The sequence below is a fragment of the Myxine glutinosa genome, chromosome 4, assembly GCF_964187855.1.
Source record: "Myxine glutinosa chromosome 4, kmMyxGlut1.1, whole genome shotgun sequence".
In the NCBI taxonomy this organism is placed as follows: domain Eukaryota; kingdom Metazoa; phylum Chordata; class Myxini; order Myxiniformes; family Myxinidae; genus Myxine; species Myxine glutinosa.
In genome coordinates, this window is record NC_136264.1 from 158678797 (window position 1) to 158750885 (window position 72089).

Sequence of the window (72089 nt, forward strand, 5' to 3'; positions counted from 1 at the left end):
TGCATCATTAGTACACATATTCACATCATAATGCATCATTAGAACACATATTCACATTATAATGCATCATTAGAACACATATTCACATTATAATGCATCATGAGTACACATATTCACATCATAATGCATCATTAGTACACATATTCACATCATGATACATCATTAGTACACATATTCACATTATAATACATCATTAATACACACAGTCACATCATAATGCATAATTAGTACACATATCCACATGATAAAACATCATTAATACACATCGTCACATCATAATGCATCATTAGTACACATATTCACATGATAATACATCAATAAAACACACAGTCACATCATAATGCATCATTAGTACACATATTCACATTATAATGCATCATTAGTACACATATTCACATCATAATGAATCATTAGTACACATATTCACATAATGATACATCATTAGTACACATATCCACATGATAAAACATCATTAATACACATCGTCACATCATAATGCATCATTAGTACACATATTCACATAATGATACATCATTAGTACACATATCCACATGATAAAACATCATTAATACACATCGTCACATCATAATGCATCATTAGTACACATATTCACATAATGATACATCATTAGTACACATATTCACATCATAATGCATCATTAGTAAACATATTCACATAATGATACATCATTAGTACACATATTCACATCATAATGCATCATTAGTACACATATTCACATTATAAAGCATCATTAATGCACAAATTCACATAATGATACATCATTAGTGCACATATTCACATTTTAATGCATCATTAGTATGCATATTCATATTATAATACACCATTAATACACACAGTCACATCATAATGCATCATTAGTACACATATTCACATTATAATGCATCATTAATGCACAAATTCACATAATGATACATCATTAGCGCACATATTCACATTATGATACACCATTAATACACATATTCACATTATAATGCATCATTAGTCCACATATTGACATCATAATGCATCATTCGTACACATATTCACATTAAAATACATCATTAATACACACAGTCACATCATAATGCATCATTAGTACGCACATTCACATTATACTGCATCATTCATACACACAGTCACATCATCATGTATTTATTTTTTTTGTACACAGAATCGAGATCGAGTATATTGTTACGGGACTGCGGCGAGGATGTTGTTTGCCGAGCGGATGGCCGCCGCGCCCGAACAGTTACCCCGACTAACCCGATTCCTGAACGTTGGCCGAATCGCGCCACAGATATTCAATGGGGAAAAGACTAAAGCGAAGGCTGTGAAGAAGAAGAACACCAAAGCAAAAAGGTTGGAAATGCTACTAAATTTATTACTACTATTTACACAATCAAAGAAACCAAGGAGAAGGAAGGATAATAAAATAAAAACAGAAGAAGAAGAAGCGGACAAAGTGAAACTTAGCTTATCTATGGCAGTCTTACTTTGAACCCTGGACAGAACAAACGAAAGACGGACTCACACGAATTGGGAATTTGCAGGCAGGAAGGATCGGAAGGAGGAATGGCTTGGCGGGGGAGGAAGGTTCAGCGGGGATCGGTCGGGCCGGAAGCGGATAGCTGCCGTCAATACCCGAGCTGGGATCGCCCAAACAGCCGCAGTTCCAATCTACACGGCGAAGCCCCCCCGGTGAACCGTTCGCTCTCCAAAGCTGCTCCTTTGAACTCTCTTGCACTTGGCTCTGCACACTCGGCACTTTCCCTACTTTGCACTTCGCACTTCGCCGCTCTGACTCGCTTGCACTTGATCGTCGCACGTATCTCTGCATGTATCTCTTTGGACGTATATCTTAGGACGTATCTCTCTCAGGACGTTCCTCTCTTGCTTCGCCCTCGTGCGCACTTCTTCTTAACGGCTTCCGCGCGTGCTCTTTATAACCCCCCGGGCAATCAAGCTGCCGGCCTCTAGAACACGCCCATCAGTGAGCTCGCCTCGGCCCTGATTGGTCGGCACGGCCCTCTGGCTCCGCCCTTGATGACGATGGGCGGGCACGCCCAGGATTCGGCGGCTCCTCCCCCTTCTTCTCCGAGCCGACCTCGTGGCGAATGGAGTCGCGGAGGGAACAGTTGGCAATTGTTGGAAGGGGAAGGTGAAGGGAATCTACTCTTATTTCACTTGGTGCAATGGAGTATTTAAATTAATGGAAGACACAGCCTTACACTAATACACATAATAAGGATATAACTACCGAACCGGGATATATGGTGTCCTTCGTGTATGTTTTATGGAATTAACTTCGGGAACGCCCTTTGACCTTTATACAACAACAAATGCAGGAAGGAGGGTGACATTTTACAACAATTCATTACACAACAAAAAAAAAAAAACATTCTCATATCCACAACAATATATATATGTATATATATATATACCTTTTTTAACACAGAATTGAGCTCAAGTATATGCAAGGCAGGGCGGGGTCAGGCCTCCCGCATACTTGCCCCACCTATGTAAGGCGGAGAGGGGTGAAGCCCCCCGCCGACAGGGCTTGATACCTCGCCCCACCTTTATAAGGCGCAGCGAGGTGAGGTCGCCCACTTGGGTGAGGTTTGGACCACACTTACTCTCCACGAGAAAGGACATATATCTCATGTAAGTTGCAAGACAGTTGCACATAAAATGTAGTCGTGATTGAACCATATAAAAAACAATACAACACCTAAAAAGGTCCTTCCTCTGACAATCGAAAGACAACAAGGATATCTCTGTATGAATGAAAAAACAAGAAATAAAACTAAGACATCCACAACCATGCCCACCAAAGGAAACAATACAAAAAGTTTTAATTAAAACAAAAGCCGCGTCGATGTTACACAATGCCTAGATGCAGCTGTGCCTATAACGTCGATGTTATAGGCACAGGACATTCCTATTGATTCGATTACTTGATGTTATTTTTGTGCAAAGTGAAAATATATCTCGGCAATTTCCCATGTGTGGCGACGAATTTTTAATATATCTCGGCATTTTCCCGTCTGTTATTTCAGGTGGTGTATGAATGACCATGCCGCGATTTTAAAAAAATATATCTCGGCAATTTCCCGTGTGTGGCGACACGTGAACGAAGCTATGCTCCTCTCTCCACATTATTGTGATGACGTATAAATTAAATATTTCATCGTGACGATTGTCATCAAATGGACGAATTTTTAATATATCTCGGCATTTTCCCGTTTGTTATTTCGGGCGGTGTATGACTGACCATGCCGCGATTTAAACAAAATATATATATCTCGGCATTTTCCCGTCTCTTATTTCGGGCGGTGTATGACTGACCATTGCGCGATCTAAAAATATATATATCTCAATGGACTTGAAGTTACAGGCCTTTGAGAATTCATTTCGTTCTATAAAGGGCAACTTTCATCGCATTTTCTTCCCGTTTTTTTCAACTGAGTCTAAAACTATGTTAGCGACTGTGAAAAATGAAATGATATATCGAATTTGATTTGAAATAAAACTGTGTGAGAGAGGAAGACACCACGGGCCTACAAAACAGGCCTCAAAGCTATGCGAGTTAATAAAATGGTGGATATTTGTTTATATGAAGCCTCTCCCAAAATGGGTGGAGCTATGGTTCCCAGAATGGGTGGAGCTTCGAGGTTTTGTCTTCTCTGCAAGAACAACAAGAAGAAGAAGAACAAGAAGAAGAAGAAGAACAACAACAACAACAGCAGAGGGCACTCTATGAGCAGCGTCTGTGACGCGGCTAAAAATTGACGGGCCCCAACCTCGCCCGTCAACGTGATGGACATCCATTGTTACTTCCATCTCCACTTCACCATCAAAGGAAATAAGTGAGAATTTTTCACCAACCTTGGACCAAATAAGGTGAAGAATCTGCTTCCTGATGTGGTCTCCAGAGTCCAAGCAGTCAGTGAGGATTGCCACATGTTTATCGCTGAAAAATAATCTTCACATGCACAGAAAACAAAACTGCAATTTATCATTGAGCTTCCTGGTCCTCAATCACAGAGATTGGTGAACTTCTTTAGGAGAGGAATTGATGGCTAAGATTGTGATGGAAGATTTCAAAATCCAAAACATGTCAAGATACTGGTGAAAGTAATAAAGTCAAGAACATGTAAATGCTGATGTTTTTACAACTATAATGGCCCAATTGTTTGCACCAGTGCACAAGTATTTTACCATCAAATTGAAACTATCTTCCAAAAACAGATTATTGAGTAAAGATTGAAAATGTCCCATTGCATTGATTCAACATGAAAACAGTTTCAAAGAATCAACTTCAGTGGACTCCAAAAATAAAACCAATATCCGTTTGCGAAATCTTTCATGTTAAACACTTTGCAATCAGTTAATAAATGAATACAATCATCAAAATACAACATAAGAGCAAAGGAAGTACATATTCAATTAAAATTTCAAATCTTATTTTGGTGTGGGAACACATTTATTATATCGAGGACTTTTATAAAAAATAAAATGCGGGGCGGAGTGGGACCGCCCGGCGACTGAACCCGAGTGGTTGACCCACCTATATAAGGCAGGGCGGGTTAAAGCCTCCCGCATACTCGCCCCACCTCTAGAAGGCGGGGATGGGTGAGGCCACCCGCTGACAGAGCTCGAGTCCTCGCCCCACCTATATAAGGCGGGGTGGGGTTAGGTCACACGCCGGCAGAGCCCGCAAACTCCTCCACCTTTATCAGTTTTTGTAGACAGAATCGAGCCCAGGTATACATATGAGGGAGGGCGGGGTAAGGCCTACGGCATACTCTTCCCACCTATATAAGCAGGGAATGGTTGAGGCAGCCCGCTGACAGAGCCCGAGTCCTCGCCTCTCGGCGGCGTAGCTCCTCCTCCGAGGTCCTCTGGGTTTCCTCTCGGATTCGTAGCTCCTCCTCCGATGTCCTCTGGGTATCGTCTCGCATTCGTAGCTCCTCCTCCGAGGTCCTCTGGGTATCCTCTCGACGGCGTAGCTCCTCCTCCGAGGTCCTCTGGGTATCCTCTCGGTGGCGTAACTCCTCCTCCGAGGTCATCTGGGTATCCTCTCGGTTTCGTAGCACCTCATCCGAGGTCCTCTGGGTATCCCCTCGGATTCGTAGCTCCTCATCCGAGGTCCTCTGGGTATCCTCTCGGATTCGTAGCTCCGCCTCTAAGGTCCTCTGGGTATGCTCTCGGATTCGTAGCTCTGCCTCCAAGGTCCTCTGGGTATGCTCTCGGATTCGTAGCTCCACCTCCGAGGTCCACTGGGTATCCTCTCGGTGGCGTAGCTCCTCCTCCGAGGTCCTCTTGGTATACTCTCGGATTCGTAGCTCCTCCTCCGAGGTCCTCTGGGTATCCTCTCGGATTCGTGGCTCCTCCTCCGAGGTCCTCTGGGTATCCTCTCGGATTCGTAGCTCCTCCTCCGAGGTCCTCTGGGTATCCTCTCGGATTCGTAGCTCCTCCTCCGAGGTCCTCTGGGTATCCTCTCGGATTCGTAGCTCCTCCTTTGAGGTCCTCTGGGTATCCTCTCTGATTCGTAGCTCCTCCTCCGAGGTCCTCTGGGTATCCTCTCGGATTTGTAGCTCCTCCTCCGAGGTCCTCTGGGTATCCTCTCGGATTCGTAGCTCCTCCTCCAAGGTCCTCTGGGTATCCTCTCGGATTCGTAGCTCCTCCTCCGAGGTCCTCTGGGTATCCTCTCGGATTCGTAGCTCCTCCTCTGAGGTTCTCTGGGTATCCTCTCGGATTCGTAGCTCCTCCTCCGAGGTCCTCTGGGTTATTCATCTTCACATTAAAATACATCATTAATAAACATATTCACATTATAATACATCATTATTGCACATATTCACATTTTAATACATCATTAATACACATATTCACATTATAATACATCATCATCACACATATTCACATTATAATGCATCATTAGTACACATATTCACATCATAATGCATCATTAGTACACATATCCACATGATAAAACATCATAAGTACACATCGTCACATCATAATGCATCATTAGGACACATATTCACATGATAATACATCATTAATACACACAGTCACATCATAATGCATCATTAGTACACATATTCACATTATAATGCATCATTAGTACACATATTCACATCATAATGCGTCATTGGTACACATATTCACATTATAATGCATCATTAGACCACATATTCACATAGTAATGCATCATTAGTACACATATTCACATCATAATGCATCATTAGTACACATATTCACATCATAATGCATCATTAGTACACATATTCACATCATAATGCATCATTAGAACACATTTCACATTATAATGCATCATTAGTACACATATTCACATTATAATGCATCATTAGCACACATATGCACATAATGATACATCATTAGTACACATATTCACATTATAATGCATCATTAGTACACATATTCACATCATAATGCATCATTAGAACACATATTCACATTATAATGCATCATTAGAACACATATTCACATTATAATGCATCATTAGTACACATATTCACAAAATGATAGATCATTAGTACACATATTCACATTATAATGCATCATTAGCACACATAGGCACATAATGATACATCATTGGAACACATATTCACATTATAATGCATCATTAGTACACATATTCACATCATAATGCGTCATTAGTACACATATTCACATCATAATGCATCATTAGAACACATATTCACATTATAATGCATCATTAGTACACATATTCACATTATAATGCATCAATAGTACACATATTCACATTATAATGCATCATGAGTACACATATTCACATTATAATGCATCATTAGTACACGTATTCACATAATGATACATCATTAGTACACATATTCACATTATAATGCATCATTAGTGCACATATTCACATCATAATGCATCATTAGAACACATATTCACATCATAATGCATCATTAGTACACATATTCACATTATAATGCATCATTAGTACACATATTCACATAATGATACATCATTAGTCCACATATTCACATTATAATGCATCATTAGTACACATATTCACATTATAATGCATTATTAGTTCACATATTCACATCATAATGCATCATTAGAACACATATTCACATTATAATGCATCATTAGTACACATATTCACATTATAATGCATCATTCGTACACATACCCACATGATAAAACATCATTATTACACATCGTCACATCATAATGCATCATTTGTACACATATTCACATTATATACATCATTAATACACACAGTCACATCATAATGCATCATTAGTACACATATTCACATCATAATGCATCATTAATGCACAAATTCACATAATGATACATCATTAGTACACACATTCACATTATAATACATCATTAATGCACACAGTCACATCATAACGCATCATTAGTACACATATTCACATTATAATGCATCATTAATGCATAGTCACATCATAAATGCATCATTAGTACGCATATTCGCATTATAATGCATCATTAATGCACAAATTCGCATAATGATACATCATTAGTACACACAGTCACATCATAATGCATCATTAGTATGCATATTCATTATAGAATACACCATTAATGCACACAGTCACATCATAATGCATCATTAGTATGCATATTCACATCATAATGCTCATTAATGCAAAAATTCACATAATGATACATCATTCGTGCACATATTCACTTTATAATACACCATTAATACACACAGTCACATCATAATGCATCATTAGTACACATATTCACATTATAATGCATCAATAATGCACAAATTCACATAATGATACATCATTAGTGCACATATTCACATTATAATACACCATTAATACACATATTCACATTATAATCCATCATTAGTGCACATATTCACATCATAATGCGTCATTAGTACACATATTCACATTATAATGCATCATTAGTACACATATTCACATCATAATGCATCATTAGTACACATATTCACATCATAATGCGTCATTAGTACACATATTCACATTATAATGCATCATTAGTGCACATATTCACGTCATAATGCATCATTAGTACACATATTCACATTATAATGCATCATTAGTGCACATATTCACATCATAATGCATCATTAGTACACATATTCACATCATAATGCATCATTAGAACACATATTCACATTATAATGCATCATTAGTACACATATTCACATGATAATACATCAATTAATACACACAGTCACATCATAATGCATCATTAGGACACATATTCACATTATAATGCATCATTAGTACACATATTCACATCATAATGCGTCATTAGTGCACATATTCACATTATAATGCATCATTAGTACACATATTCACATCATAATGCATCATTAGTACACATATTCACATCATAATGCGTCATTAGTACACATATTCACATTATAATGCATCATTAGTGCACATATTCACATCATAATGCATCATTAGTACACATATTCACATTATAATGCATCATTATTACACATATTCACATCATAATGCGTCATTAGTACACATATTCACAATATAATGCATCATTAGTGCACATATTCACATCATAATGCATCATTAGTACACATATTCACATCATAATGCATCATTAGAACACATATTCACATTATAATGCATCATTAGTACACATATTCACATCATAATGCATCATTAGTACACATATTCACATCATGATACATCATTAGTACACATATTCACATTATAATACATCATTAATACACACAGTCACATCATAATGCATCATTAGTACACATATCCACATGATAAAACATCATTAATACACATCGTCACATCATAATGCGTCATTAGTACACATATTCACATTATAATGCATCATTAGTGCACATATTCACGTCATAATGCATCATTAGTACACATATTCACATTATAATGCATCATTATTGCACATATTCACATCATAATGCGTCATTTGTGCACATATTCACATTATAATGCATCATTAGTGCACATATTCACATCATAATGCATCATTAGTAAACATATTCACATCATAATGCATCAATAGAACACATATTCACATTATAATGCATCATTAGTGCACATATTCACATCATAATGCGTCATTAGTACACATATTCACATAATGATACATCATTAGTACACATATCCATATTATAATACACCATTAATACACATATTCACATTATAATACATCATTAATACACACAGTCACATTATAATGCATCACTAGTACACATATTCACATCATAATGCATCATTAGTACACATTTTCACATCAAACATCAAACGTTTCACATCGTAATGCGTCATTAGTACACATATTCACATCATAATGCATCATTAGTACACATATTCACATTATAAAGCATCATTAGCACACATATTCACATCATAATTCATCATTAGTAGACATATTCACATTATAATGCATCATTAGTACACATATTCACATCATAATGCATCATTAGTGCACATATTCACATCATAATGCATCATTAGAACACATATTCACATTATAATGCATCATTAGTCCACATATTCACATCATACTGCGTCATTATTACACATATTCACATAATGATACATCATTAGCACACATATTCACATTATAATACATCATTAATACACACAGTCACATCATAATGCATCATTAGTACACATATTCACATGATAATACATCATTAATACACATCGTCACATCATAATGCATCATTAGTACACATATTCACATTATAATACATCATTAATACACATAATCACTTTATAATGCATCATGAGTACACATATTCACATGATAATACATCATGAGTACACATATTCACATTATAATGCATCATTAGTACACATATTCACATCATAATGCCTCATGAGTACACATATTCACATCATAATGCATCAATAGAACACATATTCACATTATAATGCATCATTAGTGCACATATTCACATCATAATGCGTCATTAGTACACATATTCACATAATGATACATCATTCGTACACATATCCACATTATAATACACCATTAATACACATATTCACATTATAATACATCATTAGTACACATATTCATGCCATAATGCATCATTAGTAAACATATTCACATTATAATGCGTCATTAGTACACATATTCACATTATAATGCATCATTAGTACACATATTCATGTCATAATGCATCATTAGTAAACATATTCACATTATAATGCATCATTAGTGCACATATTCATGTCATAATACATAATTAGTACACATAGTCACATTATTATGCATCATTAGTGCACATATTCACGTCATAATGCATCATTAGTACACATATTCACATTATAATCATCATTAGTCCACATATTCACATCATAATGCGTCATTAGTACACATATTCACATCATAATGCGTCATTAGTACACATATTTACATTATAATGCATCATTAGTACACATATTCACATCATAATGCATCATTAGTACACATATTCACATCATAATGCATCATTAATGCACAAATTCACATAATGATACATCATTAGTGCACATATTCACATTATAATACACCATTAATACACATATTCACATTATAATGCATCATTAGCACACATATTCACATCATAATGCATCATTAGTACACATATTCACATGATAATACATCATTAATACACACAGTCACATCATAATGCGTCATTAGTACACATATTCACATCATAATGCATCATTCATACACACAGTCACATCATCAGGTATTTATTTTTTTTGTACACAGAATCGAGATCGAGTATATATATACTCGTGGGGTCACCCGTGGGAATCCCATGGGTATGGTGTGTGACATTTGGACATCTTGATTTAGATGCTGCACATTAAATTTTACAAAATGGTTAAAATGGTGTAATGAACACAACTTATTTATTTCACATAATATGTGACCCCCTCACTGCTCTCTACCCTCACGCCTCTCCAATACCACTCCTCCTCACACTCCTCTCCAATACCTCCTCACACTCCTCTCCAATACCTCCTCGCACTCCTCTCCAAACCCTCACACTCCTCTCCAATCCCTCACACTCCTCTCCAATCCCTCACACTCCTATCCAATCCCTCACACTCCTCTCCAATCCCTCACACTCCTCTCCAATCCCTCACACTCCTCTCCAATCCCTCGCACGCCTCTCAAATCCCTCACACTCCTCTCCAATCCCGCATACACCTCTCCAATCCCGCACACTCCTCTCCAATCCCGCACACTCTTCTCCAATCCCGCACACTCTTCTCCAATCCCGCACACTCCTCTCCAATCCCGCACACTCCTCTCCAATCCCGCACACTCCTCTCCAATCCCGCACACTCCTCTCCAATCCCGCACACTCCTCTCCAATCCCGCACACTCCTCTCCAATCCCGCACACTCCTCTCCAATCCCGCACACTCCTCTCCAATCCCGCACACTCCTCTCCAATCCCTCACACTCCTCTCCAATCCCTCACACTCTTCTCCAATCCCTCACACTCCTCTCCAATCCCTCACACTCCTCTGCAACCCATCACACTCCTCTACAACCCCTCACACTCCTCGCCAACCCCTCACACTCCTCTCCAACCCCTCACACTCCTCTCCAATACCTCCTCACACTCCTCTCCAATACCTCCTCACTCTCCTCTCCAATACCTCCTCGCACTCCTCTCCAATACCTTCTCGCACTCCTCTCCAATACCTCCTCACACTCCTCTCCAATACCTCCTCGCACTCCTCTCCAATACCTCCTCGCACTCCTCTCCAATACCTCCTCGCCCTCCTCTCCAATAACTCCTCGCATTCCTCTCCAATACCTCCTCGCATTCCTCTCAAATACCTCCTCGCATTCCTCTCCAATTCCTCCTTGCACTCCTCTCCAATGCCTCCTCGCACTCCTCTCCAATACCTCCTCACACCCCTCTACAACCCCTCACACTCCTCGCCAACCCCTATTGCCAAACCTATTTAAAGTGTATGCGCACATAACTAATAAAAAAAAACGAAGGCATATCTCTCGGTAATTTCGTGAAACATATTTTACTTGCGGATAATAATGTTGAATGAAATAAGAAAGAACGAAGATATATGTCGTTTTTGTGCCGACTCTCATAAAACGTAAAAGTAATATATCTTAACGAAAAGAAAAAGCAAATTTTTAATATATGTCGACATTTTCCCCAACTGTTATTTTAGGCGGTGTATTTTTGTGTATCATCATGGCGCGATTTTTTTAGCCGCGTCGCAGACGCTGGTCATAGAGTGCCCTCTGCTGTTGTTGTTGTTCTTCTTCTTCTTCTTGTTCTTGTTCTTGCAGAGAAGACAAAACCTCAAAGCTCCACCCATTCTGGGAACCATAGCTCCACCCATTGTGGGAGAGGCTTCATATAAACAAATATCCACCATTTTATTAACTCACATAGCTTTGAGGCCTGTTTTGTAGGCCTGTGGTGTCTTCCTCTCTCACACAGTTTTCTTTCAAATCAAATTCGATATATCATTTCATTTTTCACAGTCGCTAACATAGTTTTAGACTCGGTTGAAAAAAAACGGGAAGAAAATCCGATGAAAGTTGCCCTTTATAGCACGAAATGAATTCTCAAAGGCCTGTAACTTCAAGTCCATTGAGATTTTTTTTTTTTAAATCGCGGCATGGTCAGTCATACGCCGCCCGAAATAACAGGTGGGAAAATGCTGAGATATATATATTTTGTTTAAATCGCGGCATGGTCAGTCATACACCGCCCGAAATAACAGACGGGAAAATGCCGAGATATATTAAAAATTCGTCCATTTGATGACAATCATCACGATGAAATATTTAATTTATACGTCGTCACAATAATGTGGAGAGAGGAGCATAGCTTCGTTCATGTGTCGCCACATACGGGAAATTGCCGAGATATATTTTTGTTAAATCGCGGCATGGTCAGTCATACACCGCCTGAAATAACAGATGGGAAAATGCCGAGATATATTAAAAATTCGTCCATTTGATGACAATCGTCACGATGAAATATTTAATTTATACGTCGTCACAATAATGTGGAGAGAGGAGCATAGCTTCGTTCACATGTCGCCACACACGGGAAATTGCCGAGATATATTTTTTTTAAATCGCGGCATGGTCAGTCATACACCGCCTGAAATAACAGACGGGAAAATGCCGAGATATATTAAAAATTCGTCGCCACACACAGGAAATTGCCGAGATATATTTTCACTTTGCACAAAAATAACATCAAGTAATCGAATCAATCATCCTGTGCCTATAACATCGACGTTATAGGCACAGCTGCATCGAGGCATTGTGTAACATCGACGCGGCTTTTGTTTTAATTAAAACTTTTTGTACTTGTTATAAATATATCTCGGCAATTTCCCGTGCGTCTGTGAATGTTCTCAATTATTTCTGACACCGAGTCGAAAACCATCGATAAAAATTAAATCAGATGGTGAATTCGATAAAATGGGCGTTTAGTTTACAGGCCTTTGAGAAATCATTTCGTTCTATAAACGGAAACTTTCTTGGGATTCTCTTCCCGTTTTTTTTCAACCGAGTCTAACACAATGTTAGCGACTGTTAAAAATGAAATGATATATCGAATTAGAATTGAAATAAACCTGTGTGAGAGAGAAAGACAGCACGGGCCTAACTAAACAGGCCTCAAAGCCATTCGAGTTCATAAAATGGAGGATATTTGTTTACATGAAGCCTCTCCAAGAATGGGTGGAGCTACGGGTGGAGCTACTCTGCAAACGGATGAAGCCACACCCCCGGACAGACGTCCAACAGAATCACCGTAACCTATTATAATATAGATACATATATACATTTTTTAAACACAGAATTGAGCTCAAGTATATACAAGGCAGAGCGAGGTCAGCCCTCCAGCATACTCGCCCCACCTATGTAAGGCGGGGAGGGGTGAGGCCCCCGCCGACAGGGCTTGATTCCTTGCCCCACCTTTATAAGGTGCAGCGAGGTGAGGTCGCCCACTTGGGTGAGGGTTGGACCACACTTACTCTCCACGAGAAAGGACATATATCTCATGTAAGTTGCAAGACAGTTTCTCATAAAATGTAGTCGTGATTGAACCATATAAAAACAATACAACACCTAAAAAGGTCCTTCCTCTGACAATCGAAAGACAACAAGGATATCTCTGAATGAATGAAAAAACAAGATATAAAACTAAGACATCCACAACCATGCCCACCAAAGGAAAAAATTGACGGGCCCCAACCTCGCCCGTCAAAGTGATGGACATCCATTATTACTTCCATCTCCACTTCACCATCAAAGGAAATAAGTGAGAATTTTTCACCAACTTTGGACAAAATAAGGTGAAGAATCTGCTTCCTGATGTGGTCTCCAGAGTCCAATCAGTCAATGAGGGTTGCCACATGTTTATCGCTGAAAAATAATCTTCACATGCACAGAAAACAAAACTGCAATTTATCATTGAGCTTCCTGGTCCTCAATCACAGAGATTGGTGAACTTATTTAGGAGAGGAATTGATGGCGAAGATTGTGATGGAAGATTTCAAAATCCAAAACATGTCAGGATACTGGTGAAAATAATAAAGTCAAGAACATGTAAATGCTGATGTTTTTACAACTATAATGGCCCTATTGTTTGCACCAGTGCACAAGTATTTTACCATCAAATTGAAACTATCTTCCAAAAACAGATTATTGAGTATTGATTGAAAATGTCCCATTGCATTGATTCAACATGAAAACAGTTTCAAAGAATAAACTTCAGTCGACTCCAAAAATAAAACCAATATCCGTTTGCGAAATCTTTCATGTTAAACACTTTGCAATCAGTTAATAAACTAAAACAATCATCAAAATACAACATAAGAGCAAAGGATGGACATATTAAATTTAAATTTCAAATCTTCTTTTGGTGTGGAAACATGCACATTATATCGAGGTCTTTTATAAAAAATAAAATGCGCGGCGGGGTGGGACAGCCCGGCGACTGAACCCGAGTGGTTGCCCCACCTAAATAAGGCAGGGCGGGTTAAAGCCTCCTGCGACCTGCATATTCGCCCCACCTCTAGAAGGCGGGGATGGGTGAGGCCGCCCGCTGACAGATCTCGAGTCCTTGCCCCACCTATATAAGGCGGGGTGGGGTTAGGTCGCACGCCGACAAAGCCCGTAAACTCCTCCGCCTATATAAGGTGGGGAGGGATGAGGTTTTTTTTTGTTTGTTTGTTTTTGTAGACAGAATCGAGTTCAAGTATATATATATCAGGCAGGGTGGGGTAAGGCCTACGGCATACTCGTCCCACCTATATAAGACGGGAATGGTTGAGGCAGCCCGCTGACAGAGCCCGAGTCCTCGCCTCTCGTATTCGTAGCTCCGCCTCCAAGGTCCTCTGGATATGCTCTCGGATTCGTAGCTCCATCTCCAAGGTCCTCTGGGTATGCTCTCGGCGGTATACCTCCTCCTCCGAGGTCATCTGGGTATCCTCTCGGATACGTAACTCCTCCTCTGAGGTCCTCTGGGTATCCTCCCAGAGTTGTAGCTCCTCCTCCGGGGTCCTATGGGTATCCTCTCAATGGCGTAGCTCCTCCTCCAAGGTCCTCTGGGTATCCTCTCGTCGGCATAGCTCCTCCTCCGAGGTCCTCTGGGTATCCTCTCGGATTCATAGCTCCTCATCCGAGCTCCTCTGGGTATCCTCTCGGATTCGTAGCTCTCATCCGAGGTCCTCTGGGTATCCTCTCGGAATCGTAGCTCTGCCTCCAAGGTCCTCTGGGTAAGCTCTCGGATTCGTAGCTCCGCCTCCAAGGTCTTCTGGGTATGCTCTAATATTCATAGCTCCGCCTCCGAGGTCCTCTGGGTATCCTCTCGGCGGTGTAGCTCCTCCTCCGAGGTCCTCTGTGTAGCCTCTCGGATTCGTAGCTCCTCCTCCGAGGTCCTCTGTGTAGCCTCTCGGATTCGTAGCTCCTCCTCCGAGGTCCTCTGGGTATCCTCTCGGATTCATAGCTCCTCCTCCGAGCTCCTCTGGGTATCCTCTTGGATTCATAGCTCCTCCTCCGAGGTCCTCTGGGTATCCTCTCTGATTCGTAGCTCCTCCTCCGAGGTCCTCTGGGTATCCTCTCGGATTCGTAGCTCCTCCTCTGAGGTCTTCTGGTGATCCTCTCGGATTCGTAGCTCCTCCTCCGAGGTCCTCTGGGTATCCTCTCGGATTCGTAGTTCCTCCTCCGAGGTCCTCTGGGTATCCTCTCGGATTCGTAGCTCCTCCTCCGAGGTCCTCTGGGTATCCTCTCGAATTCGTAGTTCCTCCTCCGAGGTCCTCTGGGTATCCTCTCGGATTCGTAGCTCCTCCTCCGAGGTCCTCTGGGTATCCTCTCGAATTCGTAGCTCCTCCTTCGAAGTCCTCTGGTTATCCTCTCGGATTCGTAGCTCCTCCTCCGAGGTCCTCTGGGTATCCTCTCGGATTTGTAGCTCCTCCTCCGAGGTCCTCTGGGTGTCCTCTCGGATTCATAGCTCCTCCTCCGAGGTCCTCTGGGTATCCTCTCGGATTCGTAGCTCCTCCTCCGGGGTCCTCTGGGTTATTCATATTCATATTGTAATACATCATTGATAAACATATTCACATTATAATACATCATTAGTGCACATATTCACATTTTAATACATCATTAATACACATATTCACATTATAATACATCATTAATAAACATATTCACATTATAATACATCATTAGTGCACATATTCACATTTTAATACATCATTAATACACATATTCACATTATAATACATCATTAATAAACATATTCACATTATAATACATTATTAATAAACATATTCACATTATAATACATCATTAATACACATATTCACATTATAATACATCATTAGTACACATATTCACATTATAATGCATCATTAGTACACATATTCACATCATAATGCATCATTAGTGCACACAGTCACATCATAATGCATCATTAGTACACATATTCACATCATAATGCGTCATTAGTACACATATTCACATCATAATGCATCATTAGTGCACACAGTCACATCATAATGCATCATTAGTGCACACAGTCACATCATAATGCATCATTAGTACACATATTCACATCATAATGCGTCATTAGTACACATATTCACATCATAATGCATCATTAGTACACATATCCACGTGATAAAACATCATTAGTACACATATTCACATGATAATACATCAATTAATACACACAGTCACATCATAATGCATCATTAGGACACATATTCACATTATAATGCGCTATTAGTACACATATTCACATCATAATGCGCTATTAGTACACATATTCACATTATAATGCATCATTAGTACACATATTCACATCATAATGCATCATTAGTACACATATTCACATCATAATGCGTCATTAGTACACATATTCACATTATAATGCATCATTAGTGCACATATTCACGTCATAATGCATCATTAGAACACATATTCACATTATAATGCATCATTATTACACATATTCACATCATAATTCGTCATTAGTACACATATTCACATTATAATGCATCATTAGTGCACATATTCACATCATAATGCATCATTAGTACACATATTCACATCATAATGCATCATTAGAACACATATTCACATTATAATGCATCATTAGTACACATATTCACATCATAATGCATCATTAGTACACATATTCACATCATGATACATCATTAGTGCACATATTCACATTTTAATACATCATTAATACACATATTCACATTATAATACATCATTAATAAACATATTCACATTATAATACATCATTAGTGCACATATTCACATTTTAATACATCATTAATACACATATTCACATTATAATACATCATTAATAAACATATTAACATTATAATACATTATTAATAAACATATTCACATTATAATACATCATTAATACACATATTCACATTATAATACATCATTAGTACACATATTCACATCATAATGCATCATTAGTACACATATTCACATCATAATGCATCATTAGTGCGCACAGTCACATCATAATGCATCATTAGTACACATATTCACATCATAATGCGCCATTAGTACACATATTCACATCATAATGCATCATTAGTACACATATTCACATGATAATACATCAATTAATACACACAGTCACATCATAATGCATCATTAGGACACATATTCACATTATAATGCATCATTAGTACACATATTCACATCATAATGCATCATTAGTACACATATTCACATCATAATGCGTCATTAGTACACATATCCACGTGATAAAACATCATTAGTACACATATTCACATGATAATACATCAATTAATACACACAGTCACATCATAATGCGCTATTAGCACACATATTCACATTATAATGCATCATTAGTACACATATTCACATCATAATGCGTCATTAGTACACATATTCACATCATAATGCATCATTAGTACACATATCCACGTGATAAAACATCATTAGTACACATATTCACATGATAATACATCAATTAATACACACAGTCACATCATAATGCGCTATTAGTACACATATTCACATTATAATGCATCATTAGAACACATATTCACATCATAATGCATCATTAGTACACATATTCACATCATAATGCGTCATTAGTACACATATTCACATTATAATGCATCATTAGTGCACATATTCACGTCATAATGCATCATTAGTACACATATTCACATTATAATGCATCATTATTTCACATATTCACATCATAATGCGTCATTAGTACACATATTCACATTATAATGCATCATTAGTGCACATATTCACATCATAATGCATCATTAGTACACATATTCACATCATAATGCATCATTAGAACACATATTCACATCATAATGCATCATTAGTACACATATCCACATGATAAAACATCATTAATACACATCGTCACATCATAATGCATCATTAGTACACATATTCACATGATAATACATCAATGAAACACACAGTCACATCATAATGCATCATTAGTACACATATTCACATTATAATGCATCATTAGTACACATATTCACATCATAATGCATCATTAGTACACATATTCACATAATGATACATCATTAGTACACATATCCACATGGTAAAACATCATTAATACACATCGTCACATCATAATGCATCATTAGTACACATATTCACATTATAATACACCATTAATACACACAGTCACATCATAATGCATCATTAGTACGCATATTCATATTATAATACACCATTAATACACACAGTCACATCATAATGCATCATTAGTGCACATATTCACATTATAATGCATCATTAATGCACAAATTCACATAATGATACATCATTAGTGCACATATTCACATTATAATACACCATTAATACACATATTCACATTATAATGCATCATTAGTCCACATATTGACATCATAATGCATCATTCGTACACATATTCACATTAAAATACATCATTAATACACACAGTCACATCATAATGCATCATTAGTACGCACATTCACATTATAATGCATCATTCATACACACAGTCACATCATCATGTATTTATTTTTTTTGTACACAGAATCGAGATCGAGTATATTGTTACGGGACCGCGGCGAGGATGTTGTTTGCCGAGCGGATGGCCGCCGCGCCCGAACAGTTACCCCGACTAACCCGATTCCTGAACGTTGGCCGAATCGCGCCACAGATATTCAATGGGGAAAAGACTAAAGCGAAGGTTGTGAAGAAGAAGAACACCAAAGCAAAAAGGTTGGAAATGCTACTAAATTTATTCCTACTATTTACACAATCAAAGAAACCAAGGAGAAGGAAGGATAATAAAATAAAAACAGAAGAAGAAGAAGCGGACAAAGTGAAACTTAGCTTATCTATGGCAGTCTTACTTAGAACCCTGGACAGAACAAACGAAAGACGGACTCACACGAATTGGGAATTTGCAGGCAGGAAGGATCGGAAGGAGGAATGGTTTGGCGGGGGAGGAAGGTTCAGCGGGGATCGGTCGGGCCGGAAGCGGATAGCTGCCGTCAATACCCGAGCTGGGATCGCCAAAACAGCCGCGGTTCCAATCTGCACGGCGAAGCCCCTCCGGTGCACCGTTCGCTCTCCAAAGCTGCTCCTTTGAACTCTCTTGCACTTGGCTCTGCCCACTCGGCACTTTCCCTACTTGGCACTTCGCACTTCGCCGCTCTGACTCGCTTGCACTTGATCGTCGCACGTATCTCTGCATGTATCTCTTTGGACGTATATCTTAGGACGTATCTCTCTCAGGACGTTCCTCTCTTGCTTCGCCCTCGTGCGCACTTCTTCTTAATGGCTTCCGCGCGTGCTCTTTATAACCCCCCGGGCAATCAAGCCGCCGGCCTCTAGAACACGCCCATCGGTGAGCTCGCCTCGGCCCTGATTGGTCGGCACGGGCCTCTGGCTCCGCCCTTGATGACGATGGGCGGGCACGCCCAGGATTCGGCGGCTCCTCCCCCTTCTTCTCCGAGCCGACCTCGTGGCGAATGGAGTCGTGGAGGGAACAGTTGGCAATTGTTGGAAGGGGAAGGTGAAGGGAATCTACTCTTATTTCACTTGGTGCAATGGAGTATTTAAATTAATGGAAGACACAGCCTTACACTAATACACATAATAAGGATATAACTACCGAACCGGGATATATGGTGTCCTTCGTGTATGTTTTATGGAATTAACTACGGGAACGCCCTTTGACCTTTATACAACAACAAATGCAGGAAGGAGGGTGACATTTTACAACAATTCATTACACAACAAAAAAAAAAAAACATTCTCATATCCACAACAATATATATATATATATATATATATATATATATATATATATATATATATATATATATATATATATATATATATATATATACCTTTTTTAACACAGAATTGAGCTCAAGTATATGCAAGGCAGGGCGGGGTCAGGCCTCCCGCATACTCGCCCCACCTATGTAAGGCGGGGAGGGGTGAAGCCCCCCGCCGACAGGGCTTGATACCTCGCCCCACCTTTATAAGGCGCAGCGAGGTGAGGTCGCCCACTTGGGTGAGGTTTGGACCAAACTTACTCTCCACGAGAAAGGACATATATCTCATGTAAGTTGCAAGACAGTTGCTCATAAAATGTAGTCGTGATTGAACCATATAAAAAACAATACAACACCTAAAAAGGTCCTTCCTCTGACAATCGAAAGACAACAAGGATATCTCTGTATGAATGAAAAAACAAGATATAAAACTAAGACATCCACAACCATGCCCACCAAAGGAAACAATACAAAAAGTTTTAATTAAAACAAAAGCCGCGTCGATGTTACACAATGCCTAGATGCAGCTGTGCCTATAACGTCGATGTTATAGGCACAGGACATTCCTATTGATTCGATTACTTGATGTTATTTTTGTGCAAAGTGAAAATATATCTCGGCAATTTCCCATTTGTGGCGACGAATTTTTAATATATCTCGGCATTTTCCCGTGTGTGTCGACACGTGAACGAAGCTATGCTCCTCTCTCCACATTATTGTGATGACGTATAAATTAAATATTTCATCGTGACGATTGTCATCAAATGGACGAATTTTTAATATATCTCGACATTTTCCCGTCTGTTATTTCGGGCGGTGTATGACTGACCATGCCGCAATTTAAACAAAATATATATATATCTCGGCATTTTCCCGTCTCTTATTTCGGGCGGTGTATGACTGACCATGCCGCGATCTAAAAAATATATATCTCAATGGACTTGAAGTTACAGGCCTTTGAGCATTCATTTTGTTCTATAAAGGGCAACTTTCATCGGATTTTCTTCCCGTTTTTTTTTCAACCGAGTCTAAAACTATGTTAGCGACTGTGAAAAAAGAAATGATATATCGAATTTGATTTGAAATAAAACTGTGTGAGAGAGGAAGACACCACGGGCCTACAAAACAGGCCTCAAAGCTATGCGAGTTAATAAAATGGTGGATATTTGTTTTTATGAAGCCTCTCCCAAAATGGGTGGAGCTATGGTTCCCAGAATGGGTGGAGCTTCGAGGTTTTGTCTTCTCTGCAAGAACAACAAGAAGAAGAAGAACAAGAAGAAGAACAACAACAACAACAACAGCAGAGGGCACTCTATGAGCAGCGTCTGCGACGTGGCTAAAAATTGACGGGCCCCAACCTCGCCCGTCAAAGTGATGGACATCCATTGTTACTTCCATCTCCACTTCACCATCAAAGGAAATAAGTGAGAATTTTTCACCACCCTTGGACCAAATAAGGTGAAGAATCTGCTTCCTGATGTGGTCTCCAGAGTCCAAGCAGTCAGTGAGGATTGCCACATGTTTATCGCTGAAAAATAATCTTCACATGCACAGAAAACAAAACTGCAATTTATCATTGAGCTTCCTGGTCCTCAATCACAGAGATTGGTGAACTTCTTTAGGAGAGGAATTGATGGCTAAGATTGTGATGGAAGATTTCAAAATCCAAAACATGTCAAGATACTGGTGAAAGTAATAAAGTCAAGAACATGTAAATGCTGATGTTTTTACAACTATAATGGCCCTATTGTTTGCACCAGTGCCCAAGTATTGTACCATCAAATTGAAACTATCTTCCAAAAACAGATTATTGAGTAAAGATTGAAAATGTCTCATAGCATTGATTCAACATGAAAACAGTTTCAAAGAATCAACTTCAGTGGACTCCAAAAATAAAACCAATATCCATTTGCGAAAGCTTTCATGTTAAACACTTTGCAATCAGTTAATAAATGAATACAATCATCAAAATACAACATAAGAGCAAAGGATGTACATATTAAATTAAAATTTCAAATCTTATTTTGGTGTGGAAACACATTTATTATATCGAGGACTTTCATAAAAAAATAAAATGCGGGGTGGGGTGGGACCGCCCGGCGACTGAACCCGAGTGGTTGCCCCACCTATTTAAGGCAGGGCGGGTTAAAGCCTCCCGCATACTCGCCCCACCTCTATAAGGCAGGGATGGGTGAGGCCAGCCGCTGACAGAGCTCGAGTCCTCGCCCCAACTATATAAGGCGGGGTGGGGTTAGGTCGCATGCCGGCAGAGCCCGCAAACTCCTCCACCTTTATCAGTTTTTGCAGACAGAATCGAGCTCAGGTATACATATGAGGCAGGACGGGGTAAGGCCTACGGCATACTCGTCCCACCTATATAAGCCGGGAATGGGTGAGGCAGCCCGCTGACAGAGCCCGAGTCCTCGCCTCTCGGCGGAGTAGCTCTTCCTCCGAGGTCATCTGGGTATCCTCTCGGATTCGTAGTTCCTCCTCCGAGGTCCTCTGGGTTTCCTCTCGGATTCGTAGCTCCTCCTCCGAGGTCCTCTGGGTATCCTCTCGGATTCATAGCTCCTCCTCCGAGGTCCTCTAGGTATCCTCTCGGATTCGTAGCTCCTCCTCCGAGGTCATCTGGGTATCCTCTCGGATTCGTAGTTCCTCCTCCGAGGTCCTCTGGGTTTCCTCTCGGATTCGTAGCTCCTCCTCCGAGGTCCTCTGGGTATCCTCTCGGATTCATAGCTCCTCCTCCGAGGTCCTCTAGGTATCCTCTCGGATTCGTAGCTCCTCCTCCGAGGTCCTCTGGGTATCTTCTCGGATTCGAAGCTCCTCCTCCGAGGTCCTCTGGGTATCCTCTCTGATTCGTATCTCCTCCTCCGAGATCCTCTGGGTATCCTCTCGGATTCGTAGCTCCTCCTCCGAGGTCCTCTGGGTATCCTCTCGTATTCGTAGCTCCTCCTCCGAGGTCCTCTGTGTATCCTCTCGGATTTGTAGCTCCTCCTCCGTGGTCCTCTGGGTATCCTCTCGGATTCGTAGCTCCTCCTCCGAGGTCCTCTGGGTATCCTCTCGGATTCGTAGCTCCTTCTCCGAGGTCCTCTGGGTATCCTCTCGGATTCGTAGCTCCTCCTCCGAGGTCCTCTGGGTATCCTCTCGGATTCGTAGCTCCTCCTTCGAAGTCCTCTGGTTATCCTCTCGGATTCGTAGCTCCTCCTCCGGGGTCCTATGGTTATCCTCTCGGATTTGTAGCTCCTCCTCCGAGGTCCTCTGGGTATCCCCTCGGATTCGTAGCTCCTCCTCTGAGGTCCTCTGGGTATCCTCTCAGATTCGTAGCTCCTCCTCCAAGGTCCTCTGGGTATCCTCTCGGATTCGTAGCTCCTCCTCAGAGGTCCTCTGGGTGTCCTCTCGGATTCATAGCTCCTCCTCCGAGGTCCTCTGGGTATCCTCTCGGATTCGTAGCTCCTCCTCCGAGGTCCTCTGGGTTATTCATATTCACATTGTAATACATCATTAATAAACATATTCACATTATAATACATCATGAATGCACGTATTCACATTTTAATACATCATTAATACACATATTCACATTATAATACATCATTAATAAACATATTCACATTATAATACATCATTAGTGCACATATTCACATTTTAATACATCATTAATACACATATTCACATTATAATACATCATTAATAAACATATTCACATTATAATACCTTATTAATAAACATATTCACATTATAATACATCATGAATACACATATTCACATTATAATACATCATTAGTACACATATTCACATTATAATGCATCATTAGTACACATATTCACATCATAATGCATCATTAGTGCACACAGTCACATCATAATGCATCGTTAGTACACATATTCACATCATAATGCATCATTAGTAAACATATTCACATCATAATGCATCATTAGAACACATATTCACATTATAATACATCATGAATGCACATATTCACATTTTAATACATCATTAATACACATATTCACATTATAATACATCATTAACTAGAATCCGGGCACTCGGTAGAGCGCATACCTTCGCCGCAGCTACTGTTCTGTACTTGGCATGGGAGTGTATGCGATGTGAAACTTTATGTGAAATGCGATCGATTTTTAAAAATCAGAATTTGAGCAAATCTGTTTCATTCGTCTGTTAATATGCCTCCCCGATTGACAAATCTGCAATTTGAATTTCATTTGAGGTTGAAATGATTGCGGGAGATCGCGTTATAGTGATGACGTCTTGGATGGACATCCTCTTCTTCAGTCGCTCATAACTTTGAGTGAAATACGATCGAGTTAAAAATAGTCAGAATTTGAGCAAATCTGTTTCATTCGTTTGTTAATATGCCTCATCTCTTGACAAATCTGCAATTATAATTTTTTTTGAGGTTGAAATGATCGCGGGAGATTGCGTTATAGTGATGACGTCCTGGATGGACATCTTCTTCTTCAGTCGCGCATAACTTTGAGTGAAATACGATCGAGTTAAAAATAGTCAGAATTTGAGCAAATCTCTTTCATTCGTTTGTTAATATGCCTCATCTATTGTCAAATCTGCAATTATAATTTTTTTTGAGGTTGAAATGATCGCGGGAGATCGCGTTATAGTGATGACGTCCTGGATGGACATCTTCTTCTTCAGTCGCTCATAACTTTGAGTGAAATACGATCGAGTTAAAAATAGTCAGAATTTGAGCAAATCTGTTTCCCAAAATCTAATCAAATGTGTCCCGTATAATAACCAATCATCCCACCAAATTTCATGCAATTCGGTTGAATACTTTTTGAGTTATGCGATTAACATACACACACACAGACATACAAATAAATACACAGCGATCAAAACATAACCTTCCGCTTTTGCGAAGGTAAAAAACATAACCTTCCGCTTTTGCGAAGGTAATAAACATATTCACATTATAATACATCATTAGTGCACATATTCACATTTTAATACATCATTAATACACATATTCACATTATAATACATCATTAATAAACATATTCACATTATAATACCTTATTAATAAACATATTCACATTATAATACATCATTAATACACATATTCACATTATAATACATCATTAGTACACATATTCACATTATAATGCATCATTAGTACACATATTCACATCATAATGCATCATTAGTGCACACAGTCACATCATAATGCATCGTTAGTACACATATTCACATCATAATGCATGATTAGTACACATATCCACATGATAAAACATCATTAGTACACATATTCACATGATAATACATCAATTAATACACACAGTCACATCATAATGCATCATTAGGACACATATTCACATTATAATGCATCATTAGTACAAATTTTCACATCATAATGCATCATTAGTACACATATTCACATTATAATGCATCATTAGTACACATATTCACATCATATTGCATCATTAGTACACATATTCACATCATAATGCGTCATTAGTACACATATTCACATTATAATGCATCATTAGTGCACATATTCACGTCATAATGCATCATTAGTACACATATTCACATTATAATGCATCATTATTGCACATATTCACATCATAATGCATCATTTGTGCACATATTCACATTATAATGCATCATTAGTGCACATATTCACATCATAATGCATCATTAGTAAACATATTCACATCATAATGCATCAATAGAACACATATTCACATTATAATGCATCATTAGTGCACATATTCACATCATAATGCGTCATTAGTACACATATTCACATAATGATACATCATTAGTACACATATCCACATTATAATACACCATTAATACACATATTCACATTATAATACATCATTAATACACACAGTCACATTATAATGCATCACTAGTACACATATTCACATCATAATGCATCATTAGTACACATTTTCACATCGTAATGCGTCATTAGTACACATATTCACATCATAATGCATCATTAGTGATAATACATTAGTACACATATTCACATTATAAAGCATCATTAGCACACATATTCACATCATAATTCATCATTAGTACACATATTCACATTATAATGCATCATTAGTACACATATTCACATCATAATGCATCATTAGTGCACATATTCACATCATAATGCATCATTAGAACACATATTCACATTATAATGCATCATTAGTCCACATATTCACATCATAATGCGTCATTATTACACATATTCACATAATGATACATCATTAACACACATATTCACATTATAATACATCATTAATACACACAGTCACATCATAATGCATCATTAGTACACATATTCACATGATAATACATCATTAATACACATCGTCACATCATAATGCATCATTAGTACACATATTCACATTATAATACATCATTAATACACATAATCACTTTATAATGCATCATGAGTACACATATTCACATGATAATACATCATGAGTACACATATTCACATTATAATGCATCATTAGTACACATATTCACATCATAATGCCTCATGAGTACACATATTCACATCATAATGCATCAATAGAACACATATTCACATTATAATGCATCATTAGTGCATATTCACATCATAATGCGTCATTAGTACACATATTCACATAATGATACATCATTCGTACACATATCCACATTATAATACACCATTAATACACATATTCACATTATAATACATCATTAGTACACATATTCATGCCATAATGCATCATTAGTAAACATATTCACATTATAATGCGTCATTAGTACACATATTCACATTATAATGCATCATTAGTACACATATTCATGTCATAATGCATCATTAGTAAACATATTCACATTATAATGCATCATTAGTGTACATATTCATGTCATAATACATCATTAGTACACATAGTCACATTATTATGCATCATTAGTGCACATATTCACGTCATAATGCATCATTAGTACACATATTCACATTATAATCATCATTAGTCCACATATTCACATCATAATGCGTCATTAGTACACATATTCACATCATAATGCATCATTAGTACACATATTTACATTATAATGCATCATTAGTACACATATTCACATCATAATGCATCATTAGTACACATATTCACATCATAATGCATCATTAATGCACAAATTCACATAATGATACATCATTAGTGCACATATTCACATTATAATACACCATTAATACACATATTCACATTATAATGCATCATTAGCACACATATTCACATCATAATGCATCATTAGTACACATATTCACATGATAATACATCACTAATACACACAGTCACATCATAATGCGTCATTAGTACACATATTCACATCATAATGCATCATTAGTACACATGTTCACATTATCATGCATCATTAGTACACATATTCACATTATAATACATCATTAATACACACAGTCACATCATAATGCATCATTAGTACGCACATTCACATTATAATACATCATTAACACACACAGTCACATCATAATGCATCATTAGTACGCACATTCACATTAGAATGCATCATTCATACACACAGTCACATCATCAGGTATTTATTTTTTTTGTACACAGAATCGAGATCGAGTATATATATACTCGTGGGGTCACCCGTGGGAATCCCATGGGTATGGTGTGTGACATTTGGACATCTTGATTTAGATGCTGCACATTAAATTTTACAAAATGGTTAAAATGGTGTAATGAACACAACTTATTTATTTCACATAATATGTGACCCCCTCACTGCTCTCTACCCTCACGCCTCTCCAATACCACTCCTCCTCACACTCCTCTCCAATACCTCCTCACACTCCTCTCCAATACCTCCTCGCACTCCTCTCCAATCCCTCACACTCCTCTCCAATCCCTCACACTCCTCTCCAATCCCTCACACTCCTATCCAATCCCTCACACTCCTCTCCAATCCCTCACACTCCTCTCCAATCCCTCACCCTCCTCTCCAATCCCTCGCACGCCTCTCAAATCCCTCACACTCCTCTCCAATCCCGCACACTCCTCTCCAATCCCGCACACTCCTCTCCAATCCCGCACACTCTTCTCCAATCCCGCACACTCTTCTCCAATCCCGCACACTCCTCTCCAATCCCGCACACTCCTCTCCAATCCCGCACACTCCTCTCCAATCCCGCACACTCCTCTCCAATCCCGCACACACCTCTCCAATCCCGAACACTCCTCTCCAATCCCGCACACTCTTCTCCAATCCCGCACACTCCTCTCCAATCCCGCACACTCCTCTCCAATCCCTCACACTCCTCTCCAATCCCTCACACTCCTCTCCAATCCCTCACACTCCTCTGCAACCCATCACACTCCTCTACAACCCCTCACACTCCTCACCAACCCCTCACACTCCTCTCCAACCCCTCACACTCCTCTCCAATACCTCCTCACACTCCTCTCCAATACCTCCTCACACTCCTCTCCAATACCTCCTCGCACTCCTCTCCAATACCTTCTCGCACTCCTCTCCAATACCTCCTCACACTCCTCTCCAATACATCCTCGCACTCCTCTCCAATACCTCCTCGCACTCCTCTCCAATACCTCCTCGCCCTCCTCTCCAATAACTCCTCGCATTCCTCTCCAATACCTCCTCGCATTCCTCTCAAATACCTCCTCGCATTCCTCTCCAATTCCTCCTTGCACTCCTCTCCAATGCCTCCTCGCACTCCTCTCCAATACCTCCTCACACCCCTCTACAACCCCTCACACTCCTCGCCAACCCCTATTGCCAAACCTATTTAAAGTGTATGCGCACATAACTAATAAAAAAAAACGAAGGCATATCTCTCGGTAATTTCGTGAAACATATTTTACTTGCGGATAATAATGTTGAATGAAATAAGAAAGAACGAAGATATATATGTCGTTTTTGTGCCGACTCTCATAAAACGTAAAAGTAATATATCTTAACGAAAAGAAAAAGCAAATTTTTAATATATGTCGACATTTTCCCCAACTGTTATTTTAGGCGGTGTATTTTTGTGTATCATCATGGCGCGATTTTTTTAGCCGCGTCGCAGACGCTGGTCATAGAGTGCCCTCTGCTGTTGTTGTTGTTCTTCTTCTTCTTCTTGTTCTTGTTCTTGCAGAGAAGACAAAACCTCAAAGCTCCACCCATTCTGGGAACCATAGCTCCACCCATTGTGGGAGCGGCTTCATATAAACAAATATCCACCATTTTATTAACTCGCATAGCTTTGAGGCCTGTTTTGTAGGCCTGTGGTGTCTTCCTCTCTCACACAGTTTTCTTTCAAATCAAATTCGATATATCATTTCATTTTTCACAGTCGCTAACATAGTTTTAGACTCGGTTGAAAAAAAACGGGAAGAAAATCCGATGAAAGTTGCCCTTTATAGCACGAAATGAATTCTCAAAAGCCTGTAACTTCAAGTCCATTGAGATATTTTTTTTTTAAATCGCGGCATGGTCAGTCATACGCCGCCCGAAATAACAGGTGGGAAAATGCCGAGATATATATATTTTGTTTAAATCGCGGCATGGTCAGTCATACACCGCCCGAAATAACAGACGGGAAAATGCCGAGATATATTAAAAATTCGTCCATTTGATGACAATCATCACGATGAAATATTTAATTTATACGTCGTCACAATAATGTGGAGAGAGGAGCATAGCTTCGTTCACGTGTCGCCACATACGGGAAATTGCCGAGATATATTTTTTTTTAATCGCGGCATGGTCAGTCATACACCGCCTGAAATAACAGATGGGAAAATGCCGAGATATATTAAAAATTCGTCCATTTGATGACAATCGTCATGATGAAATATTTAATTTATACGTCGTCACAATAATGTGGAGAGAGGAGCATAGCTTCGTTCACATGTCGCCACACACGGTAAATTGCCGAGATATTTTTTTTTTAAATCGCGGCATGGTCAGTCATACACCGCCTGAAATAACAGACGGGAAAATGCCGAGATATATTAAAAATTCGTCGCCACACACAGGAAATTGCCGAGATATATTTTCACTTTGCACAAAAATAACATCAAGTAATCGAATCAATAGGAATGTCCTGTGCCTATAACATCGACGTTATAGGCACAGTTGCATCGAGGCATTGTGTAACATCGACGCGGCTTTTGTTTTAATTAAAACTTTTTGTACTTGTTATAAATGATATCTCGGCAATTTCCCGTGCGTCTGTGAATGTTCTCAATTATTTCTGACACCGAGTCGAAAACCATCGATAAAAATTAAATCAGATGGTGAATTCGATAAAATGGGCGTTTAGTTTACAGGCCTTTGAGAAATCATTTCGTTCTATAAACGGAAACTTTCTTGGGATTCTCTTCCCGTTTTTTTTCAACCGAGTCTAACACAATGTTAGCGACTGTTAAAAATGAAATGATATATCGAATTAGAATTGAAATAAACCTGTGTGAGAGAGAAAGACAGCACGGGCCTAACTAAACAGGCCTCAAAGCCATTCGAGTTAATAAAATGGTGGATATTTGTTTACATGAAGCCTCTCCAAGAATGGGTGGAGCTACGGGTGGAGCTACTCTGCAAACGGATGAAGCCACACCCCCGGACAGACGTCCAACAGAATCACCGTAGCCTATTATAATATAGATACATATATACATTTTTTAAACACAGAATTGAGCTCAAGTATATACAAGGCAGAGCGAGGTCAGCCCTCCAGCATACTCGCCCCACCTATGTAAGGCGGGGAGGGGTGAGGCCCCCCGCCGACAGGGCTTGATTCCTTGCCCCACCTTTATAAGGTGCAGCGAGGTGAGGTCGCCCACTTGGGTGAGGGTTGGACCACACTTACTCTCCACGAGAAAGGCAATATATCTCATGTAAGTTGCAAGACAGTTTCTCATAAAATGTAGTCGTCATTGAACCATATAAAAACAATATAACACCTAAAAAGGTCCTTCCTCTGACAATCGAAAGACAACAAGGATATCTCTGAATGAATGAAAAAACAAGATATAAAACTAAGACATCCACAACCATGCCCACCAAAGGAAAAAATTGACGGGCCCCAACCTCGCCCGTCAAAGTGATGGACATCCATTATTACTTCCATCTCCACTTCACCATCAAAGGAAATAAGTGAGAATTTTTCACCAACTTTGGACAAAATAAGGTGAAGAATCTGCTTCCTGATGTGGTCTCCAGAGTCCAATCAGTCAATGAGGGTTGCCACATGTTTATCGCTGAAAAATAATCTTCACATGCACAGAAAACAAAACTGCAATTTATCATTGAGCTTCCTGGTCCTCAATCACAGAGATTGGTGAACTTATTTAGGAGAGGAATTGATGGCGAAGATTGTGATGGAAGATTTCAAAATCCAAAACATGTCAGGATACTGGTGAAAATAATAAAGTCAAGAACATGTAAATGCTGATGTTTTTACAACTATAATGGCCCTATTGTTTGCACCAGTGCACAAGTATTTTACCATCAAATTGAAACTATCTTCCAAAAACAGATTATTGAGTATTGATTGAAAATGTCCCATTGCATTGATTCAACATGAAAACAGTTTCAAAGAATAAACTTCAGTGGACTCCAAAAATAAAACCAATATCCGTTTGCGAAAACTTTCATGTTAAACACTTTGCAATCAGTTAATAAACTAAAACAATCTTCAAAATACAACATAAGAGCAAAGGATGGACATATTAAATTTAAATTTCAAATCTTATTTTGGTGTGGAAACATGCACATTATATCGAGGTCTTTTATAAAAAATAAAATGCGCGGCGGGGTGGGACAGCCCGGCGACTGAACCCGAGTGGTTGCCCCACCTAAATAAGGCAGGGCGGGTTAAAGCCTCCTGCGACCTGCATATTCGCCCCACCTCTAGAAGGCGGGGATGGGTGAGGCCGCCCGCTGACAGATCTCGAGTCCTCGCCCCACCTATATAAGGCGGGGTGGGGTTAGGTCGCACGCCGACAAAGCCCGCAAACTCCTCCGCCTATATAAGGTGGGGAGGGATGAGGTTTTTTTTTGTTTGTTTGTTTTTGTAGACAGAATCGAGTTCAAGTATATATATATATCAGGCAGGGTGGGGTAAGGCCTACGGCATACTCGTCCCACCTATATAAGACGGGAATGGTTGAGGCAGCCCGCTGACAGAGCCCGAGTCCTCGCCTCTCGTATTCGTAGCTCCGCCTCCAAGGTCCTCTGGATATGCTCTCGGATTCGTAGCTCCATCTCCAAGGTCCTCTGGGTATGCTCTCGGCGGTATACCTCCTCCTCCGAGGTCATCTGGGTATCCTCTCGGATACGTAACTCCTCCTCTGAGGTCCTCTGGGTATCCTCCCGGAGTCGTAGCTCCTCCTCCGAGGTCCTATGGGTATCCTCTCAATGGCGTAGCTCCTCCTCCAAGGTCCTCTGGGTATCCTCTCGTCGGCATAGCTCCTCCTCCGAGGTCCTCTGGGTATCCTCTCGGATTCATAGCTCCTCATCCGAGGTCCTCTGGGTATCCTCTCGGATTCGTAGCTCTCATCCAAGGTCCTCTGGGTATCCTCTCGGAATCGTAGCTCCGCCTCCAAGGTCCTCTGGGTAAGCTCTCGGATTCGTAGCCCCGCCTCCAAGGTCTTCTGGGTATGCTCTAATATTCATAGCTCCGCCTCCGAGGTCCTCTGGGTATCCTCTCGGCGTTGTAGCTCCTCCTCCGAGGTCCTCTGTGTAGCCTCTCGGATTCGTAGCTCCTCCTCCAAGGTCCTCTGTGTAGCCTCTCGGATTCGTAGCTCCTCCTCCGAGGTCCTCTGGGTATCCTCTCGGATTCATAGCTCCTCCTCCGAGGTCCTCTGGGTATCCTCTCGGATTCATAGCTCCTCCTCCGAGGTCCTCTGGGTATCTTCTCGGATTCGTAGCTCCTCCTCCGAGGTCCTCTGGGTATCCTCTCTGATTCGTAGCTCCTCCTCCGAGGTCCTCTGGGTATCCTCTCGGATTCGTAGCTCCTCCTCTGAGGTCCTCTGGGTATCCTCTCGGATTCATAGCTCCTCCTCCGAGGTCCTCTGGGTATCCTCTCGGATTTGTAGCTCCTCCTCCGAGGTCCTCTGGGTATCCTCTCGGATTCGTAGTTCCTCCTCCGAGGTCCTCTGGGTATCCTCTCGGATTCGTAGCTCCTCCTCCGAGGTCCTCTGGGTATCCACTCGGATTTGTAGCTCCTCCTCCGAGGTCCTCTGGGTGTCCTCTCGGATTCATAGCTCCTCCTCCGAGGTCCTCTGGGTATCCTCTCGGATTCGTAGCTCCTCCTCCGGGGTCCTCTGGGTTATTCATATTCACATTGTAATACATCATTGATAAACATATTCACATTATAATACATCATTAGTGCACATATTCACATTTTAATACATCATTAATACACATATTCACATTATAATACATCATTAATAAACATATTCACATTATAATACATCATTAGTGCACATATTCACATTTTAATACATCATTAATACACATATTCACATTATAATACATCATTAATAAACATATTCACATTATAATACATTATTAAGAAACATATTCACATTATAATACATCATTAATACACATATTCACATTATAATACATCATTAGTACACATATTCACATTATAATGCATCATTAGTACACATATTCACATCATAATGCATCATTAGTGCACACAGTCACATCATAATGCATCATTAGTACACATATTCACATCATAATGCGTCATTAGTACACATATTCACATCATAATGCATCATTAGTGCACACAGTCACATCATAATGCATCATTAGTACGCATATTCACATCATAATGCGTCATTAGTACACATATTCACATCATAATGCATCATTAGTACACATATCCACATGATAAAACATCATTAGTACACATATTCACATGATAATACATCAATTAATACACATATTCACATCATAATGCATCATTAGAACACATATTCACATTATAATGCATTATTAGGACACATATTCACATCATAATGCATCATTAGTACACATATTCACATCATAATGCATCATTAGTACACATATTCACATAATGATACATCATTAGTACACATATCCACATGATAAAACATCATTAATACACATCGTCACATCATAATGCATCATTAGTACACATATTCACATAATGATACATCATTAGTACACATATTCACATCATAATGCATCATTAGTACACATATTCACATAATGATACATCATTAGTACACATATTCACATTATAATACACCATTAATACACACAGTCACATCATAATGCATCATTAGTATGCATATTCATATTATAATACACCATTAATACACACAGTCACATCATAATGCATCATTAGTACACATATTCACATTATAATGCATCATTAATGCACAAATTCACATAATGATACATCATTAGTGCACATATTCACATTATAACGCATCATTAGTGTGCATATTCATATTATAATACACCATTAATACACACAGTCACATCATAATGCATCATTAGTACACATATTCACATTATAATGCATCATTAATGCACAAATTCACATAATGATACATCATTAGTGCACATATTCACATTATGATACACCATTAATACACATATTCACATTATAATGCATCATTAGTACACATATTCACATCATAATGCATCATTAGTACACATATTCACATAATAATACATCATTAGTACACATATCCACATGATAAAACATCATTAATACACATCGTCACATCATAATGCATCATTATTACACATATTCACATAATGATACATGATTAGTACACATATTCACATCATAATGCATCATTAGTACACATATTCACATAATGATACATCATTAGTACACATATTCACATTATAATACACCATTAATACACACAGTCACATCATAATGCATCATTAGTAGGCATATTCATATTATAATACACCATTAATACACACAGTCACATCATAATGCATCATTAGTACACATATTCACATTATAATGCATCATTAATGCACAAATTCACATAATGATACATCATTAGTGCACATATTCACATTATAATGCATCATTAGTGTGCATATTCATATTATAATACACCATTAATACACACAGTCACATCATAATGCATCATTAGTACACATATTCACATTATAATGCATCATTAATGCACAAATTCACATAATGATACATCATTAGTGCACATATTCACATTATAATACACCATTAATACACATATTCACATTATAATGCATCATTAGTCCACATATTGACATCATAATGCATCATTAGTACGCACATTCACATTATAATGCATCATTCATACACACAGTCACATCATCATGTATTTATTTTTTTTGTACACAGAATCGAGATCGAGTATATTGTTACGGGACCGCGGCGAGGATGTTGTTTGCCGAGCGGATGGCCGCCGCGCCCGAACAGTTACCCCGACTAACCCGATTCCTGAACGTTGGCCGAATCGCGCCACAGATATTCAATGGGGAAAAGACTAAAGCGAAGGTTGTGAAGAAGAAGAACACCAAAGCAAAAAGGTTGGAAATGCTACTAAATTTATTCCTACTATTTACACAATCAAAGAAACCAAGGAGAAGGAAGGATAATAAAATAAAAACAGAAGAAGAAGAAGCGGACAAAGTGAAACTTAGCTTATCTATGGCAGTCTTACTTTGAACCCTGGACAGAACAAACGAAAGACGGACTCACACGAATTGGGAATTTGCAGGCAGGAAGGATCGGAAGGAGGAATGGCTTGGCGGGGGAGGAAGGTTCAGCGGGGATCGGTCGGGCCGGAAGCGGATAGCTGCCGTCAATACCCGAGCTGGGATCGCCAAAACAGCCGCGGTTCCAATCTGCACGGCGAAGCCCCTCCGGTGCACCGTTCGCTCTCCAAAGCTGCTCCATTGAACTCTCTTGCACTTGGCTCTGCGCACTCGGCACTTTCCCTACTTGGCACTTCGCACTTCGCCGCTCTGACTCGCTTGCACTTGATCGTCGCACGTATCTCTGCATGTATCTCTTTGGACGTATATCTTAGGACGTATCTCTCTCAGGACGTTCCTCTCTTGCTTCGCCCTCGTGCGCACTTCTTCTTAACGGCTTCCGCGCGTGCTCTTTATAACCCCCCCGGGCAATCAAGACGCCGGCCTCTAGAACACGCCCATCGGTGAGCTCGCCTCGGCCCTGATTGGTCGGCACGGCCCTCTGGCTCCGCCCTTGATGACGATGGGCGGGCACGCCCAGGATTCGGCAGCTCCTCCCCCTTCTTCTCCGAGCCGACCTCGTGGCGAATGGAGTCGCGGAGGGAACAGTTGGCAATTGTTGGAAGGGGAAGGTGAAGGGAATCTACTCTTATTTCACTTGGTGCAATGGAGTATTTAAATTAATGGAAGACACAGCCTTACACTAATACACATAATAAGGATATAACTACCGAACCGGGATATATGGTGTCCTTCGTGTATGTTTTATGGAATTAACTACGGGAACGCCCTTTGACCTTTATACAACAACAAATGCAGGAAGGAGGGTGACATTTTACAACAATTCATTACACAACAAGAAAAAAAAAACATTCTCATATCCACAACAATATATATATATATATATATATATATATATATATATATATATATATATATATATATATATATATATATATATATATATATATATATATATATACCTTTTTTAACACAGAATTGAGCTCAAGTATATGCAAGGCAGGGCGGGGTCAGGCCTCCCGCATACTCGCCCCACCTATGTAAGGCGGGGAGGGGTGAAGCCCCCCGCCGACAGGGCTTGATACCTCGCCCCACCTTTATAAGGCGCAGCGAGGTGAGGTCGCCCACTTGGGTGAGGTTTGGACCACACTTACTCTCCACGAGAAAGGACATATATCTCATGTAAGTTGCAAGACAGTTGCTCATAAAATGTAGTCGTGATTGAACCATATAAAAAACAATACAACACCTAAAAAGGTCCTTCCTCTGACAATCGAAAGACAACAAGGATATCTCTGTATGAATGAAAAAACAAGATATAAAACTAAGACATCCACAACAATGCCCATAGTGTAGCAGCATAGCAAACCTGTTGTGCATTTTGTGATACAAGCACCAGATTTGGCACAAATGTACATTAATATGTTGCGAACATTTTCAGATATTGGGCCACTTGAAATTCCGTAATTTTTTTTTTCAAATTTTTTCAAATTTCGTAATTTCAAATTTTTCGGGTGACACCGTCACAATTTCGGTCTTCGAGGCCGGCCGATATAGTGGGGCGGCTTAGCCCAAATATTCAAAAGAATTGTGCATTTTGTGATACAAGCACCAAATTTGGCACAAATGTACATTAATATGTTGCGAACATTGTGTGGTCAGCAATGAAGACGAGAGTCTGAATTACATGTATGCAAAAGACCTTGTGAACCAGTGAAGCAAATACACGGGTAAGCATGAATTAAATCTAGGGCATGATATAATTTCCATGATGTTTACCTCTACACTCAATGGTGGAAGGAGGTAATGTTTTGATCCCAGCTTGTCTGAATGTCTGTTTGTCTGTTAGTCCACAAAATTCCAGACAAAGCTTGTAGTAGTGGTAGTTGTAGTGGTAGTGGTGATAACAGAAATTGTTATATAGAACTGAACTTATATTATTATTATATGCAGAAAATAACTTCATTTCTATATGCCCTGCGCCTGCAGTGGACAGGTTAATTGGTTTATGCACTGAAGGGGTCACCCTGGTGTGCACTGCTGTGTTCTGCCTCACTGAGTTGTTCAGGTATGATGTACTCAGCACAAGCTTCCGGTCGGCCCGGAGGTGGGGGTGCGGGGCCTGTCACGGAACGTCAAAACAAACGGCCTGCCAGGGCCGCCCAAAAGTCGGGCGTGAGGGGCGCGTCCACTAATGGAACGCCTCTCGCTTCCCAGATCGAGGGCCACGTGGTCAGGAGAACCTCGTCCCTTCCGGTCACACTTTGCCTATCGGCCGGCCTCGAAGACCGAAATTGTGACGGTGTCACCCGAAAAATTTGAAATTACGAAATTTGAAAAAATTTGAAAAAAAAAATTACGGAATTTCAAGTGGCCCAATATCTGAAAATGTTCGCAACATATTAATGTACATTTGTGCCAAATTTGGTGCTTGTATCACAAAATGCACAATTCTTTTGAATATTTGGGCTAAGCCACCCCACAACCACCAAAGGAAACAATACAAAAAGTTTTAATGAAAACAAAAGCCGCGTCAATGTTACACAATGCCTAGATGCAGCTGTGCCTATAACGTCGACGTTATAGGCACAGGACATTCCTATTGATTCGATTACTTGATGTTATTTTTGTGCAAAGTGAAAATATATCTCGGCAATTTCCCATGTGTGGCGACGAATTTTTAATATATCTCGGCATTTTCCCGTCTGTTATTTCAGGTGGTGTATGAATGACCATGCCGCGATTTAAAAAAATATATCTCGGCAATTTCCCGTGTGTGGCGACACGTGAACGAAGCTATGCTCCTCTCTCCACATTATTGTGATGACGTATAAATTAAATATTTCATCGTGACGATTGTCATCAAATGGACGAATTTTTAATATATCTCGGCATTTTCCCGTCTCTTATTTCGGGCGGTGTATGACTGACCATGCCGCGATCTAAAAAATATATATCTCAATGGACTTGAAGTTACAGGCCTTTGAGCATTCATTTTGTTCTATAAAGGGCAACTTTCATCGGATTTTCTTCCCGTTTTTTTTCAACCGAGTCTAAAACTATGTTAGCGACTGTGAAAAAAGAAATGATATATCGAATTTGATTTGAAATAAAACTGTGTGAGAGAGGAAGACACCACGGGCCTACAAAACAGGCCTCAAAGCTATGCGAGTTAATAAAATGGTGGATATTTGTTTTTATGAAGCCTCTCCCAAAATGGGTGGAGCTATGGTTCCCAGAATGGGTGGAGCTTCGAGGTTTTGTCTTCTCTGCAAGAACAACAAGAAGAAGAAGAACAAGAAGAAGAAGAACAACAACAACAACAGCAGAGGGCACTCTATGAGCAGCGTCTGCGACGTGGCTAAAAATTGACGGGCCCCAACCTCGCCCGTCAAAGTGATGGACATCCATTGTTACTTCCATCTCCACTTCACCATCAAAGGAAATAAGTGAGAATTTTTCACCACCCTTGGACCAAATAAGGTGAAGAATCTGCTTCCTGATGTGGTCTCCAGAGTCCAAGCAGTCAGTGAGGATTGCCACATGTTTATCGCTGAAAAATAATCTTCACATGCACAGAAAACAAAACTGCAGTTTATCATTGAGCTTCCTGGTCCTCAATCACAGAGATTGGTGAACTTCTTTAGGAGAGGAATTGATGGCTAAGATTGTGATGGAAGATTTCAAAATCCAAAACATGTCAAGATACTGGTGAAAGTAATAAAGTCAAGAACATGTAAATGCTGATGTTTTTACAACTATAATGGCCCTATTGTTTGCACCAATGCACAAGTATTTTACCATCAAATTGAAACTATCTTTCAAAAACAGATTATTGAGTAAAGATTGAAAATGTCTCATAGCATTGATTCAACATGAAAACAGTTTCAAAGAATCAACTTCAGTGGACTCCAAAAATAAAACCAATATCCATTTGCTAAAGCTTTCATGTTAAACACTTTGCAATCAGTTAATAAATGAATACAATCATCAAAATACAACATAAGAGCAAAGGATGTACATATTAAATTAAAATTTCAAATCTTATTTTGGTGTGGAAACACATTTATTATATCGAGGACTTTCATAAAAAATAAAATGCGGGGCGGGGTGGGACCGCCCGGCGACTGAACCCGAGTGGTTGCCCCACCTATTTAAGGCAGGGCGGGTTAAAGCCTCCCGCATACTCGCCCCACCTCTATAAGGCAGGGATGGGTGAGGCCAGCCGCTGACAGAGCTCGAGTCCTCGCCCCACCTATATAAGGCGGGGTGGGGTTAGGTCGCACGCCGGCAGAGCCCGCAAACTCCTCCACCTTTATCAGTTTTTGCAGACAGAATCGAGCTCAGGTATACATATGAGGCAGGACGGGGTAAGGCCTACGGCATACTTGTCCCACCTATATAAGCCGGGAATGGGTGAGGCAGCCCGCTGACAGAGCCCGAGTCCTCGCCTCTCGGCGGAGTAGCTCTTCCTCCGAGGTCATCTGGGTATCCTCTCGGATTCGTAGTTCCTCCTCCGAGGTCCTCTGGGTTTCCTCTCGGATTCGTAGCTCCTCCTCCGAGGTCATCTGGGTATCCTCTCGGATTCGTAGTTCCTCCTCCGAGGTCCTCTGGGTTTCCTCTCGGATTCGTAGCTCCTCCTCCGAGGTCCTCTGGGTATCCTCTCGGATTCATAGCTCCTCCTCCGAGGTCCTCTAGGTATCCTCTCGGATTCGTAGCTCCTCCTCCGAGGTCCTCTGGGTATCTTCTCGGATTCGAAGCTCTTCCTCCGAGGTCCTCTGGGTATCCTCTCTGATTCGTATCTCCTCCTCCTAGGTCCTCTGGGTATCCTCTCGGATTCGTAGCTCCTCCTCTGAGGTCCTCTGGGTATCCTCTCGGATTCGTAGCTCCTCCTCCGAGGTCCTCTGTGTATCCTCTCGGATTTGTAGCTCCTCCTCCGTGGTCCTCTGGGTATCCTCTCGGATTCGCAGCTCCTCCTCCGAGGTCCTCTGGGTATCCTCTCGGATTTGTAGCTCCTCCTCCGAGGTCCTCTGGGTATCCTCTCGGATTCGTAGCTCCTCCTCCGAGGTCCTCTGGGTATCCTCTCGGATTCGTAGCTCCTCCTTCGAAGTCCTCTGGTTATCCTCTCGGATTCGTAGCTCCTCCTCCGGGGTCCTATGGTTATCCTCTCGGATTTGTAGCTCCTCCTCCGAGGTCCTCTGGGTATCCCCTCGGATTCGTAGCTCCTCCTCTGAGGTCCTCTGGGTATCCTCTCGGATTCGTAGCTCCTCCTCAGAGGTCCTCTGGGTGTCCTCTCGGATTCATAGCTCCTCCTCCGAGGTCCTCTGGGTATCCTCTCGGATTCGTAGCTCCTCCTCCGAGGTCCTCTGGGTTATTCATATTCACATTGTAATACATCATTAATAAACATATTCACATTATAATACATCATGAATGCACATATTCACATTTTAATACATCATTAATACACATATTCACATTATATTACATCATTAATAAATATATTCACATTATAATACATCATTAGTGCACATATTCACATTTTAATACATCATTAATACACATATTCACATTATAATACATCATTAATAAACATATTCACATTATAATGCATCATTAGTGCACATATTCACATCATAATGCATCATTAGTGCACACAGTCACATCATAATGCATCGTTAGTACACACATTCACATCATAATGCATCATTAGTACACATATCCACATGATAAAACATCATTAGTACACATATTCACATGATAATACATCAATTAATACACACAGTCACATCATAATGCATCATTAGGACACATATTCACATTATAATGCATCATTAGTACACATTTTCACATCATAATGCATCATTAGTACACATATTCACATTATAATGCATCATTAGTACACATATTCACATTATAATGCATCATTAGTGCACATATTCACGTCATAATGCATCATTAGTACACATATTCACATTATATTGCATCATTATTACACATATTCACATCACAATGCGTCATTAGTACACATATTCACATTATAATGCATCATTAGTGCACATATTCACATCATAATGCATCATTAGTAAACATATTCACATCATAATGCATCATTAGAACACATATTCACATTATAATACATCATGAATGCACATATTCACATTTTAATACATCATTAATACACATATTCACATTATAATACATCATTCATAAACATATTCACATTATAATACATCATTAGTGCACATATTCACATTTTAATACATCATTAATACACATATTCACATTATAATACATCATTAATAAACATATTCACATTATAATACCTTATTAATAAACATATTCACATTATAATACATCATTAATACACATATTCACATTATAATACATCATTAGTACACATATTCACATTATAATGCATCATTAGTACACATATTCACATCATAATGCATCATTAGTACACATATCCACATGATAAAACATCATTAGTACACATACTCACATGATAATACATCAATTAATACACACAGTCACATCATAATGCATCATTAGGACACATATTCACATCATAATGCATCATTAGTACACATATTCACATCATAATGCGTCATTAGTACAAATATTCACATTATAATGCATCATTAGTGCACATATTCACGTCATAATGCATCATTAGTACACATATTCACATTATAATGCATCATTATTGCACATATTCACATCATAATGCGTCATTAGTACACATATTCACATTATAATGCATCATTAGTGCACATATTCACATCATAATGCATCATTAGTAAACATATTCACATCATAATGCATCATTAGAACACATATTCACATTATAATGCATCATTAGTACACATATTCACATCATAATGCATCATTGGTACACATATTCACATCATGATACATCATTAGTACACATATTCCCATTATAATACATCATTAATACACACAGTCACATCATAATGCATCATTAGCACACATATCCACATAATAAAACATCATTAATACACATCGTCACATCATAATACACCATTAATACACATATTCACATTATAATACATCATTAATACACACAGTCACATCATAATGCGTCATTAGTACACATATTCACATTATAATGCATCATTAGTACACATATTCACATCATAATGCATCATTAGTACACATATTCACATCATAATGCGTCATTAGTACACATATTCACATTATAATGCATCATTAGTACACATATTCATGTCATAATGCATCATTAGTAAACATATTCACATTATTTTGCATCATTAGTGCACATATTCACGTCATAATGCATCATTAGTACACATATTCACATTATAATCATCATTAGTCCACATATTCACATCATAATGCGTCATTAGTACACATATTCACATCATAATGCGTCATTAGTACACATATTCACATTATAATGCATCATTAGTACACATATTCACATCATAATGCATCATTAGTACACATATTCACATCATAATGCATCATTAATACACAAATTCACATAATGATACATCATTAGTGCACATATTCACATTATAATACACCATTAATACACATATTCACATTATAATGCATCATTAGCACACATATTCACATCATAATGCATCATTAGTACACATATTCACATGATAATACATCATTAATACACACAGTCACATCATAATGCGTCATTAGTACACATATTCACATCATAATGCATCATTAGTACACATGTTCACATTATCATGCATCATTAGTACACATATTCACATTATAATACATCATTAATACACACAGTCACATCATAATGCATCATTAGTACGCACATTCACATTATAATACATCATTAACACACACAGTCACATCATAATGCATCATTAGTACGCACATTCACATTAGAATGCATCATTCATACACACAGTCACATCATCAGGTATTTATTTTTTTTGTACACAGAATCGAGATCGAGTATATATATACTCGTGGGGTCACCCGTGGGAATCCCATGGGTATGGTGTGTGACATTTGGACATCTTGATTTAGATGCTGCACATTAAATTTTACAAAATGGTTAAAATGGTGTAATGAACACAACTTATTTATTTCACATAATATGTGACCCCCTCACTCCTCTCCACCCTCACGCCTCTCCAATACCACTCCTCCTCACACTCCTTCCCAATACCTCCTCACACTCCTCTCCATTACCTCCTCGCACTCCTCTCCAATCCCTCACACTCCTCTCCAATCCCTCACACTCCTCTCCAATCCCTCACACTCCTATCCAATCCCTCACACTCCTCTCCAATCCCTCACACTCCTCTCCAATCCCTCACACTCCTCTCCAATCGCTCGCACGCCTCTCAAATCCCTCACACTCCTCTCCAATCCCGCACACTCCTCTCCAATCCCGCACACTCCTCTCCAATCCCGCACACTCTTCTCCAATCCCGCACACTTTTCTCCAATCCCACACACTCCTCTCCAATCCCCCACACTCCTCTCCAATCCCGCACACTCCTCTCCTATCCCGCACACTCCTCTCCAATCCCGCACACTCCTCTCCAATCCCGCACACTCCTCTCCAATCCCGCACATTCTTCTCCAATCCCGCACACTCCTCTCCAATCCCGCACACTCCTCTCCAATCCCTCACACTCCTCTCCAATCCCTCACACTCCTCTCCAATCCCTCACACTCCTCTGCAACCCATCACACTCCTCTACAACCCCTCACACTCCTCGCCAACCCCTCACACTCCTCTCCAACCCCTCACACTCCTCTCCAATACCTCCTCACACTCCTCTCCAATACCTCCTCACACTCCTCTCCAATACCTCCTCGCACTCCTCTCCAATACCTTCTCGCACTCCTCTCCAATACCTCCTCACACTCCTCTCCAATACCTCCTCGCACTCCTCTCCAATACCTCCTCGCACTCCTCTCCAATACCTCCTCGCCCTCCTCTCCAATAACTCCTCGCATTCCTCTCCAATACCTTCTCGCATTCCTCTCAAATACCTCCTCGCATTCCTCTCCAATTCCTCCTTGCACTCCTCTCCAATGCCTCCTCGCACTCCTCTCCAATACCTCCTCACACCCCTCTACAACCCCTCACACTCCTCGCCAACCCCTATTGCCAAACCTATTTAAAGTGTATGCGCACATAACTAATAAAAAAAAACGAAGGCATATCTCTCGGTAATTTCGTGAAACATATTTTACTTGCGGATAATAATGTTGAATGAAATAAGAAAGAACGAAGATATATATGTCGTTTTTGTGCCGACTCTCATAAAACGTAAAAGTAATATATCTTAACGAAAAGAAAAAGCAAATTTTTAATATATGTCGACATTTTCCCCAACTGTTATTTTAGGCGGTGTATTTTTGTGTATCATCATGGCGCGATTTTTTTAGCCCCGTCGCAGACGCTGGTCATAGAGTGCCCTCTGCTGTTGTTGTTGTTCTTCTTCTTCTTGTTGTTCTTGTTCTTGCAGAGAAGACAAAACCTCAAAGCTCCACCCATTCTGGGAACCATAGCTCCACCCATTGTGGGAGCGGCTTCATATAAACAAATATCCACCATTTTATTAACTCGCATAGCTTTGAGGCCTGTTTTGTAGGCCTGTGGTGTCTTCCTCTCTCACACAGTTTTCTTTCAAATCAAATTCGATATATCATTTCATTTTTCACAGTCGCTAACATAGTTTTAGACTCGGTTGAAAAAAAACGGGAAGAAAATCCGATGAAAGTTGCCCTTTATAGCACGAAATGAATTCTCAAAGGCCTGTAACTTTAAGTCCATTGAGATTTATTTTTTTTAAATCGCGGCATGGTCAGTCATACACCGCCCGAAATAACAGACGGGAAAATGCCGAGATATATTAAAAATTCGTCCATTTGATGACAATCGTCACGATGAAATATTTAATTTATACGTCATCACAATAATGTGGAGAGAGGAGCATAGCTTCGTTCACGTGTCGCCACATACGGGAAATTGCCGAGATATATTTTTTTTAAATCGCGGCATGGTCAGTCATACACCCCCTGAAATAACAGATGGGAAAATGCCGAGATATATTAAAAATTCGTCCATTTGATGACAATCGTCACGATGAAATATTTAATTTATACGTCGTCACAATAATGTGGAGAGAGGAGCATAGCTTCGTTTACATGTCGCCACACACGGGAAATTGCCGAGATATATATTTTTTAAATCGCGGCATGGTCAGTCATACACCGCCTGAAATAACAGACGGGAAAATGCCGAGATATATTAAAAATTCGTCGCCACACACAGGAAATTGCCGAGATATATTTTCACTTTGCACAAAAATAACATCAAGTAATCGAATCAATAGGAATGTCCTGTGCCTATAACATCGACGTTATAGGCACAGCTGCATCGAGGCATTGTGTAACATCGACGCGGCTTTTGTTTTAATTAAAACTTTTTGTACTTGTTATAAATATATCTCGGCAATTTCCCGTGCGTCTGTGAATGTTCTCAATTATTTCTGACACCGAGTCGAAAACCATCGATAAAAATTAAATCAGATGGTGAATTCGATAAAATGGGCGTTTAGTTTAGAGGCCTTTGAGAAATCATTTCGTTCTATAAACGGAAACTTTCTTGGGATTCTCTTCCCGTTTTTTTTCAACCGAGTCTAACACAATGTTAGCGACTGTTAAAAATGAAATGATATATCGAATTAGAATTGAAATAAACCTGTGTGAGAGAGAAAGACAGCACGGGCCTAACTAAACAGGCCTCAAAGCCATTCGAGTTAATAAAATGGTGGATATTTGTTTACATGAAGCCTCTCCAAGAATGGGTGGAGCTATGGGTGGAGCTACTCTGCAAACGGATGAAGCCACACCCCCGGACAGACGTCCAACAGAATCACCGTAGCCTATTATAATATAGATACATATATACATTTTTTTAAACACAGAATTGAGCTCAAGTATATACAAGGCAGAGCGGGGTCAGGCCTCCCGCATACTCGCCCCACCTATGTAAGGCGGGGAGGGGTGAGGCCCCCCGCCGACAGGGCTTGATTCCTTGCCCCACCTTTATAAGGTGCAGCGAGGTGAGGTCGCCCACTTGGGTGAGGGTTGGACCACACTTACTCTCCACGAGAAAGGACATATATCTCATGTAAGTTGCAAGACAGTTTCTCATAAAATGTAGTCGTGATTGAACCATATAAAAACAATACAACACCTAAAAAGGTCCTTCCTCTGACAATCGAAAGACAACAAGGATATCTCTGAATGAATGAAAAAACAAGATATAAAACTAAGACATCCACAACCTTGCCCACCAAAGGAAAAAATTGACGGGCCCCAACCTCGCCCGTCAAAGTGATGGACATCCATTGTTACTTCCATCTCCACTTCACCATCAAAGGAAATAAGTGAGAATTTTTCACCAACTTTGGACAAAATAAGGTGAAGAATCTGCTTCCTGATGTGGTCTCCAGAGTCCAATCAGTCAATGAGGGTTGCCACATGTTTATCGCTGAAAAATAATCTTCACATGCACAGAAAACAAAACTGCAATTTATCATTGAGCTTCCTGGTCCTCAATCACAGAGATTGGTGAACTTATTTAGGAGAGGAATTGATGGCGAAGATTGTGATGGAAGATTTCAAAATCCAAAACATGTCAGGATACTGGTGAAAATAATAAAGTCAAGAACATGTAAATGCTGATGTTTTTACAACTATAATGGCCCTATTGTTTGCACCAGTGCACAAGTATTTTACTATCAAATTGAAACTATCTTCCAAAAACAGATTATTGAGTAAAGATTGAAAATGTCTCATAGCATTGATTCAACATGAAAACAGTTTCAAAGAATAAACTTCAGTGGACTCCAAAAATAAAACCAATATCCGTTTGCGAAATCTTTCATGTTAAACACTTTGCACTCAGTTAACAAACTAATACAATCATCAAAATACAACATAAGAGCAAAGGATGGACATATTAAATTAAAATTTCAAATCTTATTTTGGTGTGGAAACATGCACATTATATCGAGGTCTTTTATAAAAAATAAAATGCGCGGCGGGGTGGGACAGCCCGGCGACTGAACCCGAGTGGTTGCCCCACCTAAATAAGGCAGGGCGGGTTAAAGCCTTTATTTTTTTTTTTTTTTTTTTTATTATTATTTTTTTTTTGTATACAAGATCGAGGCTCGTGAAAGAGCGAAAATTAATCACACAGAAAGACAAACAGACACATAAAACAAATAACATCGGGAGCGGTAGACAAGATGGGGAGAGAGGGGGAAGGACACAAACACAACATTTGAGAGCAGGGACCGAGAGACATGGAGACATCGAGAGATCTGTGGGAGGGAGAGGGCTTTGGGGGGGAGGCATGTGAAGGGGGGGGGAGGGTGGGAGAGGTATAAACATATGGACACTGCCAGGATATCCAGGAAATAAGTTGGAATTTCAAACAAGGTGGATCTGGGGTGAATTAGTGGGGGTAGAAAAGATCAAGGTTATGGATGGGGGAAGATAAGAGATGGTGGTGAACAGCTGTTTTAAAGACCTGGAGGGAGGAGAGGGATTGAAGGGAGTGTGGGAGTTTGTTCCACAGGCGGGAGAAAAGAGGAATGAAAGAGTGAAGGTGAGCAGAGAGCCGAGATTTTGGCAGTTTAACCATCAGAGGGTTGCTGGCAGATCTTGTGCGACCTGTAGGAATATTTGGGGGACAGAGCACGGAGAGAGCTGGGGGAGCAAGGCCGGAGAGGAGTCGGTAGAAGACAGAAAGACCACCTACCTGCCTGCGGTGAGTGAGTGAAAGGCCCTCAGAGATAGCTTCATCGCGGGAGATTCCAATGATTTTGAAAGCTTTGGATTCAACAGCGTGAAGCCGAGCCAGGTGTGAGGCAGGAGCACCAGCCCATAGGGGCTGGTGGGGCCGCATCCTCCAAAGCCTCCTGCGACCTGCATATTCGCCCCACCTCTAGAAGGCGGGGATGGGTGAGGCCGCCCGCTGACAGATCTCGAGTCCTTGCCCCACCTATATAAGGCGGGGTGGGGTTAGGTCGCACGCCGACAAAGCCCGCAAACTCCTCCGCCTATATAAGGTGGGGAGGGATGAGGTTTTTTTTTGTTTGTTTGTTTTTGTAGACAGAATCGAGTTCAAGTATATATATATCAGGCAGGCGGGGTAAGGCCTACGGCATATTCGTCCCACCTATATAAGACGGGAATGGTTGAGGCAGCCCGCTGACAGAGCCCGAGTCCTCGCCTCTCGTATTCGTAGCTCCGCCTCCAAGGTCCTCTGGATATGCTCTCGGATTCGTAGCTCCTCCTCCGAGGTCCTCTGGGTATCCTCTCGGATTCATAGCTCCTCATCCGAGGTCCTCTGGGTATCCTCTCGGATTCGTAGCTTTCATCCGAGGTCCTCTGGGTATCCTCTCGGAATCGTAGCTCCGCCTCCAAGGTCCTCTGGGTAAGCTCTCGGATTCGTAGCTCCGCCTCCAAGGTCTTCTGGGTATGCTCTAATATTCATAGCTCCGCCTCCAAGGTCCTCTGGGTATCCTCTCGGCGGTGTAGCTCCTCCTCCGAGGTCCTCTGTGTAGCCTCTCGGATTCGTAGCTCCTCCTCCGAGGTCCTCTGTGTAGCCTCTCGGATTCGTAGCTCCTCCTCCGAGGTCCTCTGGGTATCCTCTCGGATTCATAGCTCCTCCTCCGAGGTCCTCTGGGTATCCTCTCGGATTCATAGCTCCTCCTCCGAGGTCCTCTGGGTATCCTCTCTGATTCGTAGCTCCTCCTCCGAGGTCCTCTGGGTATCCTCTCGGATTCGTAGCTCCTCCTCTGAGGTCCTCTGGGTATCCTCTCGGATTCGTAGCTCCTCCTCCGAGGTCCTCTGGGTATCCTCTCGGATTTGTAGCTCCTCCTCCGAGGTCCTCTGGGTATCCTCTCGGATTCGTAGTTCCTCCTCCGAGGTCCTCTGGGTATCCTCTCGGATTCGTAGCTCCTCCTCCGAGGTCCTCTGGGTATCCTCTCGAATTCGTAGCTCCTCCTTCGAAGTCCTCTGGTTATCCTCTCGGATTCGTAGCTCCTCCTCCGGGGTCCTATGGTTATCCTCTTGGATTTGTAGCTCCTCCTCCGAGGTCCTCTGGGTATCCTCTCGGATTTGTAGCTCCTCCTCCGAGGTCCTCTGGGTGTCCTCTCGGATTCATAGCTCCTCCTCCGAGGTCCTCTGGGTATCCTCTCGGATTCGTAGCTCCTCCTCCGGGGTCCTCTGGGTTATTCATATTCACATTGTAATACATCATTGATAAACATATTCACATTATAATACATCATTAGTGCACATATTCACATTTTAATACATCATTAATACACATATTCACATTATAATACATCATTAATAAACATATTCACATTATAATACATCATTAGTGCACATATTCACATTTTAATACATCATTAATACACATATTCACATTATAATACATCATTAATAAACATATTCACATTATAATACATTACTAAGAAACATATTCACATTATAATACATCATTAATACACATATTCACATTATAATACATCATTAGTACACATATTCACATTATAATGCATCATTAGTACACATATTCACATCATAATGCATCATTAGTGCACACAGTCACATCATAATGCATCATTAGTACACATATTCACATCATAATGCGTCATTAGTACACATATTCACATCATAATGCGTCATTAGTACACATATTCACATCATAATGCATCATTAGTGCACACAGTCACATCATAATGCATCATTAGTACACATATTCACATCATAATGCGTCATTAGTACACATATTCACATCATAATGCATCATTAGTACACATATCCACGTGATAAAACATCATTAGTACACATATTCACATGATAATACATCAATTAATACACACAGTCACATCATAATGCATCATTAGGACACATATTCACATTATAATGCATCATTAGTACACATATTCACATCATAATGCGCTATTAGTACACATATTCACATTAAAATGCATCATTAGTATACATATTCACATCATAATGCATCATTAGTACACATATTCACATCATAATGCGTCATTAGTACACATATTCACATTATAATGCATCATTAGTGCACATATTCACGTCATAATGCATCATTAGTACACATATTCACATTATAATGCATCATTATTACACATATTCACATCATAATGCGTCATTAGTACACATATTCACATCATAATGCATCATTAGAACACATATTCACATTATAATGCATCATTAGTACACATATTCACATCATAATGCATCAGTAGTACACATATTCACATCATGATACATCATTAGTACACATATTCACATTATAATACATTATTAATACACACAGTCACATCATAATGCATCATTAGTACACATATCCACATGATAAAACATCATTAATACACATCGTCACATCATTATGTGCATCAAGCATCATCGTCACATCTTTGACCAAACCCTTTCCTTCGACAAATACACTAAACAGATCACAAAGTCAGCCTTCTTTCACCTGAAAAACATTGCCCGTCTCCGCTCATCCCTCTCCTCCACAGCTGCAGAAACCCTCATCCACGCCTTCATCACCTCCCGTCTGGACTACTGCAATAGCCTCCTCTATGGTTCACCCTCAAAAATGATGCACTCTTGACCCCATCCCCTCCAGCTTTGTCAAAGCCTCCCTCCCTGCTCTCTCTCCACTTATCATTGCAACAATAAACTCCTCCCTGTCTACAGGCATCGTCCCACCTTCCCTCAAAATTGCTGCTGTTACCCCCATTCTAAAAAAACCTGGTCTAAACCCTGACACCCTAAACAACTTCAGACCCATCTCCAACCTACCCTTTCTGTCAAAAGTTTTGGAACGCGCTGTAGCCACTCAACTCAAACATCATCTCTCTGCCAATAACCTGTATGAAACATTCCAATCCGGATTCCGGTCCAACCACAGTACTGAAACTGCTCTCCTCAAAATCACCAATGACCTTCTCCTCTCCTCTGACGCTGGCAACCTCAACATTCTCGTCCTCCTCGACCTCAGCGCTGCCTTTGACACCATCGATCACACTATCCTCCTCACCCGACTTGAATCCACCTTTAACGTTACCGGCACTGCCCTCTCTTGGATTAAATCATACCTCTCTGACAGATGCCAGTTCATCTCCATCAATAACTGCAAATCCCCCACTGCTCCCCTCCCCCAAGGTGTCCCCCAAGGTTCAGTTCTTGGCCCCCTCCTCTTCATCCTTTACCTGTCCCCGCTCGGTCACTTAATCCGCCGTCATGGTCTCCAATTCCACTGCTTCGCCGATGACATCCAGCTTTTCATCTCCACCAAGTCCGTCTCCACCGACACCCACTCTATCCTGACAAACTGCATCACTGAAATAAAATCCTGGCTTCAAATCAACTTCCTCAAGCTTAACTGTGATAAATCTGAAATAATCATCATTGGCCCAAAAACGCTCACAAAATCCACCCATAACTTTGCCCTCAACATCGACGTTATCCCAGTATCCACCTCCCCTCACATCCGGAATCTTGGCGTCATCTTTGACCAAACCCTTTCCTTCGACAAATACACTAAACAGATCACAAAGTCAGCCTTCTTTCACCTGAAAAACATTGCCCGTCTCCGCTCATCCCTCTCCTCCACGGCTGCAGAAACCCTCATCCACGCCTTCATCACCTCCCGTCTAGACTACTGCAATAGCCTCCTCTATGGTTCACCCTCAAAAATTACCAATAAACTCCAATACATTCAGAACTCCGCTGCCCGTCTACTCACCCATTCCCGGACCCGTGACCACATCACCCCCGTCCTTTACAAGCTTCACTGGCTCCCCATCCCCCAGAGAATCCAGTACAAAATCCTCCTCTTGACATACAAAGCCCTCCATAACCTGGCCCCATCCTACCTGGCTGACCTCCTCTCCAGACACACTCCCACCCGCAACCTCCGCTCTGCTGGTACCAACCTCCTGACCCCCTCCATCCGGACCAAATTCAGATCCTGGGGGGACAGGGCCTTCTCCATCGCTGCTCCCACCCTCTGGAACTCACTACCTCACACCATCAGAGACTCCTCCTCACTCACCACATTCAAAACATCACTAAAGACCCACCTGTTCAACACTGCATTCAACATTCAACCCACAGCATTTAACCCCTGACTATCTCTTCTCCTTCTCCCTCCTTTTGCTTTGAATATTTCCCTATTGATTCTTGTCTTTTTGCAATTGTTGTTTTCATGTATTGTTATGCATTATGTTTGCCACTCTGTCAAAGCGCCTTTGGGCTTCTGGAAAAGCGCTATACAAAATAAATGAATTATTATTATTATTATTATCATAATGCATCATTAGTACACATATTCACATGATAATACATCAATAAAACACACAGTCACATCATAATGCATCATTAGTACACATATTCACATTATAATGCATCATTAGTACACATATTCACATCATAATGCATCATTAGTACACATATTCACATAATGATACATCATTAGTACACATATTCACATCATAATGCATCATTAGTACACATATTCACATAATGATACATCATTAGTACACATATTCACATTATAATACACCATTAATACACACAGTCACATCATAATGCATCATTAGTACGCATATTCATATTATAATACACCATTAATACACCCAGTCACATCATAATGCATCATTAGTGCACATATTCACATTATAATGCATCATTAATGCACAAATTCACATAATGATACATCATTAGTGCACATATTCACATTATAATACACCATTAATACACATATTCACATTATAATGCATCATTAGTCCACATATTGACATCATAATGCATCATTCGTACACATATTCACATTAAAATACATCATTAATACACACAGTCACATCATAATGCATCATTAGTACGCACATTCACATTATAATGCATCATTCATACACACAGTCACATCATCATGTATTTATTTTTTTTTGTACACAGAATCGAGATCGAGTATATTGTTACAGGACCGCGGCGAGGATGTTGTTTGCCGAGCGGATGGCCGCCGCGCCCGAACAGTTACCCCGACTAACCCGATTCCTGAACGTTGGCCGAATCGCGCCACAGATATTCAATGGGGAAAAGACTAAAGCGAAGGTTGTGAAGAAGAAGAACACCAAAGCAAAAAGGTTGGAAATGCTACTAAATTTATTCCTACTATTTACACAATCAAAGAAACCAAGGAGAAGGAAGGATAATAAAATAAAAACAGAAGAAGAAGAAGCGGACAGAGTGAAACTTAGCTTATCTATGGCAGTCTTACTTAGAACCCTGGACAGAACAAACGAAAGACGGACTCACACGAATTGGGAATTTGCAGGCAGGAAGGATCGGAAGGAGGAATGGCTTGGCGGGGGAGGAAGGTTCAGCGGGGATCGGTCGGGCCGGAGGCGGATAGCTGCCGTCAATACCCAAGCTGGGATCGCCAAAACAGCCGCGGTTCCAATCTGCACGGCGAAGCCCCTCCGGTGCACCGTTCGCTCTCCAAAGCTGCTCTTTTGAACTCTCTTGCACTTGGCTCTGCACACTCGACACTTTCCCTACTTGGCACTTCGCACTTCGCCGCTCTGACTCGCTTGCACTTGATCGTCGCACGTATCTCTGCATGTATCTCTTTGGACGTATATCTTAGGACGTATCTCTCTCAGGACGTTCCTCTCTTGCTTCGCCCTCGTGCGCACTTCTTCTTAACGGCTTCCGCGCGTGCTCTTTATAACCCCCCGGGCAATCAAGCCGCCGGCCTCTAGAACACGCCCATCGGTGAGCTCGCCTCGGCCCTGATTGGTCGGCACGGCCCTCTGGCTCCGCCCTTGATGACGATGGGCGGGCACGCCCAGGATTCGGCGGCTCCTCCCCCTTCTTCTCCGAGCCGACCTCGTGGCGAATGGAGTCGTGGAGGGAACAGTTGGCAATTGTTGGAAGGGGAAGGTGAAGGGAATCTACTCTTATTTCACTTGGTGCAATGGAGTATTTAAATTAATGGAAGACACAGCCTTACACTAATACACATAATAAGGATATAACTACCGAACCGGGATATATGGTGTCCTTCGTGTATGTTTTATGGAATTAACTACGGGAACGCCCTTTGACCTTTATACAACAACAAATGCAGGAAGGAGGGTGACATTTTACAACAATTCATTACACAACAAAAAAAAAAAAACATTCTCATATCCACAACAATATATATATATATATATATATATATATATATATATATATATATATATATATATATACCTTTTTTAACACAGAATTGAGCTCAAGTATATGCAAGGCAGGGCGGGGTCAGGCCTCCCGCATACTCGCCCCACCTATGTAAGGCGGGGAGGGGTGAAGCCCCCTGCCGACAGGGCTTGATACCTCGCCCCACCTTTATAAGGCGCAGCGAGGTGAGGTCGCCCACTTGGGTGAGGTTTGGACCAAACTTACTCTCCACGAGAAAGGACATATATCTCATGTAAGTTGCAAGACAGTTGCTCATAAAATGTAGTCGTGATTGAACCATATAAAAAACAATACAACACCTAAAAAGGTCCTTCCTCTGACAATCGAAAGACAACAAGGATATCTCTGTATGAATGAAAAAACAAGATATAAAACTAAGACATCCACAACCATGCCCACCAAAGGAAACAATACAAAAAGTTTTAATTAAAACAAAAGCCGCGTCGATGTTACACAATGCCTAGATGCAGCTGTGACTATAACGTCGATGTTATAGGCACAGGACATTCCTATTGATTCGATTACTTGATGTTATTTTTGTGCAAAGTGAAAATATATCTCGGCAATTTCCCATTTGTGGCGACGAATTTTTAATATATCTCGGCATTTTCCCGTGTGTGTCGACACGTGAACGAAGCTATGCTCCTCTCTCCACATTATTGTGATGACGTATAAATTAAATATTTCATCGTGACGATTGTCATCAAATGGACGAATTTTTAATATATCTCGACATTTTCCCGTCTATTATTTCGGGCGGTGTATGACTGACCATGCCGCAATTTAAACAAAATATATATATATATCCCGGCATTTTCCCGTCTCTTATTTCGGGCGGTGTATGACTGACCATGCCGCGATCTAAAAAATATATATCTCAATGGACTTGAAGTTACAGGCCTTTGAGCATTCATTTTGTTCTATAAAGGGCAACTTTCATCGGATTTTCTTCCCGTTTTTTTTCAACCGAGTCTAAAACTATGTTAGCGACTGTGAAAAAAGAAATGATATATCGAATTTGATTTGAAATAAAACTGTGTGAGAGAGGAAGACACCACGGGCCTACAAAACAGGCCTCAAAGCTATGCGAGTTAATAAAATGGTGGATATTTGTTTTTATGAAGCCTCTCCCAAAATGGGTGGAGCTATGGTTCCCAGAATGGGTGGAGCTTCGAGGTTTTGTCTTCTCTGCAAGAACAACAAGAAGAAGAAGAACAAGAAGAAGAAGAAGAACAACAACAGCAGAGGGCACTCTATGAGCAGCGTCTGCGACGTGGCTAAAAATTGACGGGCCCCAACCTCGCCCGTCAAAGTGATGGACATCCATTGTTACTTCCATCTCCACTTCACCATCAAAGGAAATAAGTGAGAATTTTTCACCACCCTTGGACCAAATAAGGTGAAGAATCTGCTTCCTGATGTGGTCTCCAGAGTCCAAGCAGTCAGTGAGGATTGCCACATGTTTATCGCTGAAAAATAATCTTCACATGCACAGAAAACAAAACTGCAATTTATCGTTGAGCTTCCTGGTCCTCAATCACAGAGATTGGTGAACTTCTTTAGGAGAGGAATTGATGGCTAAGATTGTGATGGAAGATTTCAAAATCCAAAACATGTCAAGATACTGGTGAAAGTAATAAAGTCAAGAACATGTAAATGCTGATGTTTTTACAACTATAATGGCCCTATTGTTTGCACCAATGCACAAGTATTTTACCATCAAATTGAAACTATCTTTCAAAAACAGATTATTGAGTAAAGATTGAAAATGTCTCATAGCATTGATTCAACATGAAAACAGTTGCAAAGAATCAACTTCAGTGGACTCCAAAAATAAAACCAATATCCATTTGCGAAAGCTTTCATGTTAAACACTTTGCAATCAGTTAATACACGAATACAATCATCAAAATACAACATAAGAGCAAAGGATGTACATATTAAATTAAAATTTCAAATCTTATTTTGGTGTGGAAACACATTTATTATATCGAGGACTTTCATAAAAAATAAAATGCGGGGCGGGGTGGGACCGCCCGGCGACTGAACCCGAGTGGTTGCCCCACCTATTTAAGGCAGGGCGGGTTAAAGCCTCCCGCATACTCGCCCCACCTCTATAAGGCAGGGATGGGTGAGGCCAGCCGCTGACAGAGCTCGAGTCCTCGCCCCACCTATATAAGGCGGGGTGGGGTTAGGTCGCACGCCGGCAGAGCCCGCAAACTCCTCCACCTTTATCAGTTTTTGCAGACAGAATCGAGCTCAGGTATACATATGAGGCAGGATGGGGTAAGGCCTACGGCATACTTGTCCCTCCTATATAAGCCGGGAATGGGTGAGGCAGCCCGCTGACAGAGCCCGAGTCCTCGCCTCTCGGCGGAGTAGCTCTTCCTCCGAGGTCATCTGGGTATCCTCTCGGATTCGTAGTTCCTCATCTGAGGTCCTCTGGGTTTCCTCTCGGATTCGTAGCTCCTCCTCCGAGGTTATCTGGGTATCCTCTCAGATTCGTAGTTCCTCCTCCGAGGTCCTCTGGGTTTCCTCTCGGATTCGTAGCTCCTCTTCCGAGGTCCTCTGGGTATCCTCTCGGATTCATAGCTCCTCCTCCGAGGTCCTCTAGGTATCCTCTCGGATTCGTAGCTCCTCCTCCGAGGTCCTCTGGGTATCTTCTCGGATTCGAAGCTCCTCCTCCGAGGTCCTCTGGGTATCCTCTCTGATTCGTATCTCCTCCTCCTAGGTCCTCTGGGTATCCTCACGGATTCGTAGCTCCTCCTCTGAGGTCCTCTGGGTATCCTCTCGGATTCGTAGCTCCTCCTCCGAGGTCCTCTGTGTATCCTCTCGGATTTGTAGGTCCTCCTCCGTGGTCCTCTGGGTATCCTCTCGGATTCGCAGCTCCTCCTCCGAGGTCCTCTGGGTATCCTCTCGGATTTGTAGCTCCTCCTCCGAGGTCCTCTGGGTATCCTCTCGGATTAGTAGCTCCTCCTCCGAGGTCCTCTGGGTATCCTCTCGGATTCGTAGCTCCTCCTTCGAAGTCCTCTGGTTATCCTCTCGGATTCGTAGCTCCTCCTCCGGGGTCCTATGGTTATCCTCTCGGATTTGTAGCTCCTCCTCCGAGGTCCTCTGGGTATCCCCTCGGATTCGTAGCTCCTCCTCTGAGGTCCTCTGGGTATCCTCTCGGATTCGTAGCTCCTCCTCAGAGGTCCTCTGGGTGTCCTCTCGGATTCATAGCTCCTCCTCCGAGGTCCTCTGGGTATCCTCTCGGATTCGTAGCTCCTCCTCCGAGGTCCTCTGGGTTATTCATATTCACATTGTAATACATCATTAATAAACATATTCACATTATAATACATCATGAATGCACATATTCACATTTTAATACATCATTAATACACATATTCACATTATATTACATCATTAATAAATATATTCACATTATAATACATCATTAGTGCACATATTCACATTTTAATACATCATTAATACACATATTCACATTATAATACATCATTAATAAACATATTCACATTATAATACCTTATTAATAAACATATTCACATTATAATACATCATGAATACACATATTCACATTATAATACATCATTAGTACACATATTCACATTATAATGCATCATTAGTACACATATTCACATCATAATGCATCATTAGTGCACACAGTCACATCATAATGCATCGTTAGTACACACATTCACATCATAATGCATCATTAGTACACATATCCACATGATAAAACATCATTAGTACACATATTCACATTATTATACATCAATTAATACACACAGTCACATCATAATGCATCATTAGGACACATATTCACATTATAATGCATCATTAGTACACATTTTCACATCATAATGCATCATTAGTACACATATTCACATTATAATGCATCATTAGTACACATATTCACATTATAATGCATCATTAGTGCACATATTCATGTCATAATGCATCATTAGTACACATATTCACATTATATTGCATCATTATTACACATATTCACATCACAATGCGTCATTAGTACTAATATTCACATTATAATGCATCATTAGTGCACATATTCACATCATAATGCATCATTAGTAAACATATTCACATCATAATGCATCATTAGAACACATATTCACATTATAATACATCATGAATGCACATATTCACATTTTAATACATCATTAATACACATATTCACATTATAATACATCATTAATAAACATATTCACATTATAATACATCATTAGTGCACATATTCACATTTTAATACATCATTAATACACATATTCACATTATAATACATCATTAATAAACATATTCACATTATAATACCTTATTAATAAACATATTCACATTATAATACATCATTAATACACATATTCACATTATAATACATCATTAGTACACATATTCACATTATAATGCATCATTAGTACACATATTCACATCATAATGCATCATTAGTACACATATCCACATGATAAAACATCATTAGTACACATACTCACATGATAATACATCAATTAATACACACAGTCACATCATAATGCATCATTAGGACACATATTCACATCATAATGCATCATTAGTACAAATAGTCACATTATAATGCATCATTAGTGCACATATTCACATCATAATGCGTCATTAGTACAAATATTCACATTATAATGCATCATTAGTGCACATATTCACGTCATAATGCATCATTAGTACACATATTCACATTATAATGCATCATTATTGCACATATTCACATCATAATGCGTCATTAGTACACATATTCACATTATAATGCATCATTAGTGCACATATTCACATCATAATGCATCATTAGTAAACATATTCACATCATAATGCATCATTAGAACACATATTCACATTATAATGCATCATTAGTACACATATTCACATCATAATGCATCATTGGTACACATATTCACATCATGATACATCATTAGTACACATATTCCCATTATAATACATCATTAATACACACAGTCACATCATAATGCATCATTAGCACACATATCCACATAATAAAACATCATTAATACACATCGTCACATCATTATACACCATTAATACACATATTCACATTATATTACATCATTAATACACACAGTCACATCATAATGCGTCATTAGTACACATATTCACATTATAATGCATCATTAGTACACATATTCACATCATAATGCATCATTAGTACACATATTCACATCATAATGCATCATTAGTACACATATTCACATTATAATGTATCATTAGTACACATATTCATGTCATAATGCATCATTAGTAAACATATTCACATTATAATGCATCATTAGTGCACATATTCATGTCATAATACATCATTAGTACACATAGTCACATTATTATGCATCATTAGTGCACATATTCACGTCATAATGCATCATTAGTACACATATTCACATTATAATCATCATTAGTCCACATATTCACATCATAATGCGTCATTAGTACACATATTCACATCATAATGTGTCATTAGTACACATATTCACATTATAATGCATCATTAGTACACATATTCACATCATAATGCATCATTAGTACACATATTCACATCATAATGCATCATTAATGCACAAATTCACATAATGATACATCATTAGTGCACATATTCACATTATAATACACCATCAATACACATATTCACATTATAATGCATCATTAGCACACATATTCACATCATAATGCATCATTAGTACACATATTCACATGATAATACATCATTAATACACACAGTCACATCATAATGCGTCATTAGTACACATATTCACATCATAATGCATCATTAGTACACATGTTCACATTATCATGCATCATTAGTACACATATTCACATTATAATACATCATTAATACACACAGTCACATCATAATGCATCATAAGTACGCACATTCACATTATATTACATCATTAACACACACAGTCACATCATAATGCATCATTAGTACGCACATTCACATTAGAATGCATCATTCATACACACAGTCACATCATCAGGTATTTATTTTTTTTGTACACAGAATCGAGATCGAGTATATATATACTCGTGGGGTCACCCGTGGGAATCCCATGGGTATGGTGTGTGACATTTGGACATCTTGATTTAGATGCTGCACATTAAATTTTACAAAATGGTTAAAATGGTGTAATGAACACAACTTATTTATTTCACATAATATGTGACCCCCTCACTCCTCTCTACCCTCACGCCTCTCCAATACCACTCCTCCTCACACTCCTCTCCAATACCTCCTCACACTCCTCTCCAATCCCTCACTCTCCTCTCCAATCCTTCACACTCCTCTCCAATCCCTCACACTCCTATCCAATCCCTCACACTCCTCTCCAATCCCTCACACTCCTCTCCAATCCCTCACACTCCTCTCCAATCCCTCGCACGCCTCTCAAATCCCTCACACTCCTCTCCAATCCCGCACACTCCTCTCCAATCCCGCACACTCCTCTCCAATCCCGCACACTCTTCTCCAATCCCGCACACTCTTCTCCAATCCCGCACACTCCTCTCCAATCCCGCACACTCCTCTCCAATCCCGCACACTCCTCTCCAATCCCGCACACTCCTCTCCAATCCCGCACACTCCTCTCCAATCCCGCACACTCCTCTCCAATCCCGCACACTCTTCTCCAATCCCGCACACTCCTCTCCAATCCCGCACACTCCTCTCCAATCCCTCACACTCCTCTCCAATCCCTCACACTCCTCTCCAATCCCTCACACTCCTCTGCAACCCATCACACTCCTCTACAACCCCTCACACTCCTCGCCAACTCCTCACACTCCTCTCCAACCCCTCACACTCCTCTCCAATACCTCCTCACACTCCTCTCCAATACCTCCTCACACTCCTCTCCAATACCTCCTCGCACTCCTCTCCAATACCTTCTCGCACTCCTCTCCAATACCTCCTCACCCTCCTCTCAAATACCTCCTCGCATTCCTCTCCAATTCCTCCTTGCACTCCTCTCCAATGCCTCCTCGCACTCCTCTCCAATACCTCCTCACACCCCTCTACAACCCCTCACACTCCTTGCCAACCCCTATTGCCAAACCTATTTAAAGTGTATGCGCACATAACTAATAAAAAAAAACGAAGGCATATCTCTCGGTAATTTCGTGAAACATATTTTACTTGCGGATAATAATGTTGAATGAAATAAGAAAGAACGAAGATATATATGTCGTTTTTGTGCCGACTCTCATAAAACGTAAAAGTAATATATCTTAACGAAAAGAAAAAGCAAATTTTTAATATATGTCGACATTTTCCCCAACTGTTATTTTAGGCGGTGTATTTTTGTGTGTCATCATGGCGCGATTTTTTTAGCCGCGTCGCAGACGCTGGTCATAGAGTGCCCTCTGCTGTTGTTGTTGTTCTTCTTCTTCTTCTTGTTCTTGTTCTTGCAGAGAAGACAAAACCTCAAAGCTCCACCCATTCTGGGAACCATAGCTCCACCCATTGTGGGAGCGGCTTCATATAAACAAATATCCACCATTTTATTAACTCGCATAGCTTTGAGGCCTGTTTTGTAGGCCTGTGGTGTCTTCCTCTCTCACACAGTTTTCTTTCAAATCAAATTCGATATATCATTTCATTTTTCACAGTCGCTAACATAGTTTTAGACTCGGTTGAAAAAAAACGGGAAGAAAATCCAATGAAAGTTGCCCTTTATAGCACGAAATGAATTCTCAAAGGCCTGTAACTTCAAGTCCATTGAGATTTATTTTTTTTAAATCGCGGCATGGTCAGTCATACACCGCCCGAAATAACAGATGGGAAAATGTCGAGATATATATATTTTGTTTAAATCGCGGCATGGTCAGTCATACACCGCCCGAAATAACAGATGGGAAAATGCCGAGATATATATATTTTGTTTAAATCGCGGCATGGTCAGTCATACACCGCCCGAAATAACAGACTGGAAAATGCCGAGATATATTAAAAATTCGTCCATTTGATGACAATCGTCACGATGAAATATTTAATTTATACGTCGTCACAATAATGTGGAGAGAGGAGCATAGCTTCGTTCACGTGTCGCCACATACGGGAAATTGCCGAGATATATATTTTTTAAATCGCGGCATGGTCAGTCATACACCGCCTGAAATAACAGATGGGAAAATGCCGAGATATATTAAAAATTCGTCCATTTGATGACAATCGTCACGATGAAATATTTAATTTATACGTCGTCACAATAATGTGGAGAGAGGAGCATAGCTTCGTTCACATGTCGCCACACACGGGAAATTGCCGAGATTTTTTTTTTTTAAATCGCGGCATGGTCAGTCATACACCGCCTGAAATAACAGACGGGAAAATGCCGAGATATATTAAAAATTCGTCGCCACACACAGGAAATTGCCGAGATATATTTTCACTTTGCACAAAAATAACATCAAGTAATCGAATCAATAGGAATGTCCTGTGCCTATAACATCGACGTTATAGGCACAGCTGCATCGAGGCATTGTGTAACATCGACGCGGCTTTTGTTTTAATTAAAACTTTTTGTACTTGTTATAAATATATCTCGGCAATTTCCCGTGCGTCTGTGAATGTTCTCAATTATTTCTGACACCGAGTCGAAAACCATCGATAAAAATTAAATCAGATGGTGAATTCGATAAAATGGGCGTTTAGTTTAGAGGCCTTTGAGAAATCATTTCGTTCTATAAACGGAAACTTTCTTGGGATTCTCTTCCCGTTTTTTTTCAACCGAGTCTAACACAATGTTAGCGACTGTTAAAAATGAAATGATATATCGAATTAGAATTGAAATAAACCTGTGTGAGAGAGAAAGACAGCACGGGCCTAACTAAACAGGCCTCAAAGCCATTCGAGTTAATAAAATGGTGGATATTTGTTTACATGAAGCCTCTCCAAGAATGGGTGGAGCTACGGGTGGAGCTACTCTGCAAACGGATGAAGCCACACCCCCGGACAGACGTCCAACAGAATCACCGTAGCCTATTATAATATAGATACATATATACATTTTTTAAACACAGAATTGAGCTCAAGTATATACAAGGCAGAGCGGGGTCAGGCCTCCCGCATACTCGCCCCACCTATGTAAGGCGGGGAGGGGTGAGGCCCCCCGCCGACAGGGCTTGATTCCTTGCCCCACCTTTATAAGGTGCAGCGAGGTGAGGTCGCCCACTTGGGTGAGGGTTGGACCACACTTACTCTCCACGAGAAAGGACATATATCTCATGTAAGTTGCAAGACAGTTTCTCATAAAATGTAGTCGTGATTGAACCATATAAAAACAATACAACACCTAAAAAGGTCCTTCCTCTGACAATCGAAAGACAACAAGGATATCTCTGAATGAATGAAAAAACAAGATATAAAACTAAGACATCCACAACCATGCCCACCAAAGGAAAAAATTGACGGGCCCCAACCTCGCCCGTCAAAGTGATGGACATCCATTGTTACTTCCATCTCCACTTCACCATCAAAGGAAATAAGTGAGAATTTTTCACCAACTTTGGACAAAATAAGGTGAAGAATCTGCTTCCTGATGTGGTCTCCAGAGTCCAATCAGTCAATGAGGGTTGCCACATGTTTATCGCTGAAAAATAATCTTCACATGCACAGAAAACAAAACTGCAATTTATCATTGAGCTTCCTGGTCCTCAATCACAGAGATTGGTGAACTTATTTAGGATAGGAATTGATGGCGAAGATTGTGATGGAAGATTTCAAAATCCAAAACATGTCAGGATACTGGTGAAAATAATAAAGTCAAGAACATGTTATTGCTGATGTTTTTACAACTATAATGGCCCTATTATTTGCACCAGTGCACAAGTATTGTACCATCAAATTGAAACTATCTTCCAAAAACAGATTATTGAGTAAAGATTGAAAATGTCTCATAGCATTGATTCAACATGAAAACAGTTTCAAAGAATAAACTTCAGTGGACTCCAAAAATAAAACCAATATCCGTTTGCGAAATCTTTCATGTTAAACACTTTGCAATCAGTTAACAAACTAATACAATCATCACAATACAACATAAGAGCAAAGGATGGACATATTAAATTAAAATTTCAAATCTTATTTTGGTGTGGAAACATGCACATTATATCGAGGTCTTTTATAAAAAATAAAATGCGCGGCGGGGTGGGACAGCCCGGCGACTGAACCCGAGTGGTTGCCCCACCTAAATAAGGCAGGGCGGGTTAAAGCCTCCTGCGACCTGCATATTCGCCCCACCTCTAGAAGGCGGGGATGGGTGAGGCCGCCCGCTGACAGATCTCGAGTCCTTGCCCCACCTATATAAGGCGGGGTGGGGTTAGGTCGCACGCCGACAAAGCCCGCAAACTCCTCCGCCTATATAAGGTGGGGAGGGATGAGGTTTTTTTTTGTTTGTTTGTTTTTGTAGACAGAATCGAGTTCAAGTATATATATATCAGGCAGGCGGGGTAAGGCCTACGGCATACTCGTCCCACCTATATAAGACGGGAATGGTTGAGGCAGCCCGCTGACAGAGCCCGAGTCCTCGCCTCTCGTATTCGTAGCTCCGCCTCCAAGGTCCTCTGGATATGCTCTCGGATTCGTAGCTCCATCTCCAAGGTCCTCTGGGTATGCTCTCGGCGGTATACCTCCTCCTCCGAGGTCATCTGGGTATCCTCTCGGATACGTAACTCCTCCTCTGATGTCCTCTGGGTATCCTCCCGGAGTCGTAGCTCCTCCTCCGAGGTCCTATGGGTATCCTCTCAATGGCGTAGCTCCTCCTCCAAGGTCCTCTGGGTATCCTCTCTTCGGCATAGCTCCTCCTCCGAGGTCCTCTGGGTATCCTCTCAGATTCATAGCTCCTCATCCGACGTCCTCTGGGTATCCTCTCGGATTCGTAGCTTTCATCCGAGGTCCTCTGGGTATCCTCTCGGAATCGTAGCTCCGCCTCCAAGGTCCTCTGGGTAAGCTCTCGGATTCGTAGCTCCACCTCCAAGGTCTTCTGGGTATGCTCTAATATTCATAGCTCCGCCTCCGAGGTCCTCTGGGTATCCTCTCGGCGGTGTAGCTCCTCCTCCGAGGTCCTCTGTGTAGCTTCTCGGATTCGTAGCTCCTCCTCCGAGGTCCTCTGGGTATCCTCTCGGATTCATAGCTCCTCCTCCGAGGTCCTCTGGGTATCCTCTCGGATTCATAGCTCCTCCTCCGAGGTCCTCTGGGTATCCTCTCTGATTCGTAGCTCCTCCTCCGAGGTCCTCTGGGTATCCTCTCGGATTCGTAGCTCCTCCTCTGAGGTCCTCTGGGTATCCTCTCGGATTCGTAGCTCCTCCTCCGAGGTCCTCTGGGTATCCTCTCGGATTTGTAGCTCCTCCTCCGAGGTCCTCTGGGTATCCTCTCGGATTCGTAGTTCCTCCTCTGAGGTCCTCTGGGTATCCTCTCGGATTCGTAGCTCCTCCTCCGAGGTCCTCTGGGTATCCTCTCGAATTCGTAGCTCCTCCTTCGAAGTCCTCTGGTTATCCTCTCGGATTCGTAGCTCCTCCTCCGGGGTCCTATGGTTATCCTCTTGGATTTGTAGCTCCTCCTCCGAGGTCCTCTGGGTATCCTCTCGGATTTGTAGCTCCTCCTCCGAGGTCCTCTGGGTGTCCTCTCGGATTCATAGCTCCTCCTCCGAGGTCCTCTGGGTATCCTCTCGGATTCGTAGCTCCTCCTCCGGGGTCCTCTGGGTTATTCATATTCACATTGTAATACATCATTGATAAACATATTCACATTATAATACATCATTAGTGCACATATTCACATTTTAATACATCATTAATACACATATTCACATTATAGTACATCATTAATAAACATATTCACATTATAATACATCATTAGTGCACATATTCACATTTTAATACATCATTAATACACATATTCACATTATAATACATCATTAATAAACATATTCACATTATAATACATTATTAATAAACATATTCACATTATAATACATCATTAATACACATATTCACATTATAATACATCATTAGTACACATATTCACATTATAATGCATCATTAGTACACATATTCACATCATAATGCATCATTAGTGCACACAGTCACATCATAATGCATCATTAGTACACATATTCACATCATAATGCGTCATTAGTACACATATTCACATCATAATGCATCATTAGTGCACACAGTCACATCATAATGCATCATTAGTACACATATTCACATCATAATGCGTCATTAGTACACATATTCACATCATAATGCATCATTAGTACACATATCCACGTGATAAAACATCATTAGTACACATATTCACATGACAATACATCAATTAATACACACAGTCACATCATAATGCATCATTAGGACACATATTCACATTATAATGCATCATTAGTACACATATTCACATCATAATGCGCTATTAGTACACATATTCACATTATAATGCATCATTAGTACACATATTCACATCATAATGCATCATTAGTACACATATTCACATCATAATGCGTCATTAGTACACATATTCACATTATAATGCATCATTAGTGCACATATTCACGTCATAATGCATCATTAGTACACATATTCACATTATAATGCATCATTATTACACATATTCACATCATAATGCGTCATTAGTACACATATTCACATTATAATGCATCATTAGTGCACATATTCACATCATAATGCATCATTAGTACACATATTCACATCATAATGCATCATTAGAACACATATTCACATTATAATGCATCATTAGTACACATATTCACATCATAATGCATCATTAGTACACATATTCACATCATGATACATCATTAGTACACATATTCACATTATGATACATTATTAATACACACAGTCACATCATAATGCATCATTAGTACACATATCCACATGATAAAACATCATTAATACACATCGTCACATCATAATGCATCATTAGTACACATATTCACATGATAATACATCAATAAAACACACAGTCACATCATAATGCATCATTAGTACACATATTCACATTATAATGCATCATTAGTACACATATACACTAAAAAAAAAAAAAAAAAAAAAAATTCACATCATAATGCATCATTAGTACACATATTCACATAATGATACATCATTAGTACACATATTCACATCATAATGCATCATTAGTACACATATTCACATAATGATACATCATTAGTACACATATTCACATTATAATACACCATTAATACACACAGTCACATCATAATGCATCATTAGTACGCATATTCATATTATAATACACCATTAATACACACAGTCACATCATAATGCATCATTAGTGCACATATTCACATTATAATGCATCATTAATGCACAAATTCACATAATGATACATCATTAGTGCACATATTCACATTATAATACACCATTAATACACATATTCACATTATAATGCATCATTAGTCCACATATTGACATCATAATGCATCGTTCGTACACATATTCACATTAAAATACATCATTAATACACAGTCACATCATAATGCATCATTAACACGCACATTCACATTATAATGCATCATTCATACACACAGTCACATCATCATGTATTTATTTTTTTTGTACACAGAATCGAGATCGAGTATATTGTTACGGGACCGCGGCGAGGATGTTGTTTGCCGAGCGGATGGCCGCCGCGCCCGAACAGTTACCCCGACTAACCCGATTCCTGAACGTTGGCCGAATCGCGCCACAGATATTCAATGGGGAAAAGACTAAAGCGAAGGTTGTGAAGAAGAAGAACACCAAAGCAAAAAGGTTGGAAATGCTACTAAATTTATTCCTACTATTTACACAATCAAAGAAACCAAGGGGAAGGAAAGATAATAAAATAAAAACAGAAGAAGAAGAAGCGGACAAAGTGAAACTTAGCTTATCTATGGCAGTCTTACTTAGAACCCTGGACAGAACAAACGAAAGACGGACTCACACGAATTGGGAATTTGCAGGCAGGAAGGATCGGAAGGCGGAATGGCTTGGCGGGGGAGGAAGGTTCAGCGGGGATCGGTCGGGCCGGAAGCAGATAGCTGCCGTCAATACCCGAGCTGGGATCGCCAAAACAGCCGCGGTTCCAATCTGCACGGCGAAGCCCCTCCGGTGCACCGTTCGCTCTCCAAAGCTGCTCCTTTGAACTCTCTTGCACTTGGCTCTGCACACTCGGCACTTTCCCCTACTTGGCACTTCGCACTTTGCCGCTCTGACTCGCTTGCACTTGATCGTCACACGTATCTCTGCATGTATCTCTTTGGACGTATATCTTAGGACGTATCTCTCTCAGGACGTTCCTCTCTTGCTTCGCCCTCGTGCGCACTTCTTCTTAACGGCTTCCGCGCGTGCTCTTTATAACCCCCCGGGCAATCAAGCCGCCGGCCTCTAGAACACGCCCATCGGTGAGCTCGCCTCGGCCCTGATTGGTCGGCACGGCCCTCTGGCTCCGCCCTTGATGACGAAGGGCGGGCACGCCCAGGATTCGGCGGCTCCTCCCCCTTCTTCTCCGAGCCGACCTCGTGGCGAATGGAGTCGTGGAGGGAACAGTTGGCAATTGTTGGAAGGGGAAGGTGAAGGGAATCAACTCTTATTTCACTTGGTGCAATGGAGTATTTAAATTAATGGAAGACACAGCCTTACACTAATACACATAATAAGGATATAACTACCGAATCGGGATATATGGTGTCCTTCGTGTATGTTTTATGGAATTAACTACGGGAACGCCCTTTGACCTTTATACAACAACAAATGCAGGAAGGAGGGTGACATTTTACAACAATTCATTACACAACAACAAAAAAAAAACATTCTCATATCCACAACAATATATATATATATATATATATATATATATATATGTATATATATATATATATACCTTTTTTAACACAGAATTGAGCTCAAGTATATGCAAGGCAGAGCGGGGTCAGGCCTCCCGCATACTCGCCCCACCTATGTAAGGCGGGGAGGGGTGAAGCCCCCCGCCGACAGGGCTTGATACCTCGCCCCACCTTTATAAGGCGCAGCGAGGTGAGGTCGCCCACTTGGGTGAGGTTTGGACCAAACTTACTCTCCACGAGAAAGGACATATATCTCATGTAAGTTGCAAGACAGTTGCTCATAAAATGTAGTCGTGATTGAACCATATAAAAAACAATACAACACCTAAAAAGGTCCTTCCTCTGACAATCGAAAGACAACAAGGATATCTCTGTATGAATGAAAAAACAAGATATAAAACTAAGACATCCACAACCATGCCCACCAAAGGCAACAATACAAAAAGTTTTAATTAAAACAAAAGCCGCGTCGATGTTACACAATGCCTAGATGCAGCTGTGCCTATAACGTCGATGTTATAGGCACAGGACATTCCTATTGATTCGATTACTTGATGTTATTTTTGTGCAAAGTGAAAATATATCTCGGCAATTTCCCATTTGTGGCGACGAATTTTAAATATATCTCGGCATTTTCCCGTGTGTGTCGACACGTGAACGAAGCTATGCTCCTCTCTCCACATTATTGTGATGACGTATAAATTAAATATTTCATCGTGACGATTGTCATCAAATGGACGAATTTTTAATATATCTCGACATTTTCCTGTCTGTTATTTCGCGCGGTGTATGACTGACCATGCCGCAATTTAAACAAAATATATATATATATCTCGGCATTTTCCCGTCTCTTATTTCGGGCGGTGTATGACTGACCATGCCGCGATCTAAAAAATATATATCTCAATGGACTTGAAGTTACAGGCCTTTGAGCATTCATTTTGTTCTATAAAGGGCAACTTTCATCGGATTTTCTTCCCGTTTTTTTTCAACCGAGTCTAAAACTGTTAGCGACTGTGAAAAAAGAAATGATATATCGAATTTGATTTGAAATAAAACTGTGTGAGAGAGGAAGTCACCACGGGCCTACAAAACAGGCCTCAAAGCTATGCGAGTTAATAAAATGGTGGATATTTGTTTTTATGAAGCCTCTCCCAAAATGGGTGGAGCTATGGTTCCCAGAATG